General features: G+C 46.4%; 3 protein-coding genes and 1 pseudogene across 12 annotated transcripts in view; all 4 read left to right on the top strand.

The window, feature by feature from the left end:
* Positions 1-4,845, top strand: part of LOC115339259 (spermatogenesis-associated protein 2-like) — an 8,234-nt gene extending 3,389 nt beyond the window's left edge. For all 3 annotated transcript variants that reach the window (XM_030008968.2, XM_041122657.1, XM_030008967.2), the window contains exons 2-3: positions 512-937; positions 2,719-4,845. In XM_030008968.2, the coding sequence (XP_029864828.1) occupies positions 620-937; positions 2,719-3,972 (1,572 nt within the window). In that variant the 5' untranslated portion in view covers positions 512-619 and the 3' untranslated portion in view covers positions 3,973-4,845. The remainder of the gene's footprint in view (positions 1-511; positions 938-2,718) is intronic.
* A 3,204-nt stretch (positions 4,846-8,049) lies between these two features.
* LOC115338830 lies at positions 8,050-12,044 on the top strand (annotated as a pseudogene).
* Positions 12,045-17,426: 5,382 nt separating this feature from the next.
* On the top strand, positions 17,427-21,136 carry LOC115339260 (spermatogenesis-associated protein 2-like). Its single transcript, XM_030008969.1, is given in 4 exon segments — positions 17,427-17,825; positions 17,828-17,850; positions 19,630-20,422; positions 20,425-21,136. Coding segments are annotated over 4 exon segments (1,566 nt in total). The 5' UTR covers positions 17,427-17,533; the 3' UTR covers positions 20,883-21,136.
* Positions 21,137-33,213: 12,077 nt separating this feature from the next.
* Positions 33,214-60,601, top strand: LOC115339831 (opsin-5-like). Of its 8 annotated transcripts, none has more exons than XM_041122162.1 (7): positions 33,214-44,527; positions 51,509-51,709; positions 53,568-53,655; positions 55,307-55,469; positions 56,082-56,209; positions 58,140-58,468; positions 59,272-60,601. In XM_041122162.1, the coding sequence occupies exons 2-7, from the start codon at positions 51,707-51,709 to the stop codon at positions 59,824-59,826; spliced, it is 1,266 nt and encodes a 421-aa protein (XP_040978096.1). In that variant the 5' UTR covers positions 33,214-44,527; positions 51,509-51,706; the 3' UTR covers positions 59,827-60,601. The 8 variants fall into 8 exon arrangements, with proteins under 8 accessions (XP_040978096.1, XP_029866208.1, XP_029866207.1 ...); XM_030010348.2 differs by having other exon boundaries at positions 51,575-51,709; XM_030010347.2 differs by lacking the exon at positions 51,509-51,709 and having other exon boundaries at positions 33,214-43,550; positions 44,356-44,527.
* Positions 60,602-67,274: the final 6,673 nt, after the last annotated feature.

The raw sequence follows: 67,274 nt of genomic DNA on the forward strand, positions 1-67,274 counted from the left end.
TTGTGGGATTTTTTTAATGATTATATCACTATGCAGGACAAAAAAAAAACCCCCCACCGAAACAGCAACTGATTAAAATAAAGTTTGTGTAAGTTGTTTGCACTGAAAGGGCAAAATAAAACGCAGAGAAGAGACCATAAAAACTCATGCTTCTCCTTTAAGTTTTTTGCTGTGAGTAACTTTTGCCTTGGTTCCCTAAGCCAAGGAGCCCTCAGTCTGGGCTTGATCCTACACACCAGCGGTATTGTATCGAGCTCTCAGTGCCTTGCTTGATGTAGGTTTGTTGTGCTGTTTTAGGCAGATAACTGGAAGATGAGTAGACAATGGCAGTGAAAGGCAGGACAACAGCATTTCCGTAGACTCTTGCGCTTTTTCAGAAACTTAGAGGCTGTTCTGGGAGCTGCTGCTCTGTGAACCATTTTATAGAATCCCATGAAGCAGATAGATGCTGTGGACATCTGGGATTTATGCAACTGTGATGACTTGTCTTTGTTTTCAATTTTTATTCCAGAAGAGTTGCCATTACTGAAGATTCTTAATGCCAGATAATCAACCTACTGCCGAATAACCATGAGAGAGACGAGGTAGCTGCCCAAGTGTGAGATAAAAACTGATTTCAATGGATACAAAATATAAAGACGATTTATTTAGGAAGTATGTACAGTTCCATGAATGCAAACTGAATGCCTCTGACAACAAGCAGCGTCCTATTAATGATGAGTATTTGCGAGTGGCAGCGGCAGCCTTACTTTGCCTTCCCAAAATTGATCCCTTTTATAGATTCCGGCTGATAAAATTTTATGAGATGGCTGAAAACTCACTGAGATCTGTGAAATCCTCAAGTTTACATTCTCTCCATAATGCATTCAGCATGCTCGAGACAGTTGGGATTAATCTCTTTCTTTACCCCTGGAAAAAGGAGTTCAAAAATATTAAGGTAAGATGTTTTATGTGTGGCCACAGTGAGAACATGATTTGTTTTTTTTTCTTCTAACACATTTCATACATTTCCTTTAAAGACTTCCTTTTTTCCCACCTGTTAGCATGATTATATATATTCGTCTATATACAGTTGGTAAACAGAAGCCATAGGAAAGTTTCTATGTAAAATAAGTGAAGTTTGTGCTGGTGAGAGTATCCTGAGAGCAGAAGTACAAGTACTATCTGCATTTATAATGTAACCATAAAATAGAGGAAGAGCTTATTTAAGGTTTTTGTTCAGCCTACCCTGCTACAGTGCCTTAATTTCTACTTGAAGATGCTTTCAATAGGGTGAGTGGCCAGGTTGTGTTGAAGCTCACTCAAAGTTTGATTTTTGCCTTGCAACAGCTATTAATGGAGCACAAGTACTAACAACCAATGCATGCATTCAAATGGATACTTTGCTGAGGTTCTCACAAGTTATGTGGTAATGGTAAAGGAACTTCTCTGAAAGAATTGTTTCCACAATATCTTTTATCTGCTTGTCAGTTCTCAATTCATGAAGTTCTGATTTTAATGTACTTTCAAATTATTTGCCTATGCCAGGGTCTCAGAGGGAAAAGTAGGAACTTGTATATTGCTCGACTTCGGTGCTGGAAGTCAGATAGTGAGTTCTCTGCTGTTGATTTTTCTATTTTATCTTTTACCTGTTCTTATGTGCTTATTCAAAACTGCTGCAGCATTTCAGTAATGAATGCTGCAGGTGACTTACAAGAACAGTTTTGAGACTTGAAAGCTGGATAAAAGCACTACCAGTATAGGTGTTTAAAGTAATTTGCAGGTTGTGTGCACTAGTGGTGGGTATTTTTGTTTGTTTTCCTTAAAAAGACTCTGTTTCACTATTTAGCAGAGAATTTGAATGTTATTAGAGCATCTGAGAGTTCTCTGTTTCCCCAGGGGGAAACTACCTTCCTCTAAGATCTCTCCATAAATCTTCAACATTATGCTTAAGTTCTGGCCTTTGAAATGTTGCTGATCCATCAAGGATATCTCTTGATGCACTGCCAATATTGACTTTGGTTGTGCGCTGTGGATCCAGTACCTGTTCTATACAAAGATGTGATGGGCAGGCTACTCTTGCCTGCAATCCAAAACAGTTTGAACTGGATTAAGAACATACCTCAGGCATGCCAGATACTAAGGATACCTCAACTTGCACAAACTCATATCTTTGGTTTTGGGGCTTTTTTAGTGGTAGTTCTGGACCTAATATAAAATTAAATAAAACAGGCATTTGAAACTGCATAGTAATAGTACACAAAAAAGAGCGCACCTCAAGTATATTTAAAGCTGAATTGAAGAGGACTTTGGTACTCCCGCAGTAATTCTGAGTTCCTGTTGTCTCTACCTAGCCTCTGTCCAGGGGCAATACATGAAGTCTCTGCCTTTTTACCTTTTGTGGTAGACTTGCTTGTAAATGCAAACGTGTCTGGTACACATAAAAGTTAATGTCAGTGTAAAGCATAGTGATTTAAATCAACAGGGAGGACACTATGCTAATCAGGATTTCAATTTGAATGAAAACTCTCGTACTTTGAATTTGCCTCATTGAATTTCCATCTGCTGAACAGGAGGAATGCAGAGATGGAGTTCATCTTGCCATGGGAGTTGCATGTGTTCACTGTCATTATTATTCTATTTAATTATATAGTATCTGTCACTGAATTATCTGAACATTTAGTCCACCACTGAATTTGTAACCTAGTTTTCCTTTTATTTCCCCTCCACTCCCCTTAGACCTACACTGGACCCTTTGTTTATTATGTAAAGTCTGCTCTAACTGAAGATGATGTAAGGCAGATTTTGAACTACATGGGCTATGTCCAAGAACTGGGAACAATGTATAAGCTCAAAGAGCAGGTTGATGCCATTCAAGTGAAAATGGTTTCATTTGAACTCTTTTTGGCCAAAGTGGAATGTGAGCAGCTTCTTGAAATTCACTTGCAAGTGAAGGATAAAGGTTATTCAGAGATTGATGTCATAAATGAACGAAAAAATAGCAATGAAGATGTTAGAGGCTGCTCAGAAGCCATGAAACGGCGTGTAGAGTGCAAAGAAAACTTAAACACTTCCATGGCACGAATGGTACTCCAGAAATCAGCGAGTGAACGGGCCTCTAAAGATTATTTCAAGCCAAAGGTGAGCAAGCCTTCTAAATCAGTGGACACATATGATAATTACTGGGAAAGTAAGAAACCACCTTTGATGAGCTCACTGAGTCTCAGGAAAGAACCAATTTTAGTTGATGCAGAAGATGACATCAAAGATGAAATTATCCGTCCATCACCCTCTCTTCTGACAATGTCAAGCTCCCCACACGGGTGTTCAGATGAATTCTTGCCAACTTCATCTCATCACAATGGCATGCTAAGAACAAATGTCCCTTACAGCTCCTATTTTTCTGCTCAAGAGGACTTAGATTTATATACTGATCCCGATTCTAGAAGTATGTTAAATTTTAAAAGACAAGAAGCTATTAAGCCTGATGTATGGCTGTTAAAAAATGATGCCAATCCCGTTTACCACAAACGCACCCACTTAGCCAAAGAGACAGCTTCCCTCAAGTGCCAAAACTGTGGCGTACCTTGTGGCACTTCTGTTTGCCAAAAGTGTGACAATCTGTTCAACTCTAGGCAGGAATACCCAGCAGTGAAACAGAGCACCTATTCAATCAAACCACTTCCAAATGATGGCTTGTCTCCTGCGTCTGCGTTAAGGGAGAAATCTCAGTACACATCACAGACTCAGAGTCAAGAGAGAGCTGCTCAATTCAGTTCAAAATCCAAACCTTCAGGCACCTCGCGCTGCGGCTTTTGTAACCGATCTGGAGCTGCAAACACTTGCACGTTTTGCTCAAAAGTCTCATGTGACACTTGCCTCAATGCTTACTATTATGATCCCTGCTGTAGAAAAAGCGAGCTTCACAGATTCATGCCTAACAATCAGTTAAACTATAAATCATCCCAGCTGTCCCATGTAGTTTACAGATAGACTTGATTAGTCTGTTTTGGAGGGGAAGGAAAGGGGGAGGGGAAAGGGCTATCCTAACTAATGTTCTGACTCCATTGATAAGAAAATACACTGACCTCTTACCAAAATGACATGTCCAAATATTTGGAACCATGGTTCAGTGATCAGGTGCCAGTTCTTGATTTTTGTGGCTTCACAGATGCTGCAGATACATTAGATTTCATGCTGCTATAATTTAGGTAACTCCTAAATGATCATTACTTTTCAATTTAAATGGGGGAGAAGAGCACATTTTCCTTTAAAACTTGGCAGCTGTTGTATTTTAGAAAAGTGACATCACACCTTTCTATTACATTGCAGTCATCTCCTTGCCCAAATAAAACCATGCAAGGCTTGAAAATGAAGTCTAAAAATTAAGATTCTCATTTTCTATGAGTGATGAAACTACTGCCAGTTTTTGATAAAGTATGACTTCAAAATGTGCAAGAAGTATGTGAATGGCTTGTTTTGCCAACAAGGACTATTTTTTGACGTGTGTCTGCATTTCTTGATCTCCAAAATGCAAACACCACAGCATCTCTTCCTTTCGTCTTTATGTTTCTTCCTTCTCCCCTTATCTCCTGGTTGTTTATCTCAAGCTTATGTAATCTGAATCTGGACAATACGTGCTTTATTTTCTGGTGTTGCCAATATCATCCTAATGGTTTTTACTGTATGGTATTTTAAAAAGGTGAACCTGTATTCATGTCACTTAAATTATGCCTAGAGTGTTGTCCTTCCAGCTGAGTACTGATTTTCTTTACTTTCTGTTGCACATGTATTAAGTACTGTTCTTTGTACTGTAAATAGGTAATTTGGAAACAGTTTATTTTTAATAAATATTTAATATGTTGAGTTCTTAAAAGTGGTAGAATCATTATAACTATGAAGTCTCTCTGGGTTATTTGTTCAGGTGACTTTTTGTTTTTCCTTGTACTGTATTTCATAGCTTATTATAGTCACTGTGGCAGACTGATGTTCTTGGCTCTGATCAATTTTCGCTTTTTAATCTGACTTTTTTTCCCCCCCGATAAGGCTATCACTAGTCTAAGTGAAGTCTTGTCTAAGAATTGAGGATTTTGGTTCTCGGTGCACGCTTTTCCTTTGTGGTTATGGAAATTGTAAGTATAAATGTTATGTTGCTTCCAAATTCACTGCAAAGTCTGTAGTGTAGTCCAGCAAGTAAAGCACTGGCCTGGTTAAAAATCAGAGCTCATTTGTGACTCCTGTTAAAGTAAACCCATCAGTTATGGATGTGAATCGGATAATGATATTTATCTGTATTACTGTAGCACATAGGAACCCTAGCCGAGAACCAGGACTCCGTTGTGCTAGGCTCTGTACAGTTTGACCCCCAAAGAACACCTGATTATGAATAGGCTTTAGTTTTTTTATTAAAAGGAAACCCACAGGAATCCTTCTAACTTCCTTATTCCAACTAGCTAGTTAGAACAAAGTATCAGGCAACCTAACCTGATGTGCAGAATTAAATGTGTTTAAAATATCTGTAAAGAACTCTAGCTGAGATGTAAACTATGTAGTCCACTTTGCACTAAAATTATTCACTTAGGGTTTTTTAAAACACTGTTAAGAGTCTAGGCTTCTAAACTTAAATGTCCATTGATCCCTGTGTGACAGAAACATGCATGAATGATCGTTTGTCTTACATTTTTTGGGTGGGGGGAGGGCTTAGGTAGGTAGAGGGGGAAACTATATAGGCTAACGTTGTAAAATAGCTAAAATAATTTTAGCCATAAATGGGTGTCGGAAGTATTATGGAAATATGAAACCTGAGTCTTACAGAGGGCTGAGAACAATAAGTTACTGTACAGTTTGCACTAAGAAACAAAGTGAATGGCCTGTGTTTAGCAATCAGGGAAATTTCTGAATTAAGTGACTGCAACTGAACATAATGTTATAGGCAAGTGTTGCCTTGCTGACCCTGAAGGTTGGGGTGAATATTGTTTAGGTGAATGATTTTAAGGTTTTCAAAATCTTGTATGGTTTTTTATAAATATATATATATATAAATATGACACAAATGTAGATACATTATGTATATAGTGAAGAATTTAAAAACAATTTTACTATTAAAGTACAGTCTAAGGGTGGTTTTCATTTTGGTGGTTATGTTGTTTTTGTTCATCTTCTGAAGTGTCATGCCTGTTTGGCTGCTATACAGTGTATCTTCTAGTTCACTAGTTCAATTTCCATATGGCTACTCACACTACAGTGAATAACTAAAACTGTGATGCCACGTAATTTTTACGGTGAACATAGCAGGGACTATACTTGCTTTGAAAAAGAAAAGTCCTGTGTATATATGTCATGGAATACTGTAGTACAAAACTGTGTTGAATTGAAGTGATACCATGCTCTATTTTTGTGTATCTTACTGTATGAGGTTGCTGTGATTGATACAGTAAAATATATGCTAATTTAAAATGCAGGTGTTTTGCATCTGATTTGTTTATATTAATTTATGTTTTGAAGGAATTTAAAAATAAAGAGGCCTTTAAGAAAAGGCTTAACTCTTTTCTTAAAGTCGAGTGCATGTAGCTGTCTTTCACAACTGCGTTTTGCATGCAGAAAAGAGTTGGTGCACAAGGGTAATCTTGGGAGCAAAATGGGCAAGAGTGTATGTATCATGAGCCTCAGCTTTATGAAATTGGATGTACTGCCTGCAGAATGCAGAGCTTTTTTAAAAACGTTTATTTTCAAGTCTTAGCAGCATGACTCAGTTTGTTCCATAAGAGCATGTAAGCCAATATGTCAGCAATCTGCAGCAGACAGACTAATGTGGGGTAGAGAGCAAGTTTCATGTGTGATGTGAAGCTAACCTACATTGATTTCTAGCCTTGACTCTCGATGTCATATGTACTTTTTCTAACTAGCTTCCCGATGTAAGCTGCATCTCACAGAAGATGTGTGATACTACTGATGTACTTTTTGGCACTTGAGTTAGGCCTTCTGGCTCCTTTTTCATCCTGCTAGCTCTGGAGCAGGATAAGTTCTCAAGTTCCAAACTGGATTATTTTTTTCATTTGTTCTTTGTGTTAAAGCATGTCAGGTGAATGCTTAAACGCCTGAAATGCCATTTCTACAAGTCCTCTAGTCTTATGATCTGTTGAGGTTACTGGGAGTATCAGGGATGATTATAAAAATCGGGCTCAAGGTAACAAATATTCTTGCAGGAAATGTTACCTTACACTGCTATGCTGCTTGTGCTGATGTATTTCTGGTGCATATAAAACAAGACTTTATCCTGTTTTACTGTCTGACGTTTCTGATTACAGACCTATATGTGTGTCTGCTGTGTCTTTTGCTCTCAACAGAAGTTTAAACGTTCAATAAGCTGTCAAGTAGTTTAGATTTGACAGTTTGAACCGACAGCTCCTTAAATTTTTTTTTTTTTCTGGAAGGTGACTGTGGATTACAAGTGTTTAGTACATGTTGCTAATTATGCTGTAGAATCTTTTTAGGGGAAAAGACACACCTTTCCAGTATTTGTTTAGAAATAGGAGCTAATCTGAGCATGGTGATAATTGGTATGTTGCCAGAGTGACTGAGAGAAAAGCAGGGGGGACTGCAAGTTAAGGTAATTGAGCAGAACATGAAATGCTAGTTAAACTATCCCACATGGTATTGTCATTAAGTGCAGCTTTCATGAAGTAATATTAACTGCTAGGCTGTGATTTTTTTGTTTGTTTGTTTTCCTGGCCTCTTGTTGTTGGTTTGTGGTCCCCCTCGTGTCCCCCCATGTTTTTTGTGTTATGGCTCCTTTCATTCAGTTAATTTTGGTCTTAACAGTGATTTTTCATTTTAACAGGAGTGTGTGGGGGCATCATCAGTGTTCTCAGCAGCTGCAATTAATATTGGGTGGAAAGTATTTTCTGAAGTGCTGTTTCAGACTGACTACAACCGAAACAGTGCATTGATTTCTCCTGCCTCCCCTCCCCTTGGTTCACAGTTGGGAAGTCTGTAAGGGCTGTATCGGTTTTATTAAAAACCAAAGCCTGTGGTCTGCTTTTTGATTCTGAAGTTCCTCAGGCAGTCGAGATGGAGTCCATCGGTCTGTTAATTACCTTGGTTTTGGTAAAATACCTTTAGGAAGCTTCTTTTCTCACCAGCTTTTTCTGTGCAGTATGTGAGCTCAGTGAGATGAAATAAATGTAGATCAGTATATATATAAAGGAACTATCCCAGCAAACAAAAGCATACATGTTGTAAAACAGAATGATTCTGCTTTGTTCTAATAAAGCTGAAACTTTGGCTGTAGTTTGCAGCAATCAGGGGAGTGTGTTCTCTGTAGGAGGGCTGCAGAGCTCCCCAGAGAGTGGTGGCCTGGGGTGCCGTAGGTGGAATTGAGTGGCAGTCAAAAGCCTAGAAAATGTTTAAAAAAAAAAGGCAAAGTAATTAATATGCTCACTCTAGGGGCAGTTCTGTGCCACTAGGGGAAAAGAAAAGTAGATGTCTTTCCCAAGCTGAGCAAAATGAAACTTCTTTGTGGGATTTTTTTAATGATTTATCACTATGCAGGACAAAAAAAAACCCCCCACCGAACAGCAACTGATTAAAATAAAGTTTGTGTAAGTTGTTTGCATGAAAGGGCAAATAAAACGCAGAGAAGAGACCATAAAAAACTCATGCTTCTCCTTTAAGTTTTTTGCTGTGAGTAACTTTTGCCTTGGTTCCCTAAGCCAAGGAGCCCTCAGTCTGGGCTTGATCCTAAAACACCAGCGGTATTGTATCGGCTCTCAGTTGCCTGCTTGATGTAGGTTTGTGTGCTGTTGTTTTAGGCAGATAACTGGAAGATGAGTAGACAATGGCAGTGAAAGGCAGGACAACAGCATTCCGTAGACTCTTGCGCTTTTCAGAAACTTAGAGGCTGTTCTGGGAGCTGCTGCTCTGTGAACCATTTTATAGAATCCCATGAAGCAGATAGATGCTGTGGGACATCTGGGATTTATGCAACTGTGATGACTGTCTTTGTTTTCAATTTTTATCAAATAGAAGAGTTGCCATTACTGAAGATTCTTAATGCCAGATAATCAACCTACTGCCGAATAACCATGAGAGAGACGAGGTAGCTGCCCAAGTGTGAGATAAAAACTGATTTCAATGGATACAAATATAAAGACGATTTATTTAGGAAGTATGTACAGTTCCATGAATGCAAACTGAATGCCCTTGACAACAACAGCGTCCTATTATGATGAGTATTTGCGAGTGGCAGCGGCAGCCTACTTTGCCTTCCAAAATTGATCCCTTTTATAGATTCCGGCTGATAAAATTTTATGAGATGGCTGAAAACTCACTGAGATCTGTGAAATCCTCAAGTTTACATTCTCTCCATAATGCATTCAGCATGCTCGAGACAGTTGGATTAATCTCTTCTTTACCCCTGGAAAAGGAGTTCAAAAATATTAAGGTAAGATGTTTATGTGTGGCCACAGTGAGAACATGATTGTTTTTCTTTCTTCTAACACATTTCATACATTTCCTTTAAGACTTCTTTTCCCACTGTTAGCATGATTATATATATTCGTCATATACAGTTGGTAAACAGAAGCCATAGGAATTTCTATGTAAAATAAGTGAAGTTTGTGCTGGTGAGAGTATCCTGAGAGCAGAAGTACAAGTACTATCTGCATTTATAATGTAACCATAAATAGAGGAGAGCTTATTTAAGGTTTTTGTTCAGCCTACCCGCTACAGTGCCTTAATTTCTACTTGAAGATGCTTTCAATAGGGTGAGTGGTCAGGTTGTGTTTGAAGTCACTCAAAAGTTTGATTTTTGCCTTGCAACAGCTATTAATGGAGCACAAGTACTAACAACAATGCATGCATTCAAATGGATACTTTGCTGAGGTTCTCACAAGTTATGTGGTAATGGTAAAGGAACTCTCTGAAAGAATTGTTTCCACAATATCTTTTATCTGCTTGTCAGTTTCTCAATTCATGAAGTTCTGATTTTAATGTACTTTCAAATATTTGCCTATGCCAGGGTTCAGAGGGAAAAGTAGGAACTTGTATATTGCGTCGACTTCGGTGCTGGAAGTCAGATGACGAGTTCTCTGCTGTTGATTTTTCTATTTTATCTTTTACCTGTTCTTATGGCTTATTCCAAAACTGCTGCAGCATTTCAGTAATGAATGCTGCGGTGCACTACAGAACAGTTTTGAGACTTGAAAGCTGGATTAAAGCACTACCAGTATAGGTGGTTTAAAGTAATTTGCAGGTTGTGTGCACAGTGGTGGGTATTTTTGTTTGTTTTCCTAAAAAGACTCTGTTTCACTATTTAGCAGAGAATTTGAATGTTATTAGAGCATCTGAGAGTTCTCTGTTTCCCAGGGGGAAACTACCTTCCTCTAAGATCTCTCCATAATCTCAACATTATGCTTAGTTCTGGCCTTTGAAATGTTGGATCCATCAAGGATATCTCTTGATGCACTGCCAATATTGACTTTGGTTGTGCGCTGTGGATCCAGTACCTGTTCTATACAAAGATGTGATGGGCAGGCTACTCTTGCCTGCAATCCAAAACAGTTTGAACTGGATTAAGAACATACCTCAGGCATGCCAGATACTAAGGATACCTCAACTTGCACAAACTCTATCTTTGGTTTTGGGGCTTTTTTAGTGGTGTTCTGGACCTAAATAAAATTAAATAAACAGGCAGTTGAAACTGCATAGTAATAGTACACAAAAAGAGCGCACCTCAGATATTTAAAGCTGAATTGAAGAGCACTTTGGTACTCCCGCCAGTAATTCTGAGTTCCTGTTGTCTTACCTAGCCTCTGTCCAGGGGCAATACATGAAGTCTCTGCCTTTTTACCTTTTGTGTGTAGACTTGTGCTTGTAAATGCAAACGTGTCTGGTACACATAAAAGTTAATGTCAGTGTAAAGCAAGTGATTAAATCACAGGGAGGACACTATGCTAATCAGGATTTCAATTGAATGAAACTCTCGTACTTTGAATTTGCCTCATTGAATTTCCATCTGCTGAACAGGAGGAATGCCAGGATGGAGTTCATCTTGCCAGGGGAGTTGCATGTGTTCACTGTCATATTATTCTATTTTAATTTATATAGTATGTCACTGAATATCTGAACATTTAGTCCACCACTGAATTTGTAACCTAGTTTTCCTTTTATTTCCCTCCACCCCCCTTAGACCTACACTGGACCCTTTGTTATTATGTAAAGTCTGCTCTAACTGAAGATGATGTAAGGCAGATTTTGAACTACATGGGCTATGTCCAAGAACTGGGAACAATGTATAAGCTCAAAGAGCAGGTTGATGCCATTCAAGTGAAAATGGTTCATTTGACTCTTTTTGGCCAAGTGGAATGTGAGCAGCTTCTTGAATTCACTTGCAAGTGAAGGATAAAGGTTATTCAGAGATTGATGTCATAAATGACGAAAAAATAGCAATGAAGATGTTAGAGGGCGCTCAGAAGCCATGAAACGGCGTGTAGAGTGCAAGAAAACTTAAACACTTCCATGGCACGAATGGTACTCCAGAAATCAGCGAGTGAAGGGCCTCTAAAGATTATTTCAAGCAAAGGTGAGCAAGCCTTCTAAATCAGTGGACACATATGATAATTATTGGGAAGTAAGAAACCACCTTTGATGAGCTCACTGAGTCTCATGAAAGAACCAATTTTAGTTGATGCAGAAGATGACATCAAGATGAAATTATCCGTCCATCACCCTCTCTTCTGACAATGTCAAGCTCCCCAAACGGGTGTTCAGATGAATTCTTGCCAACTTCATCTCATCACATGGCATGCTAAGAACAAATGTCCCTTACAGCTCCTATTTTTCTGTCAAGAGGACTTAGATTTATATACTGATCCGATTCTAGAAGTATGTTTAAATTTTAAAAGACAGAAGCTATTGAAGCCGATGTAGGCTGTTGCTTAAAAATGATGCCAATCACGTTTACACAAACGCACCCACTTAGCCAAGAGAACAGCTTCTCAGTGCCAAAACTGTGGCGTACTTGTGGCACTTCTGTTTGCCAAAGTGTGAAATCTGTTCAACTCTAGGCAGGAATACCAGCCGTGAAACAGAGCACCTATTCAATAAACCACTTCCAAATGATGGCTTGTCTCCTGCGTCTGCGTTAGGAGAGAAATCTCATTACCACATCACAGACTCAGAGTCAAGAGAGAGCTGCTCAATTCAGTTCAAAATCCAAACCTTCAGGCCCTCGCGCTGACGGCTTTGTAACCGATCTGGAGCTGCAAACACTTGCCACGTTTTGCTCAAAAGTCTCATGTGACACTTGCCTCAATGCTTACTATTATGATCCCTGCTGTAGAAAAAGCGAGCTTTCACAGATTCATGCTAACAATCAGTTAAACTTAAATCATCCAGCGTGTCCCATGTAGTTTACAGATAGACTTGATTAGTCTGTTTTGGAGGGGAATGAAAAGGGGGAGGGAAAGGGCTATCCTAACTAATGTTCTGACCCATTGAGTAAGAAATACACTGACCTCTTACCAAACTGACATGTCCAATATTGGAACCATGGTTCAGTGATCAGGTGCCAGTTCTTTGATTTGTGGCTTCACAGATGCTGCAGATACATTAGATTTCATGCTGTATAATTTAGGTAACTCCTAAATGATCATTACTTTTCATTTAAATGGGGAGAGAGCACATTGTCCTTTTTTAAAACTTGGCAGCTGTTGTATTAGAAAAGTGACATCACACCTTTCTATTACATTGCAGTCATCTCCTTGCCCAAATAAAAACCATGCAAGGCTTGAAAATGAAGTCTAAAAATTAAGATTCTCATTTTCTATGAGTGATGAAACTACTGCCAGTTTTTGATAAAGTATGACTTCAAAATGTGCAAGAAGTATGTGAATGGCGTTTTTGCCAAAAGGACTATTTTTTGACGTGTGTCTGCATTTCTTGATCTCCAAAATGCAAACACCACAGCATCTCTTCCTTTCGTCTTTATGTTTCCTTTCTCCCCTTATCTCCTGGTTGTTTATCTCAAGCTATGTAATCTTGAATCTGGACATACGTGCTTTATTTTCTGGTGTTGCCAATATCATCCTAATGGTTTTTACTGTATGGTATTTTAAAAAGGTGAACCTGTATTCATGTCACTTAAATTATGCCTAGAGTGTTGTCCTTCAGTCTGAGTACTGATTTTCTTACTTTCTGTTGCACATGTATTAAGTACTGTTCTTTGTACTGTAAATAGGTAATTGGAAACAGTTTATTTTAATAAATATTTAATATGTTGAGTATCTTAAAAGTGTGTAGACTCATTATAACTATGAAGTTCTCTGGGTTATTGTTCAGGTGACTTTTTGTTTTCCTTGTACTGTATTTCATAGCTTATTATAGTCACTGTGGCAGACTGATGTTCTTGGCTCTGATCAATTTCGCTTTTTAATCTGACTTTTTTTTCCCCCCCGATAAGGCTATCACTAGTCTAAGTGAAGTCTTGTCTAAGAATTGAGGATTTTGGTTCTCGCGTGACACGCTTTTCCTTGTGGGAGGAGAGCGGGCAGCGCTTCCGCACCGCGCCTGGGAACGGGCCATTTCAACAGCAGCAGCCCAGCGCCACGGCCGAGGAGCCGCGGACAGCGGCAAGAGGCTGGGCGTCTCACCGCGGGCTCACGGCTCGGCCCCGTGCGTGCTGGATCCGTCCCGTTGCGAGCGTTGGAGGGGCCGGTGCGCGCCGAGCGGCAGGACGCGGTGCTGCTCCCCTCCCTCGCTGACCGCTGAGGCTGTTCTGGTTGTGGAAAGACAACCGACCTCTCAAGGGAGGGGCGACGCGGCCCTCCTCTGGGGGCTGCAAGGCGATACAGAAGCTGTTGGTAGCAGAACAGCCGCTTTAACGGGGCCATCTTTTCTTACAGGGAGCGCACAAAGGCATCCCACGTCCGTGGAAACGGCCGCGTTCGTTTCCCGGTAACGTTCCTTCTCGGCCTGGGGGCAGGTCCCGGGGCCCGCCGCGGGGGGCTGCTCGGGCATTTTCCTCCCACGGACGGCGGCTGCCGCCCGCCTCTGGGGCCGAGACCGGCCCCGGTCCCCCAGCGCCCCCCCCCTCCGCCGGCCCCTCCGCCGGGCGGGGCCTGAGGCGGTCGCCCCCGCCCCCTCGCTCGCCCGCCCCGCTGACGTCCGGCGGCGGAAGCTCTCCCCGCGGTAGGAGGCGGTGCCCGCCCCTCCCGGCATCCACTTCCGGGGCGCCGCTGTCAGCAGCCGCCCCCTCCCGCTGGCCGGCGGCAGCCCCCGGCCGGTGCCGGGAAGGCCGTAGCCGTGGAGAGCGGGCGTGCCCAACCGCTGGCCATGCCGCAGCCCTTCCGGGGCGGGAGGGGTGGCCTCTGCTTTGGGACGTCGCGGGAGCGCGTGAGGGCCGAGGGGGTCCGCGGTCCGCATCCGGGTCAACCGGGCGCTTCCGGCTTGAGCGGCGGCGGGTCCCGGGCGGCTGGCGCGGCCGGCGCGGCGCGGAGCGGTGAGGGACGGGCCCGGCCCGCGGGGTGGAGGCGCGGCGGCGGGGGTGGGCCGGCTCTGCCCGCCCGGGCTGCGCGCCCTCGGCGCCGCGCCGGCTGCTGAGGGGAGGGGGCGGCGGGTTTGCCGGGGGCGAGGGCTGCGGCGGGCGCTGCGCCCCTTTACCGGCGAGGGGCTGGAGGGAAGCCCCCGTGGGTCCGGCCCCGGGGCTCGGTGGTCAGCGAGTGCCGCTCACGCCGGGGAGGCGAAGGCGGTGTTCCGGGGCCGTGCCCGCGGCCCCGGGCAGCGGCCGGCCCCGTCCCGCTTTCCCGGCCGGGCCCGGGCGTCTCCGCAACAAGTGTCTGCGTGAGAACCGAGGAGCGAAACGGCTTCAGCCGGGTGTTAATTTGTGTGTTGTTCCTTCCCTCTCCCTTGTTTTATGGTCTGAGATTCCTCAGCGATGCGGTGTCGTCTGGTGCCATTAAATAGCCTTTGTATCGGGGATCATTTTCTTTTCAAGTGTTTGGTGGAAGCCTGGCGTTTCTGGGCTCCTTAGCGTGGGTCAGGAGAAGGTTGTATCTGTCCTGTGTCCCTCCCCTACTGCCGTGAAGGTTTTTGCGTGACTGTGCCCTGCCAAGCAGTCCAGGGTAGCAGAGCGTTGGTTCCCTCAGCTGAGGTTTTGACCCAGGAGATGGATAGAAGCGTTTCCTTGTCTCACCAGCAGAAACTAGATTCTGACCAGAACTTATTATTCATGCATCTCCGTGAAATCTTGAGGTTTTCAGTCAATAATTTGCAGCAAAACAGCCTTGTTACCTTATCTGTTCCATCAGCCAGTGTGCTTCTTAAAACTATATTTATCTGTGCCTGCTCCCATATTGAGGTTTTTATCGAGCCTTGTAACCATGGTTGTTAGCTGTTCGGAGCCTTCCTGGCGCTGGGTGGGCTGCCTGGGACGGGGATGTTTTGCTTCTGGAAGCTCTGCATTCAGAGGAGCAGCTCTGCAAAGGCTTGCTGGGGTGTTCGGTTTGTCATGTTTTGCTTTTTGGCTGTGTGAACTCTGACTTATATACAAACCGCAAGTCGAAATCAGAGCTGGCAGTTGCTTTGAGTATCACGGTCGATAGGGCCTTGATGAAGGACTTTGCTTTCATTTGGGGGACTTTCCTAATCCTGACGTCTCGTACATGTAACCAAGCACTTTTGGTTAGTAGTTATTAACAGTGGAGGTGGAAGAACTGTAATAGTTAATCCAGCTCTTGTCAGCACAGGATCATTCCTTGTCCTGGGCGTGTATCACTGATGTGCCAGACAAAGAGCTTTCTCTGAAATTCTCTTGCGGAGCCCTTCTTGCTAAGGAACAGACATTCTGTTGTCTTTGTCCACAGACTTCATCTTGCACGACTTAAGGAGGAAAGATCTCGGGAAGGGAGAAGGGTTTACTCCTGTCCCTTATGCTCAGATGTTAATTTAGAACTCCACATTTCCTGTGATTCACAGCTTGTCTCTTGACATTGGTGCAATTTCTGATTGTGGAAAAGACGAGAGCAGTGTGCCTTTGAGCAGAAATTGAACTGCTAGTTAACTATCCCACATGGTATTGTCATTAAGTGCAGCCTTTCATGAAGTAATATTAACTGCTAGGCTGTTGATTTTTTTGTTTGTTTGTTTTCCTGGCCTCTTGGTTGTTGATTTGTGGTCCCCCTCGTGTCCCCCCATGTATTTTGTGTTATGGCTCCTTTCATTCAATTAATTTTGGTCTTAACAGTGATTTTCATTTTAACAGGAGTGTGTGGGGGCATCAATCAGTGTTCTAGCAGCTGCAATTAATATTGGGTGGAAAGTATTTTCTGAAGTGCTGTTTCAGACTGACTACAACCGAAACAGTGCATTGATTTTCTCCTGCCTCCCCTCCCTTGGTTCACAGTTGGGAAGTCTGTAAGGGCTGTATCGTGTTTTTATTTAAAAACCAAAGCCTGTGGTCTGCTTTTTGATCTGAAGTTCCTCAGGCAGTCGAGATGGAGTCCATCGGTCTGTTAATTACCTTGGTTTTGGTAAAATACCTTTAGGAAGCTTCTTTTCTCACCAGCTTTTTCTGTGCAGTATGTGAGCTCAGTGAGATGAAAATGTAGATCAGTATATATATAAAAGGAACTATCCCAGCAAACAAAAGCATACATGTTTGTAAAAACAGAAATGATCTGCTTTGTTCTAATAAAGCTGAAACTTTGGCTGTAGTTTGCAGCAATCAGGGGAGTGTGTTCTCTGTAGGATGGCTGCAGAGCTCCCCCAGCAGAGTGGTGGCCTGGGGTTGCCCGTCAGGTGGAATGTGAGTGGCAGTCAAAAGCCTAGAAAATGTTAAAAATAAAAAAGGCAAAGTTAATTAATATGCTCACTCTAGGGGCAGTTCGTGCCACTAGGGGAAAAGAAAAGTAGATGCTTTCCCAAGCTGAGCAAAATGAAACTTCTTTGTGGGATTTTTTTAATGATTATATCACTATGCAGGACAAAAAAAAAACCCCCCCACCGAAACAGCAACTGATTAAAATAAAGTTTGTGTAAGTTGTTTGCACTGAAAGGGCAAATAAAACGCAGAGAAGAGACCATAAAACTCATGCTTCTCCTTTAAGTTTTTTGCTGTGAGTAACTTTTGCCTTGGTTCCCTAAGCCAAGGAGCCCTCAGTCTGGGCTTGATCCTACACACCAGCGGTATTGTATCGAGCTCTCAGTGCCTTGCTTGATGTAGGTTTGTTGTGCTGTTTTAGGCAGATAACTGGAAGATGAGTAGACAATGGCAGTGAAAGGCAGGACAACAGCATTCCGTAGACTCTTGCGCTTTTCAGAAACTTAGAGGCTGTTCTGGGAGCTGCTGCTCTGTGAACCATTTTATAGAATCCCATGAAGCAGATAGATGCTGTGGACATCTGGGATTTATGCAACTGTGATGACTTGTCTTTGTTTTCAATTTTATTCAGAAGAGTTGCCATACTGAAGATTCTTAATGCCAGATAATCAACCTACTGCCGAATAACCATGAGAGAGACGAGGTAGCTGCCCAAGTGTGAGATAAAAACTGATTTCAATGGATACAAAATATAAAGACGATTTATTTAGGAAGTATGTACAGTTCCATGAATGCAAACTGAATGCCTCTGACAACAAGCAGCGTCCTATTAATGATGAGTATTTGCGAGTGGCAGCGCAGCCTTACTTTTGCCTTCCCAAAATTGATCCCTTTTATAGATTCCGGCTGATAAAATTTTATGAGATGGCTGAAAACTCACTGAGATCTGTGAAATCCTCAAGTTTACATTCTCTCCATAATGCATTCAGCATGCTCGAGACAGTTGGGATTAATCTCTTTCTTTACCCCTGGAAAAGGAGTTCAAAAATATTAAGGTAAGATGTTTTATGTGTGGCCACAGTGAGAACATGATTTGTTTTTTTTCTTCTAACACATTTCATACATTTCCTTTAAAGACTTCCTTTTTTCCCACCTGTTAGCATGATTATATATATTCGTCTATATACAGTTGGTAAACAGAAGCCATAGGAAAGTTTCTATGTAAAATAAGTGAAGTTTGTGCTGGTGAGAGTATCCTGAGAGCAGAAGTACAAGTACTATCTGCATTTATAATGTAACCATAAAATAGAGGAAGAGCTTATTTAAGGTTTTTGTTCAGCCTACCCTGCTACAGTGCCTTAATTTCTACTTGAAGATGCTTTCAATAGGGTGAGTGGTCAGGTTGTGTTTGAAGCTCACTCAAAGTTTGATTTTTGCCTTCAACAGCTATTAATGGAGCACAAGTACTAACAACCAATGCATGCATTCAAATGGATACTTTGCTGAGGTTCTCACAAGTTATGTGGTAATGGTAAAGGAACTTCTCTGAAAGAATTGTTTCCACAATATCTTTTATCTGCTTGTCAGTTCTCAATTCATGAAGTTCTGATTTAATGTACTTTCAAATTATTTGCCTATGCCAGGGTCTCAGAGGGGAAAAAGTAGGAACTTGTATATTGCTCGACTTCGGTGCTGGAAGTCAGATAGTGAGTTCTCTGCTGTTGATTTTTCTATTTTATCTTTTACCTGTTCTTATGTGCTTATTCAAAACTGCTGCAGCATTTCAGTAATGAATGCTGCAGGTGACTTACAAGAACAGTTTTGAGACTTGAAAGCTGGATAAAAGCACTACCAGTATAGGTGTTTAAAGTAATTTGCAGGTTGTGTGCACTAGTGGTGGGTATTTTTGTTTGTTTTCCTTAAAAAGACTCTGTTTCACTATTTAGCAGAGAATTTGAATGTTATTAGAGCATCTGAGAGTTCTCTGTTTCCCCAAGGGGAAACTACCTTCCTCTAAGATCTCTCCATAAATCTTCAACATTATGCTTAAGTTCTGGCCTTTGAAATGTTGCTGATCCATCAAGGATATCTCTTGATGCACTGCCAATATTGACTTTGGTTGTGCGCTGTGGATCCAGTACCTGTTCTATACAAAGATGTGATGGGCAGGCTACTCTTGCCTGCAATCCAAAACAGTTTGAACTGGATTAAGAACATACCTCAGGCATGCCAGATACTAAGGATACCTCAACTTGCACAAACTCATATCTTTGGTTTTGGGGCTTTTTTAGTGGTAGTTCTGGACCTAATATAAAATTAAATAAACAGGCATTGAAACTGCATAGTAATAGTACACAAAAAAAGAGCGCACCTCAAGTATATTTAAAGCTGAATTGAAGAGGACTTTGGTACTCCCGCAGGTAATTCTGAGTTCCTGTTGTCTCTACCTAGCCTCTGTCCAGGGGCAATACATGAAGTCTCTGCCTTTTACCTTTTGTGGTAGACTTGCTGTAAATGCAAACGTGTCTGGTACACATAAAAGTTAATGTCAGTGTAAAGCATAGTGATTTAAATCAACAGGGAGGACACTATGCTAATCAGGATTTCAATTTGAATGAAAACTCTCGTACTTTGAATTTGCCTCATTGAATTTCCATCTGCTGAACAGGAGGAATGCAGAGATGGAGTTCATCTTGCCATGGGAGTTGCATGTGTTCACTGTCATTATTATTCTATTTAATTATATAGTATCTGTCACTGAATTATCTGAACATTTAGTCCACCACTGAATTTGTAACCTAGTTTTCCTTTTATTTCCCCTCCACTCCCCTTAGACCTACACTGGACCCTTTGTTTATTATGTAAAGTCTGCTCTAACTGAAGATGATGTAAGGCAGATTTTGAACTACATGGGCTATGTCCAAGAACTGGGAACAATGTATAAGCTCAAAGAGCAGGTTGATGCCATTCAAGTGAAAATGGTTTCATTTGAACTCTTTTTGGCCAAAGTGGAATGTGAGCAGCTTCTTGAAATTCACTTGCAAGTGAAGGATAAAGGTTATTCAGAGATTGATGTCATAAATGAACGAAAAAATAGCAATGAAGATGTTAGAGGCTGCTCAGAAGCCATGAAACGGCGTGTAGAGTGCAAAGAAAACTTAAACACTTCCATGGCACGAATGGTACTCCAGAAATCAGCGAGTGAACGGGCCTCTAAAGATTATTTCAAGCCAAAGGTGAGCAAGCCTTCTAAATCAGTGGACACATATGATAATTATTGGGAAAGTAAGAAACCACCTTTGATGAGCTCACTGAGTCTCAGGAAAGAACCAATTTTAGTTGATGCAGAAGATGACATCAAAGATGAAATTATCCGTCCATCACCCTCTCTTCTGACAATGTCAAGCTCCCCACACGGGTGTTCAGATGAATTCTTGCCAACTTCATCTCATCACAATGGCATGCTAAGAACAAATGTCCCTTACAGCTCCTATTTTTCTGCTCAAGAGGACTTAGATTTATATACTGATCCCGATTCTAGAAGTATGTTAAATTTTAAAAGACAAGAAGCTATTAAGCCTGATGTATGGCTGTTAAAAAATGATGCCAATCCCGTTTACCACAAACGCACCCACTTAGCCAAGAGACAGCTTCCCTCAAGTGCCAAAACTGTGGCGTACCTTGTGGCACTTCTGTTTGCCAAAAGTGTGACAATCTGTTCAACTCTAGGCAGGAATACCCAGCAGTGAAACAGAGCACCTATTCAATCAAACCACTTCCAAATGATGGCTTGTCTCCTGCGTCTGCGTTAAGGGAGAAATCTCAGTACACATCACAGACTCAGAGTCAAGAGAGAGCTGCTCAATTCAGTTCAAAATCCAAACCTTCAGGCACCTCGCGCTGCGGCTTTTGTAACCGATCTGGAGCTGCAAACACTTGCACGTTTTGCTCAAAAGTCTCATGTGACACTTGCCTCAATGCTTACTATTATGATCCCTGCTGTAGAAAAAGCGAGCTTCACAGATTCATGCCTAACAATCAGTTAAACTATAAATCATCCCAGCTGTCCCATGTAGTTTACAGATAGACTTGATTAGTCTGTTTTGGAGGGGAAGGAAAGGGGGAGGGGAAAGGGCTATCCTAACTAATGTTCTGACTCCATTGATAAGAAAATACACTGACCTCTTACCAAAATGACATGTCCAAATATTTGGAAACCATGGTTCAGTGATCAGGTGCCAGTTCTTGATTTTTGTGGCTTCACAGATGCTGCAGATACATTAGATTTCATGCTGCTATAATTTAGGTAACTCCTAAATGATCATTACTTTTCAATTTAAATGGGGGGAGAAGAGCACATTTTTCCTTTAAAACTTGGCAGCTGTTGTATTTTAGAAAAGTGACATCACACCTTTCTATTACATTGCAGTCATCTCCTTGCCCAAATAAAACCATGCAAGGCTTGAAAATGAAGTCTAAAAATTAAGATTCTCATTTTCTATGAGTGATGAAACTACTGCCAGTTTTTTGATAAAGTATGACTTCAAAATGTGCAAGAAGTATGTGAATGGCTTGTTTTGCCAACAAGGACTATTTTTGACGTGTGTCTGCATTTCTTGATCTCCAAAATGCAAACACCACAGCATCTCTTCCTTTCGTCTTTATGTTTCTTCCTTCTCCCCTTATCTCCTGGTTGTTTATCTCAAGCTTATGTAATCTGAATCTGGACAATACGTGCTTTATTTTCTGGTGTTGCCAATATCATCCTAATGGTTTTTACTGTATGGTATTTTAAAAAGGTGAACCTGTATTCATGTCACTTAAATTATGCCTAGAGTGTTGTCCTTCCAGCTGAGTACTGATTTTCTTTACTTTCTGTTGCACATGTATTAAGTACTGTTCTTTGTACTGTAAATAGGTAATTTGGAAACAGTTTATTTTTAATAAATATTTAATATGTTGAGTTCTTAAAAGTGGTAGAATCATTATAACTATGAAGTCTCTCTGGGTTATTTGTTCAGGTGACTTTTTGTTTTTCCTTGTACTGTATTTCATAGCTTATTATAGTCACTGTGGCAGACTGATGTTCTTGGCTCTGATCAATTTTCGCTTTTTAATCTGACTTTTTTTCCCCCCCCGATAAGGCTATCACTAGTCTAAGTGAAGTCTTGTCTAAGAATTGAGGATTTTGGTTCTCGGTGCACGCTTTTCCTTTGTGGTTATGGAAATTGTAAGTATAAATGTTATGTTGCTTCCAAATTCACTGCAAAGTCTGTAGTGTAGTCCAGCAAGTAAAGCACTGGCCTGGTTAAAAATCAGAGCTCATTTGTGACTCCTGTTAAAGTAAACCCATCAGTTATGGATGTGAATCGGATAATGATATTTATCTGTATTACTGTAGCACATAGGAACCCTAGCCGAGAACCAGGACTCCGTTGTGCTAGGCTCTGTACAGTTTGACCCCCAAACAACACCTGATTATGAATAGGCTTTAGTTTTTTTATTAAAAGGAAACCCACAGGAATCCTTCTAACTTCCTTATTCCAACTAGCTAGTTAGAACAAAGTATCAGGCAACCTAACCTGATGTGCAGAATTAAATGTGTTTAAAATATCTGTAAAGAACTCTAGCTGAGATGTAAACTATGTAGTCCACTTTGCACTAAAATTATTCACTTAGGGTTTTTTAAAACACTGTTAAGAGTCTAGGCTTCTAAACTTAAATGTCCATTGATCCCTGTGTGACAGAAACATGCATGAATGATCGTTTGTCTTACATTTTTTGGGTGGGGGGAGGGCTTCAGGTAGGTAGAGGGGGAAACTATATAGGCTAACGTTGTAAAATAGCTAAAATAATTTTAGCCATAAATGGGTGTCGGAAGTATTATGGAAATAAGATGAAACCTGAGTCTTACAGAGGGCTGAGAACAATAAGTTACTGTACAGTTTGCACTAAGAAACAAAGTGAATGGCCTGTGTTTAGCAATCAGGGAAATTTCTGAATTAAGTGACTGCAACTGAACATAATGTTATAGGCAAGTGTTGCCTTGCTGACCCTGAAGGTTGGGGTGAATATTGTTTAGGTGAATGATTTTAAGGTTTTCAAAATCTTGTATGGTTTTTTATAAATATATATATATATAAATATGACACAAATGTAGATACATTATGTATATAGTGAAGAATTTAAAAACAATTTTACTATTAAAGTACAGTCTAAGGGTGGTTTTCATTTTGGTGGTTATGTTGTTTTTGTTCATCTTCTGAAGTGTCATGCCTGTTTGGCTGCTATACAGTGTATCTTCTAGTTCACTAGTTCAATTTCCATATGGCTACTCACACTACAGTGAATAACTAAAACTGTGATGCCACGTAATTTTTACGGTGAACATAGCAGGGACTATACTTGCTTTGAAAAAGAAAAGTCCTGTGTATATATGTCATGGAATACTGTAGTACAAAACTGTGTTGAATTGAAGTGATACCATGCTCTATTTTTGTGTATCTTACTGTATGAGGTTGCTGTGATTGATACAGTAAAATATATGCTAATTTAAAATGCAGGTGTTTTGCATCTGATTTGTTTATATTAATTTATGTTTTGAAGGAATTTAAAAATAAAGAGGCCTTTAAGAAAAGGCTTAACTCTTTTCTTAAAGTCGAGTGCATGTAGCTGTCTTTCACAACTGCGTTTTGCATGCAGAAAAGAGTTGGTGCACAAGGGTAATCTTGGGAGCAAAATGGGCAAGAGTGTATGTATCATGAGCCTCAGCTTTATGAAATTGGATGTACTGCCTGCAGAATGCAGAGCTTTTTTAAAAACGTTTATTTTCAAGTCTTAGCAGCATGACTCAGTTTGTTCCATAAGAGCATGTAAGCCAATATGTCAGCAATCTGCAGCAGACAGACTAATGTGGGGTAGAGAGCAAGTTTCATGTGTGATGTGAAGCTAACCTACATTGATTTCTAGCCTTGACTCTCGATGTCATATGTACTTTTTCTAACTAGCTTCCCGATGTAAGCTGCATCTCACAGAAGATGTGTGATACTACTGATGTACTTTTTGGCACTTGAGTTAGGCCTTCTGGCTCCTTTTTCATCCTGCTAGCTCTGGAGCAGGATAAGTTCTCAAGTTCCAAACTGGATTATTTTTTTCATTTGTTCTTTGTGTTAAAGCATGTCAGGTGAATGCTTAAACGCCTGAAATGCCATTTCTACAAGTCCTCTAGTCTTATGATCTGTTGAGGTTACTGGGAGTATCAGGGATGATTATAAAAATCGGGCTCAAGGTAACAAATATTCTTGCAGGAAATGTTACCTTACACTGCTATGCTGCTTGTGCTGATGTATTTCTGGTGCATATAAAACAAGACTTTATCCTGTTTTACTGTCTGACATTTCTGATTACAGACCTATATGTGTGTCTGCTGTGTCTTTTGCTCTCAACAGAAGTTTAAACGTTCAATAAGCTGTCAAGTAGTTTAGATTTGACAGTTTGAACCGACAGCTCCTTAAATTTTTTTTTTTTTCTGGAAGGTGACTGTGGATTACAAGTGTTTAGTACATGTTGCTAATTATGCTGTAGAATCTTTTTAGGGGAAAAGACACACCTTTCCAGTATTTGTTTAGAAATAGGAGCTAATCTGAGCATGGTGATAATTGGTATGTTGCCAGAGTGACTGAGAGAAAAGCAGGGGGTGACTGCAAGTTAAGGTAACATGTTGATGTACCTGTTTTGGCTCTAATTTACTTACTTCTCTGAAATCAGTGGGAGTTAATTAGGCCTTTTAGCATGGCCATTACTGTGGTATTTAAGCAGCAACTGAGTTGGGCTACAAATGTTCCTGTTATTTGTGAAGGGTGTTCCATGCTTTCTTCTGAAAATCATGCGATGTGGTCCTGTTTGTCTAAAGATTGTAAGTATGTAAATGTCTTGGAGCTCTTGTATAAAATGAAGTAAAATTGGACATTGCAGTTACTTTTAATTACTTTTTTCCTACAGTTGATCATATTCCCCTAGAAAATATTTTCTCTAACTTGCCTTGCCAGTCTGAAAATGTAGGGGCAGGGAATCAGTAATTAAGTAGCTTTCTGGTTTTGTACTCCTACACCCCTGCTGTGAAAACAAACTCCGAGGGCAACCTTTTGCATTGAGCCACCGTATGAAAATGAATAGACTAGTGCATCAGATCTTCTTACACAGTGCCTAGCAGAAGGCAAAAGGTTAAGGTATGTGATGCGGCAGCAGCTCTTTTAACTCTAAAATCCTGGAGACATGCCACATAATTGAAGCTCTTCCATCTGAGGAGAGGTGTAGGAGAGCCAGAGAGCAGCTGCTTTGTTTGACAGGCTTGCTGTACAGATTTCAATGTGCTAATGTGTGGAAAGCAAGGCTGTTCCTTACAGTATTGAAAGCTCTCTGCCTTGAAAATATCTTAGCATATTTTATACTGTGTAGTGGGTCCTCGGTTCAGACTGGAATCTAGAGCCCTGCAACAAGGTAACCCGTGTAGCACTAGAGGTAGGTGGTGTGCTGATGGGCAGCTACCTGCAGCCAGACTCTGTGCCAAAGTCAGAAAAGGCAATTGCTATACCAGTCCACGTAGAGCTGTGGGGATGATTGACCTGTAACCAGGAATTTACGGCACATAGCAGTGCCCAAAGTGGAGCAATCCCTATAATTCCTTATTTTTCCCCTCCTGTGCTGCTTTTGCTGCTTTCACAGTGTGAAACTGGCTATGGGAGCTCTGGCATCGCTGCAGGTTGTTGCTTTTTGGGAAACAGCTGCTTTGCTGCCCTGACCTCTGCAAAAGAAGGGATCTCATCTCCTTAGGAGTCCCTGCAAGCAGGGGAGACGCTGCCTTGCTCAGGGATGGTGGGGTGTTGCCAGTTGGTGTCTGCCGTTTTGTAAGGCAGAGTTGCTCCAGGCTTTTTCAAATGCAGGCAAAATGCTTCCCCCATCTGGGCCATGCTGCCACAGATGCCTTCCTGGAGAGCTGGGTTTGCTCTTTCCTTACCCTGAGGAACAGCAGGGTCAGAGGCTATGATTACTGCTGGTCCACCAGTACAGTCAGCTGCCCCTACTCCTGATCCTCTCTCAGCTGGCAGCAGTGGGTCTGGTTTTCCACTGCGGTAGCAGAGGAAAAGGGGCTATGGAAATCTTCCTGACACCCAGCAGCTTCCCATGTTGCCTGTGCTTAAAACCAGGCATGGACTTCCACTGAACTTGGAAAGGCTTTGTGCAGAAAAGAGGTGGGCAGGTGGAAATGTTCCAGATAAAAATGAAACAACCTGCTCTGATTTCCACCCCCCCCCTTAGCATCAAGAAGAAATTTCTCTTGCAGCATTCAGAATCTGGGAGGCACTAAAGTGATATTGCAGGGAACTTCAGATGAGGTTAGAGATTGTTTTAATTACTGGTATTTCCTGTTGGTGGGATCCTTTCTTAGGGCTGCAGATCCTGAGTGTAAGTGGTGGTGGTACTTCTGTTCAGGCTGGGCTCTATCATAGCCGTTCTTGCTTTGAGATGAGGATGGGAAATACCTTCTGACTTGGGTAATAACACCCATTTGTTTTTCCTCTCTTATACTGAGCTTTTAGTTAATTCTGCATTGTGCAGTTCATTGCATTGAAGACAATGTCAAAGCTCCAAGTAGCTTTAAGTAGTGCAGGATGAGACCTGCAGTGTGTGGCTGACAACTTGCATGTGGCAGCTGCTTCTGCTATTGTGGGTGTGGGGCTGTCATGCTTCCTGCTTTAGAAATCATTCTCATGATAGTCATACTGTTCTGAGATTTTTTTTCATCACCAACCTGCTTTAAAAAAAGAAAAAGAAAAATCAACCCACAACTGCTCATCAACTCCTTAGTGAAAAATGTTACTTTCCCCCCAAGTTAGTAAAATCTGTTTTGTAGCTTTGTGTGCAACATGCTCTAATTTAACTGCCTTACCTGAAATTTTCACATACCAGCTTTCTAAACCATGGCCAGTACTGGTGAAGTGTCTTCATCGAAGCAGCAATCTCTGCATGTCTCTCCATAATTGCACATGTGTAAACTCTGCTCTGCACTTTACCTTCCAGTTAGGCAAGACTGAGCTTCTGTAGTGACCCAGTTGTGGATCCTTGCCAGTGTGGCATGTGTAAACCCCAAACCCTAATAAATTAACTGTTAATTCAAAATAGATGCTACCAACCAGCAAGTCTAAAAAGGAACAGCCTGTTTACATGTCTTAGTGCATTTAGGCTAACTACTATATTCATGGTGAACCTTCCCACAAAGCAGCTCTGTGATGGAGAGGAGAGGCCTCTTCCTCTCCTGTGTGGTCTGCTGTGTGCGTCCCTTGCACCACTGGGAGTGGTGGGTGTGCGTGTGGTCCCACAGCAGGACCGCAGAAGCTGGTAGAAGCTCACTGACTAGTAACAAGAATCTGTGTGGTTCCTTAAAGGGTACAGAGGAACCCTGTTAGATATCCACGTTAGCAGAGGGTTGGAGGATCTTCTGAAGAGCTGAGTCCTGGCACGAAGATTCCCTTTGCATTCCGAAGTGGAGCATGGCTGGGTGGGAATGCTGAATGCAACCCGTGGAAATAGCTGCATAATTGTTCCTTGGCAGTTTTTGACACCAGAAGCCAGCAGACACCTGACAGCACTTTGCTGGCTTGGTTGGGATGTGTAGGTGGGTTTGTCTAACTCTGAAGTGATGGGGTTTTTGTTTGGCTAGGTTTTTTGGACATATTCTCCATTACAACCAAGCATGCAGTGGAGCCTGTAATCACCCACGTGGAGAGGGTTGTGTTTTGACCCCAAAGGGATGGTGGAGGGAGTTGGCAGAGTGCCACTGATGGCTCTGTCCATGCCTGGCAGCACCAGTGCTTGGGTGTGCCCAAGCAGGAGGGTGGCTGTATGGATTTACTGGCCGCAGCTAGCACGGGTTGACTCAGTGGCAGAAGCAGAAGGGGATGAGGGTGCCATCTGCCACATCACCTGTTCAAAACCTATTCCCTCAGGCTGCATTGCTGGGGTTAGCCCTAAGCCTTTCTGTCCGGAGGGGTCAGCTCAGCACCGCTGTGAAACACCTCCACAGGAACTCAGTTTCCTTTGGAAAGAGCTGGTGGAGGTGGCTCGTTTATCGGTTCTGGGATGTGCACTGACGGTAGAATGCCATTTCCATCTCTTTTTGCTTTATGCTTGGTTCCTGGCCCTAAAAATGCAAACCTGTTTAGCATCTTTTCACACAGTATTAAATGAGAAGATGTATTCTTATAGCTGTAACAAGCCTGTTTTATAAGCTGGCTTTGGGCCACCTCAGCAGAAATCAGTGGGCTGTATGCATATGCTTTGCCTCTCCTTTTTAGGGGAGAATGGGGAGAGGGGCTTTATTCCCCACGCTCTGCCTCTCACGCTGGGAGAATTAAAGCCCCTCTTAGGGCAGCTACTCTTACATCTTTTGCTATGATTAAATTCTCTTATTCTCCACACCTTAATGACAGAAACTTCTCTGAGAGTTATTCCTAATGCCTGGAAGGGGAATGAGCATGCGTGTGCATTTTCTACTCTCCTTTGCTGCAAAGTCATGTGAAATAGCTATAGATGGCACTCTGGTATTGGTTACTGCCTGTGCCTAGCTGTTTTTGTGCTGAGACGATGGAGCACAATGAAACTCTGTCTTGGGAGAGTAAGATCAATTTGGCCAGCTTCTGAGAGAAGATTTATGTATAGCTTCTGCAGCGAACACACGGTGTGAGCAAGGCTATAGTTAAGGGTAGGAAGGGTAGAAATTAAGTTTGAGGAATAAGGTGAAGCCTAGTGGCAGAACAGTGTCATGTTGTAGGAATACTGTTAACTGCTATACAGATTTTTATAGGCAGTGCTTCCATGTAGATGATCTGGCATTCTGGGTCTTGTGTTGATAAGGATTTAAGGAAACTTTGTACCTCATTTAAAGGGATGTTTTATTCAGTGTCTGCCCAGGCTTTCTGTGCCCTAAGAACTGGTGCTGGAGGCTGCGGTGCCCCACAGGCTGCAATGCCTGTGCTGCTCAGGGGGTTTGGCTGTCCTGCTGCTGCTCCAGGACAGAACTGGGGAGGTGTTAGCTGAGTCGAGGGTGCTATTATGCTCTGTCTCCTACTCCTAGGTCCACAGTGGAGAATTTCAGCTTGAGAGCACAAAAACTCTTCATGTAAATCAGTAATAGAAATAAGATTTAGAACGGGTGAGTACTTGAGGGTAGAAGGAGATGTTTGCTCTGTGCAAGGCTCTTGCCCTACCGGGGAGGGTCTTAAGTCTTCAGAGTTTGATCAGACTTGAGAGGTGCTTTACGTGCACAGTCAGTCTCAGGGATCCCTTTCTTTCCCTTTCTTACTGCTGCATTTCAATATTCAGGTAGAGAAGCACTGATTCGTTTGAAATGCATTCTTTACTCCACAGATCACTGCTAGGTGCTATGAAAAGTCTGCCATGTCTAGGTTTTCAAAACTCATTCACTTGGACTCTTAGTGACTTCTGCCTGTTTCAGGAATCGAAGTCTGATTCCTTTTCCATTGCAACTCATAAAGTCTTGGACTGTTTAGAGGCATAGCAAAAATTAAAAGAATCTCTTCTAGCAGCATCGAAGCCTGTGGTGTTTGAATCTTTGATATGAAAATTTCTCCTGCTTGGAGAATAGCTCATTTTAATGCTGTGAAATAGAGCATGACAACTGTGCTGCTGTATATACTACAGTAAGCATTATGTGCTGCTTAATAAAATGATACTCCTGTCCAAGAACTTCCTTTCATAATGAAAGAAGGAAGGTGCAGTATTCAGATACTAGTAACTCACACCTAAAACTTTTGGCACAAATTTGTCTTAGTGTTGTTCTACTGCCTCCAGCTGGAGTTAAAGTCTTTCTGGTTCAGTGCTCACTGCTTAAAATACAGCCTGTTAAATGTTGCAATGGTCTAGATACTTTTGGAACCTTGTGTCTGTCTGGTCTGGCTCTGCAAGGAATTTGGTAAGCAGAAGTGGGGTTGAGACATTAAGACGTGGTGTGTAGCCATTGTTCAACTTGGGTTTAGCTGCAATACAATGGAAAGCTGAGGAAGAAAACAGCCTGTTTTCCATAAAGTCATTTTTGAGATGTGTTAAAACACTGTGAGGTCTATAAACATGATCTGGGGGAAAGAAAGATGAGAGATCCTTGGAAGCAACATACAGCTGCAGAAGTGCAAAACCTACAGGACTTTGCCACCAAGAAGTCTACCTGCTAGGAATGATCAAAACCAGATGTTCCTTGTTGTAGTACAAGCCTAGGGTATAATCACTGTATTTTGCTTCTTGGCTGTTCCTGAGTTTGTAGTCTCAGGGAAGGTTATAGGCATCTTCTGGTGCTTTTCAGTGCTTGATTTAAAAATCTTCTTCCTTTCATTGTACTTCCTACTTCTTTTCAACAGACTCAAAGCCTGTTGGCAAAATGACTTTTACTGAGCTCAAGTAGGATGCTCACATGTCTTGGGAGTGAATGTAGGTTTGACACTGATTTGATTCTGCTTTTTTCTGCCTGCAGCTTATCACTCAAGCTCTCCAATGAAGGACTTTATTTCCTCAGTCAAATATTTTCCATGTGACTAGATAATAGCTAGAGGCAGTGATTTTTGTGTCAGTGCTCGGCACTGTGGATTTTCTGTTCAGAAATCGTATGGCCATCTGAAAAGTAGTCCTAACAAAACCAAGCACTGCATTTGTTCAGTGTGGCAGGATAAGATGAAGTGATGGGGTATTTTTATTTCCATGGCACTTAAAATTTGTCTTTTTTTCCCCAACAAAGCTTGAAGTCACAGGGAGGTTCATTCATTGTCAGTAGACTCCTTCCCTGTCAAACTGAAAGTCATGTCCCAGTTTCTCCATTTGTACTCCCTGGAATGTGGTGCTTGTGAAAAGCACCAGCTTAGCTGCTGGGGATGTCCAGATTTCACCCACCTCCTCGATGGGCTGTAGCCGAAAAGTTTTTTTCCTGTTGCACTGGTGTCATGACACCCAACAGCTTTGCCCCAGAAGCAGCTTCATGAAGGGGAGCCTGATTTACAGTTCTGTTCAGTCTCTCCCATCGCCAGGAAACAGAGGTTTTTAAGTGGGTTTGTGATTAGGGAAAATTGTCTGCTAGAAACCTGATTGAGACACTGAACTAGCTTATGCACCAGTTGCCAAGGCACTATCTTAATCATGACTGACACAGTTGTATATTGAATAAAAAGCCTGGCACCATAATCTTTGTGCCGTTTTAATGCTAGTGGAGGACCACTGGTTACAATGTGGTTAAACCTGATCTGTACAACAGGGAGAGGAACTGAGGATTACAGAATTAATACTAGATAAAACCACAGGCATGAAAGACTCATTAAAAACTATCAAGCCATGGAGTAAAGAAATGCAGGAAAGAAATGACACCAACGCCAAAGAGCAGTAAGAGTAGGAAGATAAGGGGAGAAAGTTATTGGCCTGACAGTCCTTCAGAGAGCAGGAGAAAAAATTGGCTTAAAAATTGAGCCTGATAACGAAGTGGTATCTAATGACTACATGCAAAAGTGACTTTTCCTTGAAATACTAGAGTTTTATATTCTAATGCAGAAAAAGGAGGTAGTAGCAAAGGAAGTTGATAGATTTCAAAGGGAATATTAATTAGGAACAATTTGAAAGTCCAGCCAAAGATCTATTTAAATTCATGCATTTCTAATGGAAATTAATCTGCCACGTGTTTTCCTAAAATAAAAATAACTTGGTAAGATACTAAGTCTGCATGTGTTCAAAGTACACTTTGAACATTAGGAAAAAAAAAAAAAAAACCAAAAATTAAAGGAATTCACTCGAGTGTGTGAAATGGCTGGTCTATACTGCTGCCTGGTGTAGGGCTGGGTGGCTTGATCTGTGCCAGAGGGCTCGGCTTGCTGCCCTTCCCAGCAGTGCTGCTCTCAGGGCTAGGAAACACACAGAGCTCTTGCTAGGAGGGGTTGATTTGAGTTCTCCTGTCTTTCCATGATGTTTAGAGCAAGAAGATACTGAGTCTTTGTAGCTTGTTAAGATACGAGTTAGCAGAAGCTGTATGCCAAGGAGAAGGGTACCTTGTGGTGTTTTTGTCAAACTGGTAGCTAAGGTTCAGTTCTGGGAGGAGCAGGTAGGGCTGGGAAGAACAGATGTATGTGGCTTTCAAAGAAGAGAGGAGATGGCATTTGGGGCATCTGTGTGTGATATGTGGCTCAGAAGGAGGGTGGTTGAACAGTAACCAGTTTTCTGTTTATATGTTAGCCTCTTTCTTTGATTTCATGTTACAACCCTTTGCCAGCTGCTATGTGTTGTTCCTTTGGTGTCACTTAGAGCTGTGTTTGATCTATGCCAGTTGAGAATCTAGTCCATAATTCCTAAGGATGAAGCCTTATGCACCACTACAGAGGTTATATTTCTTGTCAGGTCATTTCACATATGTGGAGACTTACAAAGCCACAGCACACAGATTTCCATACACTTCCATTTGCTTATGTTGGGATGGATTTGATTTGTCGTATGGCCATGTGTCGTCTGCACACTGAAGCATGATGTACTGCATCCTTGTGCAACTGAGACCCATGCTCCCTTGGTGACCTCTGGAAAAGTGTTGAGAAAATCAGCCTGTGGAGTTGTTAATGAAACAGAGAGCCTTGCAGAGTAGTTTAGTGCAGTGACAGACCCAAGAGGATTTTAAAATACTAAATTTTTCCTTTCTTGGACAAAAACCAAATTCTTGGCAGCAATGCACCTCAGTGCCAGCAGGATTCTGCTCCTGTGTGTGCGTGTGTTGAAAGCCATGAGGCATGCACTGGTCTGCCACTGCTGGGTGCACCAGTTCTACTTTGCAATGCAAATGTGAGACATGGTGAATGTTAATGGATCTGTCTGCGTGCTTGCAGAGATTTTGCAGAACATGAGACTTATAGGCCTAATGCATTGAATATATCATAGGATCCTAAAAGTGTGCCAATCTTTTCAGTTTTGTTTGGAAAAGCAGGCAGGTATGTGGCATAAAGGAGACACCACAGCTGAAGGACACAAGGAATGGCTGAGCTAGTAGGTGCTCTTTGATCTCAGCACGTCTGTTCCCTTTGAGATAACTTCATGAAACACATAGACCCTTTGCACCATCCCCACAGCTCAGCCCTTATCATTGCTATGAAATAGCCATGAGCTGGAAGAGTTTTCTCTGTACTGATCTTTAAAGGCGACGATCAGGTATCCCCTGTTGTGACTGGGATAACTACAGTCTCTGCAGATGGGTCTTAGCTGGTCTGAGTGCTACCTACTTATGTTTGGGTTTTATGCCCTTTGCTTTCCAGGCTTTTGTCTGATCCTAGGAAAGTAACCCCGAGGCATGTGCTAACCCTTGACTCGCAGCATTAGAGCCTGCTCCAGGACCTTCAGCTTGTTGCTTCACAGATGTTTGCCCCGTTCCCCTCTGCTTCGGTCTCTTCACTAAAGTTTGACTGCTGAGAAACTATGGCAAGGGGTGAGATGAGCTCTTCACAGCAGGGGAAGGTGGCAGAGGAGGACCCTGGTTACTGTGCGGGCTGTTTCCTCCTGGCGGTGCTGACGGGGGGTGGGATCCAGCCCCCAGAGTGCTCCCAGGGATGCTTTGCAGTATCCTGTCTGGGGCTGTGGAGCTGAAAGGGGCTGATTTAGGGAGAGCCTGGGAGACGATCTTGAAAGTTAAGGGTTAAACTCTGGCCAGCTGGACTTTTAAGTAGCAGGCAGCATTCAAAGCACAGCGGACAAGTGGGATGTGAGAAGCCGGAATATGCAGGCATTGGGAATTGTGGGTGGCATTGAAAAGCCAAATACAAGAACAGAAACATATATTTTAATATATATTTCCATTACAGACACAAGCACAAATTGTGAGGTGGGGGTGAAGTGCATCTCAAGAGCAACATATGTGTTATCTCATGCCTCCATCTAAGTATACAAGCATGGGATTAATGTCTATTTAACATAAAGCTGAAAGTTTGGTGTACAGATGGTAGGAAGTTGAGCAACAGCATGTGTAGCTTGTAGCATAGATCTGTCTTAAATGAATGCTATCACCTAGCGTTGTTTCTCACAAAATGTTACCCTTCAAATCCATCCCTAACCCACTTGCAATGATGCTGAGCTGCCTCTTCAGCACAGGCGTACTCAGGAAATTATAGGCCAGTGAGTCTGATCTCAGGCTAGGTAAGAAACTAATGACAATAAAATGAGATGAGAACACAAAGCAGTGGGAGAAATATGAGTCGATAAAAATCAGCCAGTGTGGCTAACTCTTGTCAGACAAATGTAGTGGGGTTTCTCCCCGCCCCTGCTTTTAAGGTGATGATGCAGTGAGCAGTCGCACACAGGAAGCGATGGACACAGACATCTGTAAGACACTTGGCACAGCGAGGCATAACAGACTGATGGGTAGGATTAGTAGGTACAAAATGTGCCTGGGAGATACCAAAGGAGCAAATGTGACTGGCATGCTGAAAAACTCATTGCACGCAGATTTCGGAGCCATGCACAGACAGCTAATATGCAGAATCTCACACCACACTGTGTGCAAAATAAATACTGTTAATGCTGTTCACAGGTGGGGAAACAGGCCCAGCGAGATGACATGATTTGCCAAAAGGGAGAGCAGTGGAACTGGAAATAATGCTTTCCAGATTAATTTCATTAGTATGGTGTACTGTGACTGTTTTGGTATATCCCTGCTCTAGCCAAATAATTGTGGGGTACCGAGAGAGGCTTTACAGAGAACCTCGCTCTACGTTCAGGCAATTTTGCTTCAGAATTTTCTTCTGTGCCTATTTATGATGATCTTTTTTGTCTTTATGAGTCTCACCAAGCCTATCTTGAAAGAGAACTTACCTTTCAATCTGCTGTTATGGAGGTCAAATGTTAGGAGCATGCTTTTAGGGAAATATCTTTGACCTCATTGATTATGTTGTAGCTCTGGCTTTTCTAAAGCCTAGGACACTGTCTGCTTTAGGAGTGCAACTGAAAATAGCGCTTTTATTCTCTGCTCTCTGTTTGCTCTCTAAAATTAAATGCTCTTGTGGTCTGAGTGGAAGCCAAGAATGGTAGTATGCAACACTTTAGCTGCAGCTGGCTGGCTTGGAGACCTCTCAACTGGTCTTCACAAATTTTCTGCCAAGTGGGGATGATAATGCTTCACTAAGATGCCCTGCTCATGCAGGGAGCTGGGAAGTGACTGACTTTGTATCTGCTGTGTTTAGTCCCTTTGAGGCTTTCTGTAAGGGGCATAAAACAGCCACTTGAGCAGAATCCAAAGCTCTCTCTTCAGTTCCATGCTTTTTTAGTGGATCAGTTCTGTGTTTTCCATTGTATTTAAAATTAATCTACTTGTAGATCCCTGGTTTTAGCTGAATAATCCCCAAGTTGTCCTTCATGGGCTGTATTCCTTCACAAATGATCCTCTTAACTCAACACTGCTTATTTTTATAGACCTTTCCTTATAATATACTTGATAATTCTGTGACATATTGGTCTGTCACTTACTGAAGACTATAAATTTCTTTCAGAATCTTTTTGTTGATTGTCCCAAATGAATTTTGCCTGGCAGCTGCAGATATTACTTTAAAATTTCCTGTGGCACACCTGACTAAAACATCACTGTGCTGGTAGTTTTGGGGTTTCGTATTCCCAGGCCAGTCATGGGCTGCAGGCAAGTCATGTCAGTGTTGTTGAGTGCTTACCAGTAAATGGGTTTAATAGTAGGGTTTTCACAAGGAATTAAATTCCAGCTCTGTCAATGAAAGGTTTTATCTCTAATGTAAGGAAGCACGAGTGAGGGTTTGTACTGACCTAACTAACTCTTCATCTCACTTGTGGCCACCAAAGCTTCATATCACCCCAAGAGCTGCAAAAGCTGCATTGTCAGTGTTGCATGATGGAGGTAATAAGGCAGAGTTTCAGTCACTTGCCTGAAGTTACAGAACAGTTCAGTAGCAGAGCTTGGAGCTGTTTCTGCAGATGTGTGTAGCAAGGTCTGTAGCTTGCCATGCAATGGGCAGGACAATACAAAGGCTGGAAGAGGGCCGCTGGGAGAAATGTCCTTGTTTGGGAAATGAGTTCCCAACACAGGCCGAGGAATGCTAGAAAAAGGGCTTTTCCAATACTTCTCTGGAGGTGATAAATGTTAGTGGGAACCCGATGGAATGCAAACTTTAACTCTGAGAATTATGAGGGAAATCAATGTCAAGACAATGTTTTCTGTGCTTGTATAGCTTCAGAAATGAAGGCTCCACCTTGACTTTGGCTGGGAATTTGGCTTTGGCTGGTGGCCAGTGTTGCCCACCATCTGATCTCTGTGGACTTCTGTGCCTTGAAAAATAAACAACTTTTTACTGTCCTTTGAGACAGGGTCTTTTAAGGATGCAATTTGTCTAGAGACTGCAAGAGGCATCTAGGAGATGGAACTTTCAGAGGTCTAAGCTGGCTGTCTCGCAGTGGGTAGGTCATTAGCCTGCTGCCAGCCATGTTTTCTTTGTGTTTGATCAGTACAGGCATTTGCTTTGGTTGCACCACAGGAACAGTGTGTGACTAGGTAAATAATTGTTTAGAGTGGCTTGTTTAGTCTCACATGGCCTTTTTTGCTCATACAAAATGCTGACAGGGGAGCAAGTCCTCCTAAGGGTTACTGTTTCCTTCAGCTCCCACCTGAAGCTTCTCCATTAGCTCAAAATGATTTGAGCTGCAGTTGTGCTGATGGCAGTGTATGGAGAACACCAAACAAGGGCAGAAGTGAATCCCTAGCAAGGATGTCATGCAAGATTCACCCTTTGGTTTTGATGCTGCACAGTGTTGTGCTCTATACGTGACTGGCAAAGTGGGTAAGTGTGCCCATCTGCACATCGAGACCTTTCTACCCCACCCGTGGCTGTTTGGTTGCTGCCCCTCATACTCAAAATAGAGCTGTTTCTTAGGGAACTCCCCTTCCTCCAGCCGCTGGCACTGGGCTGCACAGTGGAGATAGTGTTTGCATCTGGTATTGAGCCTTTTGCTGCCTGCAGATATCCTCGGTATCGGACACAGCTGTTTGGACAGTTTTCTGAGTCATTAATCCAGGCAGGCGAGTATTGAGATAGTTTCCTCCCAATTGTCTCTGCACTCCCTTGTCCCATGAATACATCCATGGACTAATTTTTCATTTGAGTGAAGGATGAGGCTCCTTTCACCTCCCTGACAATGCAGAACGCAGCAGCATTTGGCTTGGGCATCGCAGCACAGCTGGCTGACTCGTATTCCTCGTGACCACCCCTGTCCTGGTGGTGAGACCCTTTCATGGGGCTGTGCTATTTCTAGTCATTCTCAGATTTGTGGCTGTGTGCCCTTTCGCACAGGAGTTTTAATTTCCATCTCCTGCTGACGTGCTGTAGTGGCCTGCCTGGGTTGCCTGCTCCTGCACATGTTTGCTTTGCCTCCTTGTGCTGTCTCCCTGAGCCTCCCTCTTCACCGGTGAACGACTGTGGGGCATAACAGCTTTAATTCCTCCTCTCCATCCCATTACCCTGCTGCTCACCTGCTTGGGAGATGATGGAAAGGACTCATGTCTGAAACACCATGAAGGGCAAGGCCACCCCCAGAGTCTCCATCTTCCCCAACCAACAGGAGTAATTATTCAAGCCTCTCTCTCTCATGAATAGTTTTGAGATCATGGTTTTTGAGCACAATATCCTTAGAGCTGTTTTGCCACTTGAGCCCTGGATCCCTGCTCCCTGTCATTTTATTTTTGCCTCTCCCAGCTTGATTATTGATGAGAGCAATTTGAAGTACGTGCCACTTTATTCGGCAGGAACAAACTAGGTGTACAAGAGAGAAAAATATTCCCATCCTCTTTGTAGGAGATTGAGCAATGCGCTTCCAAATCTCTGCACACATGTACTGTCATTGATTCATGTTTCTGAGGACAACTCTGTCATTTGCATACAGACGACTGTGGTTCTTCCAGGCTTTGCTGTGCCTCAGGCTGCAGCTGGGCTTCATGTTCATGCTATGGAACATGTTCCCAATCTGTATCTGTCACCGCTACTTAATGAAAAAGCTAAACATCGCTTCTCTTGCAGGCTCCTCTAATGGTTCAATTTTAATTTGTGTGTTGCTGACTGATTTTCTGTTTAGGCTATGATAAATAAAAATTAGACATTCAGAACAGATCTCTAGCTAGTGATGTCAACATGTTTTGCAAATTTAATTTATGCCTCACAACATCCCTGCAATCTGCTTTCTTCCGAGAGGGAAACTGAGGCAACCAGAGGTGACCAAGGAAACTGAGAGTCCTAATGCTGGAAGCAAATCTATTGCTGCCAGTACAGGGTCACTGGGCATGGTCCAGTTAACATCTCTGTGTGCCAGCCAGGGGCTAGTCTGAGTTACCAAGGGCATCAATTGAAAGCTCTGGAAAATCTAGTTGTAGTGATTTAAGGCAATCCCATCCATGACTGCTCTGTTTCTCTGCTGGACATGAATGTCACTGCAGCAGAGGCTGCAGGAAGCAGCATACTCCTGTATGTCAGCCCCTCCAGTCCGAGCCTCGTGTTTCGTTATAAACCTTCTTCTAGCTGAAACACCCGACTTTGCAAAGAAATGGTTCAAGTGTGGTAGAATTTCTTCTTTCTTGGCTTTGCGCTAAGTGTCTTCTCATTTGAGAGGTTTCTGTAAGACTTTGTTCCTGGAAGTCATTGGAACAGAAATGAAGTGTTTCACTGGACATTTAGAAGTGCCACTGCTGCCATGGTATGTGCAAGTGATATATATGCACATTTATCTACTCCTGACATCAATGTTCAGTGTGTTAAAATGATGTTAATGTTCAAACTCAAGAATTTTATGCTGAATGGGAATGATATTTTCATGTGCTGCTCAATACCTGACTTTCTGACATTCCTGGATGTTAGTAAGTATTACAATTAAATAAGTGTTGTGTCCTTACAGTTTTCTCGTGGAAATGCCTGTCCCTTTTTAAAACTGAAATGTGTGATTAGAATTGTTGTATGGGCTTAAGTTCAAGGTGTAGGCTGCACCTTTCATTGCCTGTAAAGGTCCCTCATGTAAGCAGGAGTAGCTATTTGTAAGCAACATTATCTGCCAACAATACAGGTTTCATGGACATTTTGCCTGAATAATTATCTGTGTTGATACTGTATTCAGTACTGCTATTGCCAGAGACCTTTAAAATGGGTGTAACCATGTCTGTTTTCATAAAAAGGAAGAGAAACACCACTGCTTAAGACTGAGGGCAGAAAATTGTGATTCAAGACCCAACTCGAGCCAAGGAGATCATTAGGGAGGAATTAAATGCCATTACCAATCAGGAACAGGTCACTTACAAAATTCCTCAGACCCTGGAATTCCATGGATTTCAGGATAGTCTCAGTCTCATGATTGACTGCAATGATGTAGAGTCCGTCCTGGCTCTGAGTCTGTCAGTGCTTTTATCAATGATGGAAGTGCTCACAGAGGATACTGGATAACTTAATTTAATTTTAAAATAAAACAGTTGTACCACCAAAGCAATAAAATCCAATAAATTCACAAATGACCTCCCAGCTGTAGTGCTGTAAAAATCCTAAATGGAAATCTGAACTCCATCAGCCCTTCATTTCTTAAAAACAAAATAGATAGATACATCAAAAGGACCAATAACAGTTTGGGAAGGTAGGAGGTCTGTGCGATAAAACTGGCACTTGCTGCCTTGGCTATGGATCAGTAACAAGGAAAAGCCTAATAGCATTTTTATATAGCTGAAGCAGCTTGTGAATGCGTGTAGCACATCCACAGAGCTTTCTGTTCAAAAGGCAGAAGCCAAAATCTCAGCCTTGGTCATTAAAGCAACCATCACAGATTGGAGGGGCTGCTTGATTCATTCACTCTCTGAGAAGTACAGCCCGTAAAGGAGCCTGGCTGTCTACAGCTCACTCTCAAACCTGTCGCTAGTGCCAACACAACCACCTTGCCGTGGGACGCAGGCTGGTTTGGCCGCTGTACAGCAGATGTTCATGCTCGCCGTCAGCATCGACCCAAGGAGCCGGCTGGGGCCTCCTGAGCCTGGGCTGAATTCCAGGCTGAGGTTGGGAATTGCTACGAGTTGCTCACTGAAAATGGTAAGGGTGAGGCCCTAGGGGCACTTGGTGGGCATGTAACTCGGGTCTGGTTGAAGGCATCATCCCTGCATGACAGTGACTCCATTTTACTTTGTTTACATGGCTTTTGATGGAGGAAGAGCAAGATATGAATAAGGGTATAAAAATTTGAGCTTTAAGGGCAGGGTGCACAGATCGTGCTGCCTTCTTAGGGTCCCTGGTTTAGTTAGACCTGTCTGTGGTCATGGCAGGTGGTCTAGACTTTTGTGTTATTGAGGAAATTAACGGCTAATTAAAAATTCTTTAGTTAGATTAGTACCAGATGTTTCACAAAACACTGTTATAAATATCTCTCCGACTGCCTTTGCAAAATCCAGTTTGATAATGCAGGCTCCTACTGGTCTTCAGTTTGAGAAAATATACTTGACAAAGTTTTCATTTTTGGATCAAGTTTATGTAAATATTTAAAGACTTATCGGATTAACAGGACTTTACAATAACTCCAGAAGCACTCTTCTACTTCACGAATACAAGCAGTGTCTTTTTATACACAGCAGCAACCTCTGAAGATGGATGACAGCTCTCAGTTTGATTGTCAATTTCGTGTTTATACTCTGTTTGACAGATAATATTTTCATGCTGATTTACTCTTCCTCATAATTAGATGTAGCAATTAGAATATCTTATATATTACGCTGGAATTTTCTTCCAATGATGCTGTAGCTGGATGGTCTCTCAGACACCTGTTCCACAGCAGAGCAAGCATGGGAATTAACTCTCCACCACACCAATCTGCTTCTGTCTTCTTTTTTTCCCCCTTTGAATCATTTTAGTCTCCCAGTACTGGGGAACTTCCACTGTTTTCCCAGGATATTCCCTATCCCCAGTTGATGTTTGTTTGTCTTGTCTTTACTGAAATTAATTCCTTACAGATCTGATGAGCTGGCTTGCTATCTTTTGCTGGGCAGCAGCATCCTTCCTCCTTTGTCTCAGAAAACAGATGCTCTGCCATGTCCCTTTGGTACCCCAAGGAATGCTTTTTCATTTCACCATCAATGCAGAAAAATGGTCAGAGATGGAAGAAACATACAGAGAACTGAGCACCTGACAATATTGGCAGCACTGCCCACAGCCATGTATCCTCTTGTCCTTGGCCTCTTAAAAGCAGCTTTCCCTGCTCACTCTCGCAAAGCACATACTGCAGTAAGGATGAGAATTCCCAGCCAGAGGTTGCCGCTGGGGCGGTATTCGGCATCAAGGTTGATATGCAGAAGAGAGGCACGGCTGTGTGTCTATTTTCCATGTACAGTTATTACACAAGTAAATTAACTGTAAACATACATCTCCATAATGAATGCTTGTGTGTCAAAATGCCCAGTTTGCGTGGAAAAGGTTGTAGTATTTGCACATACAAATTGGGTGCACAATTATGTAGTTTAAATGACTGAACGCACTGGTATGCTTACAAATTCTTGCAGTCAGTGTCTTCCAGCACAGGGGCAGAACCACAGGGAAGGAAGTCCAAAAGCAGCCAGAGCAGTGGTTCTCAAAGTCTCATCTCCTTATCTCCAACACTATCAGAGTTGCGCTGCCAGCATTTTAATGGGGTGCTCTCAGGAAAGGGTCCCGTATCTGGTGGCGAGCTGGTAGTTTCTAAAAGGCAGAGGGATATGAGTTTCAGGTTACTTCCCACCATCTGGACTGCAGAAATGCTGAGCTGAGGCTGGGCAAGGGCACAGCGCTGCAAAGCACCTCTGATGGGTAGCAGCTGGGCTGCACTGTCCCTTCTTCACCTGATGCAAAAGTGATACTCGCATCCTCGCTGGGCCAGCTGGGGAGCGGGAGAGCTGGCCCCACGGCGGGAGAGCAGCGTGCTGAGGAAGCAGCAACCTGCCCTGAAAGGCTGAAAGCCTGAGCAAGCAGCAGCGAATATAATGTTTCATTGGTGCAGCTGCAAAACAAGGCAACTTTTGTAGATTTTTGCCACTGTGTGGAGAGCTGGTTGAAAGCTTTAGGAGGTGAGCCGTGTTGTTCTTTGGCTATAACACGACTTACTGGTTTCCTCTGGACAGGAAGATGTAGCATGTGCACACGTGTGTGGATGTGCATTTTCTTCCCCACCAGCTTCCCTTGGCTAAAGGAGAACCCAGATACCCATTTTGAAGAGCCACAGTAATTTTCAGTTTTTTGTTTTCACTTTCAAGTTCTTTGTAAGAAAAAGAGCCCATAAGCTTCATTTCAAAGGTGGAATCTGGAATGCTTGCTCCTAGGTCTGGTGGCTGGCGTTGTTAAAGGGGAGGTTCATACCAGCTGCTGCAGTGTCCTCCTGGCTCACCAGTGAGCAGGGGATTTCCCCCATCCCTGCGCTCACTGCCATTCCCCTCAGTTTTCTGCAATTATGCTGCAAATTCTGCATTTGTATGCTTAAAAACCTAAATGTTTAATTACATGAAAAAGCTTTTTTGATTTGATTAGTACAGACTTACGAAAGCATCTGGAGAAAGTATCTTCCACCAGGGAAGCTGTTCTTGACAGGAGAACAGGATTAAACAGGCATTTGGAGAGTTAAACCCTGGTGTCTTTTGGAGGCATAGCTGGAACCAAGACCTTAGACCAACCAGATCTGCTGTACAAAGCCACCTCAGCTGGTGCAAATGGGCTCCAATGGATTGGGAGCAAAACTAAGGACTTACAGTCTTGGGATTGAACTCGAGTAGGTCTCTTCAGGAGGTGGCCAAAGAGGAATCAAAAACTTCTGGTTAGCCTTTGCCTGTGGCCCACGGGGCAGAGAGGGAGAGACAGAGAAAAATGAAACAGAATTACAGTCCCAAAGCTGTGATTAATGTTGGTGTTGAAAGGGGAACAGGGTTCTCTGAGTTGCCTGCCTAATCACAGGCTGTAACCTGCTTGGCAAGTCTTTTCCACTTTAGAGTCTCCTGGCTGGCAGCCAGAAATATTACTTCTGGGACAGGTGACATTGTGTAGGTTTGACATACCTCTTCTGTTGTCTTTGTAATGCTGCCAGCATCCTGTGGTCATTTTCTGTCAATTGGGCTCTTGTTCCTTTGGGGGACTTATAGCTCAAATATTCTTTCTTTCTGTTGTGGGGGGGAGAGGGAGGAAGAAGAAGGGAGAGCTTAGAAAACAAAATTAGATGCTTGAGATAACAAAGGCTATACCAGATTCCCTAGGATTCACAGCAAGGAATTACGCTTCAGGTCAATTTTGATTTCTAGAAATCAACCTGTTGGTTAAATCCCAGATCAAAAGTGCTCCTTTAAAGACTTGCTCTGTGCCTCGACCATTGCCATAAAAAAAGCAATGTTGAAAGAGTGCAGTAGGTCTGGGTTTAAGCAGGGCTCACTGTGTGCTTAGGCTTTAAGAAAAAAAGCTGTTCCATGAACAGCTGACCTTATGAAGTCTAGTTTCCTGCAGGTTTGGCTTTCTGTCTCATCACCTCCATAACCCCGTCTCCTCCATCTCTCTCGAGAAATCTCCTGCAGACAAGAAGGAAGGCAGCAAGTAGGTGTCTGTGGGTGCTGCTTAATCAGCTGCCTGCCCCATGGCATCTCTGCTGAGCTTTCTCACCTTCTCAGCCAGCTCCTGGGATCTTTCCCTACTGCACAAACCAGGTGGGAACTAAATTATCTCAAAGACTTCAATCCCTCTTCCAAATCTGGGTGAGAATGGCTGATGAATGAAGTGCTACTGGGGAGGAGCAGCGTTGCTGTGGAAAGACAGACTGAGATGGAAGTCTGTTTCCCAAGGAAACTGCTACAAAAATAATGCAGTTGTGCAAACGTGGCCACAGTTTAGTAACTATTTGCAGTCCCTCTGTGTAGCACGGTGTGGAGTGGAAAGTGCTGCTGCTCCTATTTGTGCTTGTGACTCTGCTGAGGACTCTCTGTGTCCCTTGGCGTGTCACTGAATGTCATGTCTTGGGTCCATCCCAGGTGAAAGGGAGAAAATGGGGCATGTTGCCTCATGGATGTCAGGCTCTTTGGGTTAACTCTGGCCACGTGGAGGGGACTGCACAACGGGGCCTCAAACTTGGCTGAAGCCTTTGTGTTTCTGGAACACAAACAACAACTAACTTTCAGTTTATAATAACCTCAGTATGTATCTATTTACATAGCTGTTTAGTCCATAAGAGTTTCTCATGAAGGCTCTTTCCAAAGCACGTAGAGTACATAAGGCTATTGCTGTGCTATTGCCGTCCATTTCTCCAGCTTCAGGGTTCCTTTCTGAAGGAAATTTAAGCACCCGAATGCAAGCTGACCAGCAGTCCTGACAATATTTGGAGCTCTAAAAATGAGCACTAGGATTTTTGATACTGTTCCCAATTCTAACTGGCAACCAAGGGAAAGCTCTTGGTGTGGAGAGAATTAACAAAATGCATGGGTAAGTGATGGTCATGACTCGTGTTTTGCCAAGCAGAGGCAGGTCAAGCGATTTGGGTGGGAAACAAAACCCAGCTCTGATTGGCAACAGCCTCAGCACAGCGATCCCCACCTCCTCGTCTCCTCTGTCACTCTGGAACATGTCCTTGGAGCACCTCACGGCGCAGCATGGGGTCATGCCGGGTGGCCCGCCAGATCTTCAGGGAGAGGTGAGTGAATCACCAGCCTGCCTCCCCTGCGGGGGGATAAGAGGAGGTGGCCAAGGGGAGGGAAAAGTGAGCCTGGGGATGCTGAGGCCACGGGGTGCTGCTTTAAACTACGCTCTCCGTGCCTCAGTTTCTCTCGCTACAAAAACAGTGGCTCCGAGGCCCCTTGGTGGGGATGTGCGGCTGGGGAGGAGGGTGCCTGGGCTGAGTGCCTGGTGGGGAGCAGATTGCAGGGGAAGGCGGGTGCCCCGGGCTGAGCTGGCCGTGCCAGCCCTGCAGCACAGGAGCTGCCCGGGCTGTGGGGACGGCGTCCCCCGGCCTCCCCAGCCCGGGGGCCGTGCCCAGCGCCGAGGGCAGGGCAGAGCCCGGTGCAGGCAGAGCCCGGCGCGGGCAGAGCCCGGTTCAGGCAGGGCAGAGCCCGGTGCAGGCAGAGCCCGGCGCGGGCAGAGCCCGGTTCAGGCAGGGCAGAGCCCGGTGCAGGCAGGCAGGGCAGGGCAGAGCCCGGTTCAGGCAGGGCAGAGCCCGGTGCAGGCAGAGCCCGGTGCAGGCAGGCAGGGCAGGGCAGAGCCCGGTGCAGGCAGAGCCCGGCGCGGGCAGGGCGCGGCGGGAGCGGAGCTGTCCGCGGCCGCCGGTGCTGAGCCGCGGTGGCAGCCGCCGCGCTCCCGCGGGCGCGGAACCTGCGCTCCCCGCCGCCGTCCCGCGGAGCTGCCGCGGGAGCCCCGGCAAGTTTCTGGCGACGGAGAGCGGAGCGGGCTGCGCCGGGGGGGCTTCTCCGGAAAAGGTAAGGGGGGGGGTCCGGCCGCGGGGAAGGGGCCGCCCCGGGCATCCCCGGGAGGGACGCGGTGCCCCCGAGCGTCCCCGACCCTGGGAGTGGGGAGGACACGGTCCCCGTGGGTGTCCCGAGGTGCAGGAGGGCAGGGAGCCCAGCCCCTCTAGCTGTGTCCCCGGGGCTGCGGGAGACACGCTGCCCCGGGGGGGTGAAGGAGCACAGCCCCGGGGCGGGCGTGGGGGACCGGCAGTGCCAGCCCTGGCTACGACCTCTGCTCCCCGCCTGGGCAGCCGTGGGCACTGGTGCGTGTGTGCGAGTGACACAGCTCACTGAGAGCTTTAGGGTGTGCGTGTGCGTGGGGTCGCACCCCCTCTCTAAGGGGTTTGCAAGAGTCCTGGGTGGCTAACGGGGAGGTGGAAAGCAGCCCTGGCACACAAAAACTCTGTAATCTCCAAAGCGATTTCGGGTAGGGGACTGAGGACTGCCTTTCCTTGCACTGCAGTCTGTCCTTCATGTAGTGAGCGGTCACTCAGCTATGCTCTTTTGCTCTTTTGCTCTTCTAGGACTTTTTAAGGCTTGCTTTATTTGCTAGGCAGGCAGCAGTGTCTAAGCTTCCCCTGTGCTAGGAATTTCAGAAATCGATTCACGCTATTTACTGTTGAAAGAGACTGGAGGTCAGCGGAGTTTTGAGGCTCATCAGGTTTCCTCCTCCTGCCCGAGAAAGGCTCTGGCTTTGTCGCACGTTGGCTGAAGAAAAGCAGTTGTCCAAGTCTGGAGGGGAAAAGGGCAAAACCAACAATCACACAAAATAAAATGTATGGTTTTTCAGGTAGACAGAATGCATGTGATCAGGCCAGTCCAGCCATGCCAGTGTCCTCACAGGTGCCAGATGTGGCCATGGGATATAGGTTTAGGTTTGATTCTTCCTGAGGACACAAGAATAGGGTCTGGGATGCAGAATACGAGGGTTTCCTGGTAATGTACCTGTGGCAGCAGCTGCTTGGAAAACTTCATCTCATTTTGAAGTCTGATTAAATTGAGGGGAAAGGAGCTTTCACAGTCTGTCTCTTCTCAGAACAGAGTCTGAGCAATGGAGCTTAAATCAAATTGAACAGCAGCTTTGTATGCCCAAAGACTACGTGGCCAAGCAGTTTGATTTCAAAGGGCTGCGTTGTGCTGGCTGGATAGCCCCTGATGAGACATTCTCATCTGAAGTCCCTCCCAGAGGAGTTACAGATTTAGTCTTGATTGAGCATAGTCACGTTTTTGAAATGTTTTTGAGTTGGAAGAAAACTCCAGCAGCTGTTTCTGTCAGAAATGAGTGTGAAAGTGTTTAGTACCTGCACTGATGCTTCTGCAGCTTGTGACTCTCCACTAAACATGACAGCAGAGGGGGAGGGTTGTGCAAGCTTCCCCCTCTGTCGCACACTCACCTGAGGGAGCAGCTCCGAGAGTGGAAGGCCTTTGCGCAGGTTTCCAGCAGGCAAGCAGAACCAGAACAGGTTTGTGAATTGGCAGGGAAGCAGGTTACTCACTGTCTTGTTTCCACAAGGGTAAAGACCATGTAAGCACCTCTTGGGGCCAGGTGTGAAGAGGTCCCAACATCCCTCTCGCAGAGGAGCTCAGACAAGTGCACCACCTTCTAATTCATCTGGGGGGGAAGGCTTTACAAGCCCCCAGTGAAAGCAGCAGGGGAAAGTCTGAGATTTTTGCGGTAGTTTTTGTACTGATCCTAGCTTCACTTGCTTGTACACTGCACATAAGTACAATAAGTTTACAGGATCTAGTTTATGATTTACTTTCAGAGACAAAAATGATAGCTCTCCATATTTCTATAAAACTGATTTATTGTCCATGTGTCAATGACATCAGCGTATCTATCAGAGCAAGAGATGCTTTTTTATAATTTTCTGTATTACAATGAGAGACTTGTGCTTTACAAATAGCTCAAGCACAACCATAAAAATAAGGCCTATCCCAAGTAATATGTCAGAAATAGAAGTGCCTCTCCCCTGGATTATTGTTACTTTATGCCAGCTTGATCTCACAGGACACTTGTAGCTCCCCTGATGTATTGCAGGATGGAGACCTGCCAGGGATCTGAAGGAAATAAAGTCCTGCAAGCTTTGCCAGTTCTCTCTTTCCTTTGCTGCGTGTGTGCATGCACGCTGAGGAGCAGGAACAATTCCTTCCAGACTGTTTATGCTGGGCCTTGCCCTGTCTCGTCATCAGTGCAGCTGTGTGACCACAGTCCCTCCTTTTTCCCAGGCTCCATGTTCTTAATACACGTGTGCTTTGCTAAAGCGTCTCGGAGAGGTGGTGTGCATGTGCTGTGTTCAGCATGTCTGCTTCCAAGGGCTCTTGAGGAAGAATGAAATGTGGCCTAGGGGAGAGCTATGCATTATGAGAATTTCAGGAATGATTTGCTCAGCCCTAAATGAAGGTTGTTTCCAATTAAGTTAATGAAGGACGTCATTCTCATGGCCGGAGTCACTCAGTCTGGTACAGGGAGGTATAAATCACCCCTCCCCGTACATGGACACTCTCCACCCTCCAAAAAGCACAGGAGAGTAAGGAAGATTATTTTCACTGGGCTTTGAAGCATTTAGGATCCAAGGTGCTCTGTGGAGGAGACGAACCCAGCAGCCCCCTTTCACCACTGGCACTATATGTCTTCCTGCCCACCCATTGTACAAGGGGGGGCTGCCAGTCTCCAGCACCTCAACATCCTCATCTCCTGCTGGATTCACTCTCCTCTGCACCAACTTTGCTTCCAGGGTGAGTGACTCCCAGCCTCATTCCCGGATGCCACTCTGCAGCCTGGGACATCGCTCCAGCGCTCTGACCCCTCGTCTGGGTCTCACCCAGCTTGCACCGTCGCAGGGCTCTCATCACCAGAAACTCCCTCCCTTGCAGTCTGTTGTGTATAGGGATAGTGAGAGCAATAAGCAACGCTGAAGGCACTTGTATGGACAAGTGCTGTTGCTCAGTGTCCCAGACAGAGCTATAACTGCCCGACAGTGCATGCATTTATCCCAAAGGCACAGGCTCATATCTTAGTGCATGCATCCAAAATGTGTCTGTGGAAGCTCTCCCCATTTTTTACATGTTTGTGGTTAAGGTGAAAGAGTCACTTTCTCAAGAAATTCTGAAGGGAAACTTAGAAGCTGATGAATATGTAGCAAACCCTCTTCCCTCCTTCCTTTTCCACATCCACAGTGTCATACTGTGGGTCTAATAACTTGGTGGTTTTCTAATAAATTTAACCTTAGCATCAATTAAAATGCTTTGGCACACAAGGAAGGGAGAGGTGGGCTCCTAAGGACATTCATCATAGAAAGCACATTGAGATTGGATTTTCGTTAGCTGTGAAATTAAATACTCTGAAGCAGCTTTTTCACCCTGACAATTATGAATATGCATCAGAGTGATGTTCTCACCCTGCCCTGCCTGCTACTGCCTGTGCTGGTGAGGAGGAAAGCCCATTTCCTCACAAACCTTTTAGAGGGTGGCCTGAAAAAGGGAGAAGTTGGGCTCCAACCTTTTCTGCTTCCTTGTGATGGAGAAATCTCATCAGAGAACTTTTTTGCAATGTCCCATCAGTTCTGCCTGCTCCCTTCAGCTAAAGCCTTAGATCCCCTAGTTGTCTGTCTTGCAGCTGTCTGTCTTCCACTAAAGCCCAGATTTGCTACTGCTGCTTTTTCCCAAGATAAAGTGACTCACAAGATTTTAACAAAAACCTGAACATGAGCCCCATTTATTTTGCTGTTCTTTATGAGTCACAGCATAGTACGGCGAGGATTTGAGGCTAGGGACAAGATTTGCACAGGGCAGGTGAAGAAAGGGTGGGAAATGTTTCCCTTTTTCCTGCTAGGGATTTCCAGCACTTGTGTCCAGCAAGTCAGGATTGTCAGTGAAAATCTCAAGGGAGAACCTAAGTCTCCACTGGACAGTCAATAAAGGGAGAGATTCAGCTTGAACCCTGGGTGTGAAAGCGCTTGGAATACTTGCAAGGGGCTCACATTGCAGGTATCCCGAAACACCCTTTTATTGAAATGATTGATCTTGTAAAGGGAGAAAGCGGTCATCTCCCACCCCTGGAGCTGCTGTGCTTCCCTCCTAAATGATTTTGTAGTTTCTCTGCAATCAAGCCGTGTGTACTTGATGCCCAGATCCTGGCTTGCACTGGGGCGTACCCTCGCAGGAGCGCAGCAGCTGGGCTGGTTTCTGCAGGCTGCCCTTGCAGAGGGAGCACACCGAAGTCACAGGGCCTGGGGCTACCCAGCTCCCAGAACAGGTAACGAGAGTTTTGCTATTGCTTTAATATCTGCTGAAAGATGGGGCCAGCACAGACCGAAGTGAGGAGGGACAGCTTAAAGCTGCCTGGTGTCACCTCTGTGCTGGTCCCTCTGTCTGGCATTCATGGGCTCTGCTCAGGATTCCTGTCAATTCGATTCCCGAAGCTCCCAGGGAGCAAATGGGAAAGGCCACCCCGGCTGGACACCGGCACGTCCCAGTGCCTCGGCCGGGCAGGCAGGCAGGAGCTTCCCGGAGCTGCAGGTGCCATCAGTCGTGCTGAGGACACAGAGAGGGGACAGTCACCTTCGACGTAAACCTGTAGGTGAAAGCCTGTGAGCAGGTGACAAGCTGAGAAAACTGAGTTACTCTGCGATGCTTTCAGTGTGGTGCAAGTGCAGAAAGATCAGACAGTGGCTTGCTTCCCTGGGTATCCAGTGCAGGCTGAGGACTGGCGTGCAGCTTCCCAAGTTAATATTAGCTGGGATAATTTTCTGCCTAACCCCTTTTCCCTCTTAAGCAGAGCTCAGGGTGGATCTTGGCCCATTGCTGCTCAGACTCCAACCTTGCGTGCCCTAGTAATTATGTTGTGTAGACATCTATGGGGATGGCCAGGGAGTTTGCACTCTGCCCAGAGCAGCTAGAAAGCCCAAGCGAGCAGATGGAGGTTATGGTGACTTCTCATGAGCAGCATCTGCTGCTGTGGGGCCACACTGACAGGACTTGGTCCTCCGCACTGTGACCAGGGAAGATGAGTAGGGAGAGGGTAGTAAGGGTTTAAAGCAAGCACCTTGTGAATTATGTTTGCTAAGAAAAGCAAATTGATGCAGCTGAACTATATCATGCAAATGAGGACATTCAAATGTGCTCGAGTGGTCCAAGGCTACCCTGGTACCAAAGCAGAACTGAGATCAACATCCACCAGCCAGGAGAGCATAAGGAAAAGCAGGTCAGGGGAGCGTGCACCTGCAAAGTGTGTGCTGGGCTGGCAAGGAGTCCTCCAAGTCAGGTTGCTGCTCTGAGAGCAATACTATATTGGTTAAAGTAGGAAGCCTCTAGGATGCAAATGTTAATATTTTCCTTACATATTTTACCAGGCAATTATTAAGAGAGACTGAATTTTTAAGACTGAACATCAAAACTGCATGTACATAAATACAAGTAATGATGTATGAGAAGTTGCCATACTGTACTTGTATGTACTGCTAACAAGACAGGGGACATTTTATATGTTCAAATAGCAAATTAGCTGTGTGCCTGTCAGCCTGCCTGGGCAATCACACTGCTTGGCGCTTTTTCCCATAGGTGCTTGAATATCAAACCCTAAGGGCTAGGAGCCTCTTCCAAGCCGGCAGATAATAGCCGGGGTTTAGTTTATTGGTAAAGCACACGCTGTTGTTAGATGTGCCTTGTTTTGCACAACAAAGGATTGAAAAACTCCCATGTGTGGTGGTCATTTCTCCGAAGTGGAAGTTTGTACTAGGAAACCCAAACAGAAGTGGGTACACCTCCTGGCTGTCCATGTTTGCCTTCACGATGTCCATGCAGTGCCACAGAGCAGACTTTCCAGACCCGGGCAGGAGGATGGGGCATTTCAAAACAGTATGGTACCTCTTTCTCATTCCCAAAAGCCAATAAATGAGTTGAGGAAGGAGGCAAGTGTGCTGCACTTCAGCAGCCATTAGCTGAGCTTCCTGAGAGCCTCTGTCAGTTTAGCAGGATGATGTAAATGGAGCTTAATTTAAAATCACATTTGCATCAAGCTGTCAAACCAGTAACCTGGGCAAAACATGTCTCAAGGATGTGGGAGTATGCCAGCAGCACAAGGGCTTTGGCCATGTCTACTAGAGCAAGCAAGCCAAAACCTGGCTTGCTGTTGCTCCTTCTGTCTTCAGCGCATGACACCCCTTTCTGTGCAGCACACACTTGTTGGGACTGTTTTGCACAGACCAGTTCTTTTGCTTTCCACCGTCTCTGTTCATAAGGGGAGCAGGAACCATCCAGAGAGGCCAGACGGTCAACAGAGTGAATTGAGAACCATGGATGACCATTGCAGCTCCCATTAACTAAATTAACCAGCATCCTGCCTGGTCTGCAGAGGCAACTTCATCATATTCATGGTATGTAGGCACCAACCATAAAAATATTTGATTGCTTAACATCAGATGCTTGAGATAAGTTCACTGAAATGTAGCAAGTGGGACTATATGAGCTGTAAACATCCCATGGATTGTGTGCCCACCTAACCCAAGAAAGCCATGAAGTAGGCCAGAGGAACCATGGTCAATCAATATTCATCTGTATGGGCCAGTAACACAGAGAATGAAAAACTACTGGCAGGATTTCTTGGCAGTTTAACACCAGTTAGTGTCTTAAAATCCATTTACACTCAAAGCTAATTTACACGGTACTTCAAGTAATTAGCTCCATCTGTCTGAATGCAGCCTTGGATGTGAGGTGCGCATTTTCACCCGGGTACAGATAACAAGGGTAGTCACTCTGTTTGTGAAGTTCATGTCAGCAAAACTCATGGAAAGAGGCTCCGTCTCCCATGGCTCTTGGTCCATGCGGTAGCTCCCAAGCTGCCTCACGGCAGTTAGAGGTCACGTAGGGATCTGTGCTGGGGATATTATTGTTATTCACCTCCTCCCCAGAAGGCCAAATCTATTCCCTGTTCCAGCTCGCAGCATGGCCCTATGAGGACTAGGCTATGGGGCAGGAACAAGCAGCCTGTTGCCACTTGTGAGGGTTAAACCGTGCCCAGGCTGGCCCCAGCTGCCTTCCCCTCCCCAGCCCCTGCTCCGTGGCAGGGCACTGTTTTCAGTTCTCCCACAGCGTGCAGGTAGGGACCTTGGGGAAGGAGGCAGGAATATTGCATGCATTAAGCCTCCCAGCAAGCAAGCTAACAGCTATTGAAACGTATAATTAAACCATTATTTTCTCTCGCCCCCTCTCTCTTTTTTTTTTTCTTCACCTGAACAAAATATTTTTTCCATTTATTTGTTATCAGTGAAGGGAGTGAATATACTGAAACACGTCTGCTGTTCTGCTCTACTACCCCCTATTAACTTCCTAAGCACTTGGGAACCTTTGGCTCAGCTGCATGAAATACCAGGGAAACTAATTAGGCTGATAAAACTCAATGATTGAGTCAGACACCCTGTGAAAGGGAATGACTTTTTACTACTATTTTTTTTGTTATTGTTAATACATGTGTTCACCCTCAAGTTCTTCACTGCCTGCACTACTGGCAGCACAGATCAGATTTAGTTACAGCAGAAGAAGGAGGGTCCCAGGCAGGAGCAGTGATGATTGCGGTGACAATTCCTTTCTGTCCCCAGCTGTGGGGTCTCCTGGGCTGGGGTTTGATGAACAGCTTGTTGCAAGTCCCCTTGTCTGCATGGGCCTTTCTCAGCACACACAGTGCATGTCTCACAGTAGAGGCAATTAATATGCCACCGCGATGGCACATGAACAGGTCTTGGCTGCATCGCAAAGAGAGTTTGAGCCAAGCCTCTCTGCTGATGTGGACACAGGGACTGGTGGAGGCACGCGAAGGACGGGACAAACCTGGAGGGGGTGGGGGACTTTGCAAAACACAAAGCCTCCAGCTCTGAGCTGCCAGTCCCCATGTCCAAACGCACAGTGCCTGCTGCAGTCAGCACATGGCCGAGACTTGCAAAGAAAATTTAGATCCAAAGGCTAATGCTAATCAGTAAAATCTGTAATTGAAGAAATGGTAATCAAGTGAGATTACCAGCCTGATCCTATTATCGGCCCCCTGCCCAGCTGGTTAGGTCAGTGCTGCGTGCAGCTTTAATGAAGCCACCTCCCGCAGTGAGGTACATGCTGCTGGCTTGGTTGTAGCACCGTGCCAGGACCGTGTCGCAGAGCTGTCCTCGCCAGGAATGGAGGAAACTGAGCACTCCTTCATTAGCCAAAATTCGCTCTCACTTGTATTTGTATTTTGCTTTGCAGATGGGAAATGCGTCCAACGCCTTGGTGTTCATCTCCACCTTATCGGAGAGAGAAGACCTGATTTTTGGCACACTCTATTTAGTCTTTGGTAAGGAAAGGCAGCCTGTTATACCTCTCTCCCTGCTGTGGGCAGCCCAGGTGGCTGCCTTCAAGAGACATTCAGGCCTTTTGCAGTCACTGATGCTTCCAGAAGCGTTCAGTCATTAGCAGAATAATCAAACTGGCCCTTCCCACATTAGCCCTCCCCATGTTACTCAAAAGGATGATCTGGCCAAAGCTTGGTGACTGCATTCCCCTCTCAGGGGAACTGCAAGTACCAGTTATGTTTTTAAATATTTGGAAAGTTGAAGAACAACCTTTGAGAAACGTGCTGTAACTCCTACTGCAACTACCTGATGTGAGACAGGTAGGGACTCTCTGTTAGCATTGCCAGCTTCAGGACTATTGAAGGTGATTTGGACCTCCAGCTGGTCCTTGCTTTCGGCAGAAGATGCTGGTGAATGTCCTGTGATTTGGAGTTAGTGGCACTGAAAAGCCAGCAGGCAAAACTGAGGGGCTGGGATGTGCTCTGAAGCGGCCTAGCCCCGGTTGGTGTGGGCAGAAGTGAACAATGGGCAAAGAAAAGCCTTCCAGTTATCTGAGCCCTGAGCAAGTTGTCTCCCAAACGCCAGAAGAGTTTTTCCTGCCTGTGAGGATGGGGAATCCAAGGCATGCTCACGCCACTGGGACTGCCAGCAGCCCTACAGGCACCTACAGCTCCTAGGAGTTAGTAAAGCTAATAAAATGTACTTAGTACAGATGTGAGACTAGCTCTGTGGGAAAAACGCCTCATGAGGCTGGGAAGAAGGACAAACATCTCATTACTCTACCCTCCAGTGACTCCAAAGCCTCCAAAGCTCTGGATTTGGCCAAGTCCTGCATGGGAATCCTGTTCCTGAGGGGAGCTTTAGTGTTAGCCATTCAGTGGCTTTGCAAGCTGGTTCTTACCACAGTATTTAATTTACAGCCTAATCCATTAAGGAGAAATTCTTGTCCTACCCAACCTGCCCCAAAAGCAGCAGAGATTACCCTTCTGAGGACACCGAAACCTCTTTTCAATGAAAGCACGCTTACGTAATTAAAAAAAGAGAGAAAGCCCTCGTTATAAAATTTTAATCACCACTGTTGTTTTAAATACACTAATAGCAAACAAAGAGCCTTCGTTTGTTTAGTCTGGATTTTCCTTGATCTTCATAATGCCTTTCTTCTTGTTTATTTTGTTACCATGATATTGGACAACACAGACTCAGGAGTGACATTGCCAGGAAGAAATTAAAAGGCGAAGGGGTGCAGCTCCTTGGCCTCACATCAGAAGAGCAATCGCACAAAGCTCCCGTTATTTATCTAGCTGGAAGGAAGTGCCCCCCTTGCTCCTTCCAGCTGGAAGAAGTGACTCTGGCCAGATCCTGCACCCGGGGCCCATTGCAGTCTCATCCCATCACTGCCGTCCTACCAAATGCCTCTGTAGGATCTCAGGAAGGGAAAGGGATCAAATTCAATGTACAGCATCTCCAGATGTGCTCACAGAGCCCTGCAGGTCCCATGGGCTCCCCTGCTCAGCCCGCTCTGGGGAGGGAAGCCTGGAGCCCTTTCCACCCTCTGCAGACATCTCCGGTGTTGGCTTCCAAACGTCTCAAGATGACCCTGGCTCCTTTCCCAGCTCTGTTACATACAGCACCGTTCCTCTGCCTTCTCCACAGGCATTGTGTCCCTCTCTGGGAACTCGCTGCTCCTGCTGGTGGCCTATCGGAAGAGGTCAATGCTGAAGCCTGCCGAGTTCTTCATCGTCAACCTGGCCATCAGTGACCTGAGTATGACGGTGACGCTCTTTCCCTTGGCCACCTCATCCTTCTTTGCGCACAGGTACTTTGTGGAAGCGGCTCTGCGCTGGCCAATGGCCCCGGGTGCAGTTTGCAAACCTTGTCTTGAAATGGGGAGATCCCTGACAGGGGGTGCAGAGGGACCTCAAGGAGTCAGTCTGGTGGCACTTCACAGACATCCACCCCACAGCAGGGTGCTTTGCTGTTCCCTGTCCCTCCGGCTTATCACACAGACTTGCTGTAAAAGGGGTTTGGTGGTGGGTTTCCGAGGTGGCACTCACATTGCACGGGCACTGCAGCGGTGTGCGCTGGCGTGGATCAGAGCAGCTCCTGCACCTGTGGCTCTGTCTGTGCCTGTCTCTGGGATGCTCAGAGAACAAATCTGGGGCAAGATCATGCCCATGTTTTCTTGGGCAATCACGCGCTGCTATCCGTGCAGCCCATTGCAGCCGCCCCACGCACGGTCAGCTTTGCTTCCAGCGTGGGACCGGCAGCTGAGGCCCCACCGCCAGGAGAGCGGCTGGGAAATACCCAGCCTTCCTCCAGAGCAGGGACTTCAGAGACAATTCCTGTCCAGCCGCATGGCAGGGGCTGTCAGCCAGCCGCCCCGGGCAGAGGGGAAGGGCTGGGTTTACCTGCAGGCTTTCCCTTGCAGGTGGCTGTTCAACCAGGCGGTGTGCACCCTCTACGCCTTCTGCGGGGTCTTGTTTGGGCTGTGCAGCCTCACCAGCCTGACGGTGCTCAGCACGGTTTGCTGCCTGAAGGTCTGTTACCCAGCATATGGTAGGTGCTGGGATGTGTTATCTGATCTATACTTACACCCCTCTCTATTAACATAAGTCTTTTTCTTCCTTCTCTTATGGGTCAGATACACCTCTTCTAGGAAAGCTTTGCCCAAGGGCAACCTATTCCCAGTTAATACACTGGTGCAGCAGACTCTGAAGGCTTTTATTACTTGTGTATTCACCCCCCTCTACCTGTGTGGGGCTATGGAGCCCCAGCACCCTGTGCCCATGCCCTGTGCTTGCATCTCAGCCACCCCCTGCTTCACTCCAGGGCTCAGGAGCATCATCCCGAAAAGTATCAAGGGGGTTGTCCTCCCTCTGCGGAAAAGTCCCAGCTGCTGTATCACAGCAGGTCACAGGGTTTCAAACATCCATACGCAGACTTGAGCTTAGGCCAGAGCAGACTCTGCATCTGGGAAGCCACAAGCTCTGACAGTGCAAGGAAGAGCCGCTTTCCCTTGTCCCTGGTGGGAGAGCCATAGGCCAAATATATTTAATTGACTGAATTAATTAATACAGGAGGGCTGGGTGTGCAGTGTTATAGCTCACTTCTGTAGCTTTATTTTCACCTGGACTTCCTCTGTAGAGCTAACATGAGTGCAGCTCTACAGCTATATGCAGCTATAAGCTTGGGCATGCAGCGCAGAAAGCACCTGAGAGAAGTGGGGGGATCCAGGAATGTCCCCTACACATTTACAGCTCCTGCTATTTGAAGCTGCTTCTTAATTTCCTCAGCTCAGCTGCTAACCCTCCATCTAGCATGTATGTTCAGAATATACATTGGATTAAAGACCAAAAATAGAAATCAAATGGGAAATCAAAGATCTTAGTTTGATTTGCAGGCCAGCACCCCAGGGTGCATCCTCACCCCCTCTCCCGTGGCTCGGTGCCTGTCTGCCCCGAGCCTGCGGCTGCTGCCGACCACCAACATGCTTTGTCCCCAGCAGCTGACGGTGCCTCAAGGACGATGCTGGAGCAGAGTCACCTTGGTTATGTGCCAGCACAACAACTCAGGAGATCAGTAAAAAGGTGGAAGGAAAGATAAAGATAAAAGTTGGCTCTTAGAAGGCAGCCCAGGTACCAGTGGCTTTTCCCTGTGCAGGTTCTGCTCTCTAGATGAGCCAGCACTTGGCAGCCTGGCACGTTGAGCTTATCTCCCCATGACGCCCTGGCCCATTTTCTGTGAGGAAATGGCTAATCTCAATGTGCTTTTAATTGCTTAGTTTCAAAGAAAAATGTTACTCCTATGTATGGTGGAAGATTTAGCACTTTATGCTGAGCTCTTAGAAGATCAGGGAGTTTTAGATTTGTTGGGGGATTGGACAAAAAGGAAAAAAACACCTTCCTCAGTGCTTCAGTCTGCCAGAGAGGAAAAGGTCCTTCAAATGACAGTGTCTGGGATGGCTTTGAGCAGTCGTGGAGCCAGCTCTCCCTGCCCTGTGCTCACGCTGCTGCAGCCAGGCAGCCCCCTTCCCTCCCACCCGTGGGGCCGCGGGTGCAGCAGTATCCCTGTGGGGCCGCGGGTGCTGTGTCCCCCGCCAAGCCACCAGCAGCCACATGATCTCCCAGCAATTCCTCCCTAAGCCAAGACAGGCTGCACTGCTGATCCCGCCACTTGCTGCCTAGATCGGGGCAAACCCTTACATTTCTCTTGGCGCCTTGCTCTGGCCGCCCACCCAAGGGGACAGGAGGATGCCCGTGTGTCCCAGGGCCCCGGGGGTGAGCACGGCTCTGCCCGCTCCGTGGCTGCAGTGCTGCCATGCTGTGTGCAGCAGCTCCTGTCCTGCCCGGGTGGCCCCAGCCGTGTCCCAGGGCGGCCGGCTTCGTCCCCGGTACCTGGACGTGCGGGCAGCTCGGGGATCACAGCCCCTCTCTCCTCTGCCCCTCGCCCACGGGAAACCATCCTCACGCCGATCCCTCTGCTGCAGGCAACAAGTTCTCGCCCTGCCACGCCGGAGTGCTGCTGCTGTGCGTCTGGGCATACGCCCTGATGTTTGCCACGGCCCCCTTGGCCGAGTGGGGCAGCTACGGCCCCGAGCCCTATGGGACAGCTTGCTGCATCACGTGGAAAGCTTCGAGCAGGGAGGCCACGCTCTACATCCTCGCCCTCTTCATCTTCTGCTACCTTCTCCCCTGCCTCCTCATCCTCGTCTCCTACTCGCTGATCCTCTGGACGGTGCGGGTGTCCCGGAGAGCCGTCAGGCAGCACACGTCCCCCCAGCGCAGAGCCCGCAGCGTGCACAGCCTCATCGTGAAGGTAGGGGAGGGCTCGGGGTGCCCTGCGGGCAGGTGAGTGTGGCAGGACCCCTTCTGCCAGGGCGTCTGCCGCTCCTGTTGAATTCTCCAGGTGTTTGTATCAGTGTGGGTAATAACACTTTTCTCCTCGTTTCAAGCCATCAGGTGGAGGAGTTTTCATGTTAAATTACATTGGAAAAGATCTTAAAAGGAGCTTGCATGAGTCATTGCTCCCCAGACTACAAGCTAATACTATAATTTACCAAGGATATGTCAAAAAAAAAAAAAAAGTGGATACCCTTTAAAAAAAACCCAAACACAAAAGAAAACAGCTTGCAAGCCTGGCCTTGAAGGAAACCTTTGTGTCTGCTTAGAGGAGAGGGGTCTGAGCATGGCCTGTTTCCAGAGCCTCTCGGTCAGTCTGCACGCTGGCACGCAGATTGCTGGAGGGATTTTGAGTGCTGCCAAAAGGCTGCTGGAGTCCGACGCTGGCCTGGTCCCAGCCGGGGCGCTGGGTGCTTCGTACCCATCTGCCGTGGCGGGCTGAGGCAATTGCTGAGTTTCCCAGGCGGGATGGGGTGTGAGTCACCTGAAGCGAGTGCAGGTTTATGTGCCCACGCTGGGATGTGCTGAGTTGCTACCCTGATGTCTGACACCCCGATGATCCAGTGTGACAGGTCCAGAAGGCTGAGCACCTTTCCCTGGGGATGTGACCGACTGTTCAGTGTCCCGTTGCACATGGCTGAGTTTTAGGGGGGGGGTCAGCATCCCGCGTGTGCTGCAGGAGGCTCACGGTACCGCCGTCTCCATCTCCTTCTCTTCCAGCTGAGCATTGCCGTGTGCCTGGGGTTTCTGGCTGCCTGGACCCCTTACGCCGTCATCGCCCTGTGGGCAGTCCTTGGCGACGCCAGCCAGGTGCCGGCACTGGCCTTTGTGCTGTCAGCCGTCTTTGCCAAGTCCTCGACGCTCTACAACCCGCTGGTGTACCTGCTCTTCAAGCCCAACTTCCAGAAGTTCCTCTCCAAGGACATGATGCTCCTCCAGGCCATCCGCACCCTCCTCTGCTGCGGGTGCCCAACTGCCGCGCTCCAGCCCTTCCCATCCCCGGGCTTCAGTGGCCACCCTGGGGCTTGCAGAAACTGCAACGACACTTTTGAGTGTTTCAGTAACTACCCCAAGTGCTACAAACTCCCCCAGGTGCCTGGCAGCTCGCCCCAGCATGGTCCCCTGGCTATCCTGGCTGATGGAGCTGCTTGCCAGCCGGGGCTGAAGAGGACGGTGCAGATGATGGTGCTTGTCACACGGAAAAGGTCAGCCCTGGGTGCTGTAAATGTGGCAGGGGAAGCCCTGCCGTCAGATATCATGAAAGACCTTCTCTGAGCACAACCATGCCCGGCTGTGTCCCATCAGCGCACTGGAAGACAAACCCAAACGCAGCATTTCTCTCACCTCCGTATCCGATGGGTCCCCAGCATGTTCTGTAGATGAAGTGACACGAAAATTTAAGACCAACCTTGCCTCCTTCTCTGGTTTGGCTCTTGCAACTCTGAGCCTAGTCTTTGCACTTGCAAAAAAAAAAAAAAAGACCCCCAGTGCCTGAAATCTGCCCAGGGTGCAAGTCCAGGGTGCAGTTTCTCCTGTGGCTTGCTCTCTGGGCCCTTGGCCTTTGTTTTTCCATCCTGGTGCTCTGATGACCAAGTAGGAACTTGGTTGTCTTAAGAAACTGTGCCTGGCAGGGAGGGCTGGGGATCAGGAGGCCCTGAGAGGCATCCTGCCTCCAGCGCCAGCTCCTACAGCCCCCGCTGACCATGTCCTATCCTGTTGGGAAGCGGGACCATGCCGCTCAGCTACCTCACTTGGGATTATGAAGCATCTTTATATACCTCTCAAGAGACTACTCTCTGTGCAGGCTGGGTTACCCCACTCCCTCGATTTGAGTGCAAACCCACCACCGCCTATAGATCAAAATGGGAGCTTGTCTTTAGAGTAAGGATTTGGGGTTAAAATAATCCCGGTGTGAGTAATAGCAGTCCCAGGTCGTGCTCTCCAGGCAGGGAATGGCAAATCTGTGGCCGAGCACCACCCTGGAGCTGGGGCTGTGGCTGCAGCGTGTCTCCCGGCGGCTGGGACGAGGGGGCAGCTCACGCCATCTGCACTGCGGGCTTGTCGTCGGCATTTGGAGAGATCAGCGTGGGCAGTTCACCCAGGGGAAGAGCCTGGGACGAAAAGGACCAAGAAGCTGTGGAAGGGCCCGATGCAAAGCCATCAATAGAAAAGTCCCCACGTTATCCGCCGTGGCGGGCGCAGGGCGGGCTCGCAGACGTCTCCCTCCAGTAGCGTGCTGGCAGCCCCACGGGGAAGCTTGCCTGGGGCTGAGTTCGGGGGCTCCCCGTCCCACCCCAGCGCCGAGCTGCTCGTGTGCCCAGCCTCAGGCACGGCGGGAGCTGGTTTTCCTTTGCAGGGTCTGAATAACACAACCAGGGTGCTGAGAGAGGCTGGTTATGCCCCCCAAAATTTAGAGAGGCATTCAAGGTGATGATAAGAGTCAGTAACAGAGGTGGGAAACGTGCTGCCCTCCGGCACCCAGCCAGCCAGTTACTCACACGAGCGCTTTACCTTGTCACTGGTTAACGAACAAAGCCACGCCACAACCCATTGCCAGAGCTGCGGAGTTAAACCATGGATGTGCTAAATGGGAATAGTGAACCGTTTTCTTCCCCGAGTGCTGGGAAACAGCCTCTGCCCCGATGCTCTTGCTGGCTGTGCCCTGCCTGGAAGCTGACCCCGAGCTCTCCCTCCGCTCTCCAGATACAGATATTGCTATTTTTAGCAGTCGCTCCCAGAACCAGAATGTATCGCCGCCTTTTCTTAGCACAGATGCAGCAGCCTCCTCTCTTCCGAGGACACACAGCACTTCACAAAAGATCCGCTAGCTGCAGGGGCGTGCAGAAATCCAGAGGGGTGGGCGTGCTGCCCGGGGGGCACACGGCAGATGCCCACCACCAGTCATTTCAGCTACAAACTTGGTACCGCTGAACCTAGGCATTAAAAATACCGAGGTTTTTGGCCTCGATGTTGTGGCCCAATTCCAGCTTAGGTGGCAACGGGGCCGGTGTGAGCTCTGCGGCAGGGAAAGCGGTTGCCGCATGCAGAGGCACCCAGCGAAGCGGCGAAGGGTGCTGGGGCGCGGGCGGTCCTGCCCTTGCTTTCCCTGTGTATGCCATCATTACCGGCTGCTGCTGCACGGCTCTAATTAGCGCACGACAGCATGGCAGTCGTGGCACTTGCTTTTGTCCCTTGGTCATTTCCACTTAGCGACTTTAACTAGCAGTTTCCCTGTGACAGGAGAGGGCCTGTGACAAGAGAGGGTCGTCGGTAAATCTGGGGTGCACTTGCATCTTCCCGGGATGGTTTTGCCCACGTGTGATACCTGCAGGCGCAGACGGTTGGGGCAGGGCAGGGTTTATGCACAAGAGCTAAGTAATAACTGAAAGGCCACGCAGGGAGTGACACTCCTGCCTTCGCTTTCTGCTCCTGCTACGCAAAAAACCCCCACCCAACCCAAATAATGTGCAATATTTGCAAACGCTGCAAACAAAGAAAGAAAAATCAGGGCAGCCAGTGAAGAGAGAGGACAAAGTTTCCGACGTGGGTGCAGGTTTCTGGGAGGGCCAGTCACTGCCCAGCCGGGGGCACGGCTGCTCGGCCCCATCCCACCCTGCAGCTCGGGGCGCTGCTCCCCGTGCCCCGTCCCAGGCACCCCGGCACATGAGGGAATCACAGGCACTCGGTGTCTCTGCTGACTAGTCATCGTGTTCCAGAAATTGTACATTTTGAAAGTAAATTGACTCATGCAAAACTGGCGTTCGACTTTTGGTTCAGTTACGTGTTAGCGGCCGCGCTCTGGGATAAATGGAAATATCGCTGCTGTGCGTGGCCGGGGCGAGAGGGTGGGCAGGCTTAGTGCTGCGGGGGAGCGATTACAGAGACCTGGCACGGCCCATCGGCGGGGACTCGGGGCAAGCAAACCTCTCCTTCCCCAGCAGCTGAGCCTTCCTCTTGCCGGGGTGAAGCAGCGATGGTGTGGCCGGCGGTGACAGGGCCCTGCCGCACCGCTCCGTGCTGGGGTACCTGGGCCCGCAGGCTGGGCTGCACCTTTGAGCTGCTACCTCGGCCAAGCCCAGGCTGTACCTGCTGCCCATCGCCACCCTGGGAGGAGAGGAGCCTCCAGAAGGGTGGCCAAGGGCTGATTTCCCACCGGAGGACATGAACACGAAAGGCTGCTACCGTCTCGTGGGGGCTCTCAGGGCATGGCCACCCTGGGACACGCGGAGGGGCCAAGGATGTGACCTTGACCAGGCTGGTGCTTTGGGCTGTGATGGGCTCAGGGATGCGGTATGGTCCAGCCACCGAATGCAACGTTGGGTCCCTGCTTTACTTATCAGCCCCCCTGGCCTGCCGCTTTGTCCCCTGCTAGCCAAAACCCACTGCGATCCAGAAATCACCTAAAGGAGACAGGGGAAAAAAAAAAAGAGCAAATCCCCCCAGTCCTTTGTTACTCCAGGAAAAGCCCAGATCAGCATCTTCATCTCTGGTGTGCGAATGCAGAACACTGAGAGCATGTGCTACTGAGTGTGCTTTAATCTACATTCACAGAGACACTCCTGCTGCTGGGGAGCCCAGGCAGTGGCACTGCAGCCACTTAGCAAAACCCCAATCAATTTAATTGACTCCATGTACCGTGGCCAGGCCAAAGAGCAGGTCCAGGGTGTCCTGTCCCCCTCCTACGCCAGCAGCACCCGGGGCTGCCATAACCCACACACTCCCACCTGCCAGGCTGGACCCCTCTCCTGGGACAAGGCACAGCTGGTGCCAATTTAATCAGTGTCCCCCACTGAGAATAGTGCCATCAGCTGCCACCAATTACCTGAGGACAAGACCCCCCCTTACAAGGGCAGTTCTTGGGGTGGTGGTTGCTGCTGGGGTGAGCCTGGGGCTGCGAGGAGGGCGGTGGCGGTGGCTTTGCCCCTCGGGGCTGAGGTAGGGTCTGCATTAGCTGCTGGTCAGGCAGGGATTGGGAGGTGGTTGCTGGTTGTAAGAATGGATTTCTTTAGCTTTTGGTGCTGCTGCAGCCCGGTCCCCAGCTCTGAGCTGGCTGGGAGGGGGGACTGGGGGCTGCAGTGCTGTGTTGCTGCTGGGTGAGAGCCTGGTCCTGGTGCAGGGAACAAGCCAGGGCTGCCTTGGTTTGGGTTTGGTGCCTGGGCAGGTGTGCTACGGCTGCTGTGTTTCCTACTTGTTGCTGTCGGAGTGAGAGCACTTGTGCCTTTTACCAGCGATGGCTTTATTTACAAATAGCCATCATATTCCCAGTTCAGTCACCCTCTTGAGGTTGAAGATGCTGAGGCAAGTGCAGACACATATGCTCCGTTGATCTATACGTAAGCAATATATGGTTACTGAAAGCCCAGCCTGAGCCAGAAAACCTGCAGCAAGAAATCTTTCTCAAGGAGAGAGATTCCTTCCCAAAGGCAAGCTGGCAGAGGCCAGTTACAACCATAAGGCAGTTCCAAAAGGTAGTTGGTCCATTCTGGGATTATTTTCTGCCCAAATCTCCCATGATTTCACATCCATCAGTGTCATAAAATCACTTCGGTACATAACCTGATCGTATAGGGCAATAACTCCTGGGATTTCTGTGTTGCCCCACCGACGGTACTGTAGGGCTCTGGGATATGCAGTTTGCTCACTGTGACTCTGTTAATAACCTGCAAAGCAGCAGCATTTCCAGGACACTTTCTCCGCTGCCTTACCTTGAAAGGTGAGCAATGCGCTCCTGCCCCTCTCGGGAGGCCGCTGGCCTGGCAGGGGTTTAGGTTTGAAAGAGAATTTCAGGGTGAACTAAAGTAGCCGGTGTGTGTCCACACAGCCTTCCCACTCATCCTGGGGATGTGGGCACGCTCCTCAAATCAGTGTCATGTCCCACCGACATCGGCTGCACGTGGGGCCAGACCCTGGGGCAATGCAGCATCCTGCAGCTGGCCGTGTGATAGCACAGGCAAAACGGGTGGTGTGTGATTTGAGCCTCTGTCTTAATTTATCAAATGGCTTCACCCAAAGGCTGTCTCTCCCTGTGTGTTCCAGGCCCTGGTTGAGCTGTGTCCTCCAGACCCCAGGAGCAATCTCTAGGGCCACGTTTCACAGCAGTCGTGGCCAGTAAAATGTGATGTTTTTTTTTTTTTTTTTTTTTTTTTTTTTTTTTACATAAATGAAGCTGAGAGCAAATGTCATTCTCTGCTCCTGTCTGGACAGCGGGCTCAGCTAAAGGTAGCAGCAGTTAGATTGTGTACAAATGTGAACCTTTGAAAAAAAATCTGCCCTTTGAGTTTAATTTCTATTAACAATGGTTCTGTGAACTGGCTTTGCAAGGACAGCTTCACCTCAAATGAGGTGACCGGTACCTGCTGTGTTCCCCTCAGAGCTGCCCTGAGACGGTAGGGACACGCTCTACCATTCTGCTTTGTTTTCAGTTTGCCATGGACAGAAAAACTCGGAACAACTGGAGGTGCCCTGCAGCCAGGGCACATCAAACCAAATGTCCCCAGGGCCCACTGTGAGCTGTGTCCCACCAAAACAGGGGATCGCCTGGGGGTCTGAGGGCACAGCAACATGCTCCAAGGTGGCAGTGAAACCACGTGTCCGAGGAAAGGAAAAATGGGCAGTAAGGTGACTGTCAAGGAAAGTTAGCAAATTTATAAATGAATGTGAAAATCAATCATTGACATAACAGTAGAAATTTCTTCCAGTGGCTCCAAACTATGGAGGTTAACATGTAGTTTGAAGGAAAATAAAGTCTGAAGTCTAAGTTGTGACAAGTGTAGTGGGTGCCTTCTGAAGTTTTAGTGCAGTTGCTTTTTAAATAACATGACCCCCAGCCTCCCCAACATTCCTCCAGCTTAATTGCTTCAGAGTGATTTCATTGCTTCTGGCTGTGGTGGTTAATTGAATGTGTAAAAACTCTCCCAGCTGGTGGCTCTTGGCTGTTGCGCTGCTGTTGGTCTCTCCACCAGCAGGACTGGGAGCAGGAGCAGCCTCCCTAGCAGCTCCATGCTCTGCCAGGTCCCACACAAGTTCATCCCACTCCTGTTCAAATTTAAAGTGAGAATGACTGATGAAGGATCCCATCAGCTCAAATCAGACCTGCCCTCAGCTCACACCACTATTCCAAGTAATGGCCAGCAGCCCCTCGCATCCAGACCCTTTGTACCTCCGAAATCGGTGGTTGCACAAAGTCGGTGGTGCACGTTCCCCTCTGGTATCTGTGCTCTGGCTGCGTCACCTCCTGCGGCCCCATTCTTCTCAAAGGTCAGGCAGTCCTCAGCTGCAGTCAGTGCCACTGACCTTTAAATGCAGCCCCACGGGTAGAAACCTTCTCTCTGGGGTGGGTGACCTCACCTACAGTCTGCACAGTTGCTGGGAAGAGGCAAAGGGTGTTTAGCAAGCAAAGCTCAGAGCCCTGGTCTTTGTTTCCGAAGGGTAAGCTTCTGAACGGCAGATAATGACTATTGCTTTTGGTCCTTTTATGGCAGCTTTTAGATTAGGCTGTAGAAACAGCCCGTAGGTGCTTTAATGTTTCAAATAAATGAGTGCCTCTTGGTGCGGTTGAATTAAAAATAACATCTTCATCATGATGAAACCAAGGCAGGGAAAGCTGGAGGTGTTTGCTCACATTTGGCTGGTGAGTCACGAGCAGGCTGGGGCTGGGGTCTGGCTCTTGGGCGCCTGGGACAGAGGTGGGGCTTAAAGATGGTGCATGTTGAACGTAAATCAGACCCTATGGCAACGATCACTTCATCCGTGACTGTCACGCGGCCGTCTCGGGATGCAAGGTGCCCCCAGACATGTCACTCTGGGGGGGACAGGAGTGGTGATGGTGTGTCTGCAGGAAGGATAGGCTGGAGCCCCATCATGTGCTCTGTTGTGTCTTACGGGTGAGACCTGGGAGCTCTCCCTGGCTGAGCGTCGGCTGGTCGCCCTGGGGCAGCCCTGCCCGGGGCGGGTGGTCCGCTGCTGCCCCAAGCCTGGTGGCACAACCGTGCTCAGTGAAGCCTTCCTGATCCCTGCCCGCTTTCCTCCCTGCCTGGCACAGGGGTTGTTGTCAGGCTGGCCAGTCTGACTGTAGTTTTAGTAGCCTTAAGAGTTGAGCAGCTCGGAGGAGGCTTTCCAAGAGGGATTTTGTCTAGTAGGGAAACTGAGGCACAGAGCAGGCATGTGAGCTGGCAGTGGTGACAAGGCAGAGTGGGTTTGCTGTCCTCTTGAGCAGTGGAGTGAAACCTGGTAAAAGCCCGTGTTGTCCTGGGGAAGAGGCTCTGCAGGGTGTCCCGCCTCCTCTCCCACGGCATGGCGGTGTCAGCAGGCATCTGCTGGGCCGGGTGGCTGGCCGGGTTGTCCGCTCCCAGTGCGGGGACTGCCTCCTCCCGGCACAGCCTGCCGGGAGGGAAACGGGGTCTGCTCCCCGCAACCCCAGCTGCGGACTGGCCATGTCACAGCCATTCCTTGGGGACATTGCCCGGCTATGCGCTAACTGATGGGAGAAAAGCCACTGCTGAAAACACCTTTCTTTTGTTTTCTGTGAGCAGCTCTGTTGCATCCTTAATCAGGCAGGGCTGCTGAGCTTGGGGAAATGCCTGCTCTGTGCCAGCACCCCAGGGGCGGCTGGGGACTTTCAGTGTCTCCCCTTGCTCCTGGGCCAACGCCGCACCTGTGGCCACATCACTGGCACAGAAATGGGGAACTGGGGCTGGGCTCAGCCCTGCCTGGTAGGGGGAGCT

The sequence above is a fragment of the Aquila chrysaetos genome, chromosome 3 (genome assembly GCF_900496995.4).
Source record: "Aquila chrysaetos chrysaetos chromosome 3, bAquChr1.4, whole genome shotgun sequence".
In the NCBI taxonomy this organism is placed as follows: domain Eukaryota; kingdom Metazoa; phylum Chordata; class Aves; order Accipitriformes; family Accipitridae; genus Aquila; species Aquila chrysaetos.

Bases quoted from the DNA above. Each gene is read 5' to 3' on its own strand.
- LOC115339831 (XM_030010346.2), top strand. From the start codon at position 44,327: ATGGTCATGACTCGTGTTTTGCCAAGCAGAGGCAGGTCAAGCGATTTG. The intron at 53,656-55,306 runs GTAAGGAAAGGC...CCTTCTCCACAG, and splicing joins CACACTCTATTTAGTCTTTG to GCATTGTGTCCCTCTCTGGG. The intron at 58,469-59,271 runs GTAGGGGAGGGC...CTTCTCTTCCAG, and splicing joins TGCACAGCCTCATCGTGAAG to CTGAGCATTGCCGTGTGCCT.